The 62973-nt window shown below is 48.2% G+C and overlaps 1 protein-coding gene across 3 annotated transcripts; it reads right to left on the bottom strand.

The window, feature by feature from the left end:
* Positions 1-4095: 4095 nt before the first annotated feature.
* Positions 4096-15553, bottom strand: PHB1 (prohibitin 1). 3 transcript variants are annotated; one of them, XM_070389712.1, is made up of 8 exons: positions 15465-15498; positions 14667-14755; positions 14112-14226; positions 12492-12653; positions 9060-9202; positions 8808-8924; positions 6581-6676; positions 4096-5242 (listed from the first exon to the last, which is right to left on the bottom strand). In XM_070389712.1, exons 3-8 carry the CDS (start codon positions 14197-14199, stop codon positions 5030-5032), a joined length of 819 nt encoding a protein of 272 aa, XP_070245813.1. In that variant the 5' UTR covers positions 14200-14226; positions 14667-14755; positions 15465-15498; the 3' UTR covers positions 4096-5029. The 3 variants fall into 3 exon arrangements, with proteins under 3 accessions (XP_070245813.1, XP_070245812.1, XP_070245814.1); XM_070389711.1 differs by lacking the exon at positions 14667-14755 and having other exon boundaries at positions 15465-15553; XM_070389713.1 differs by lacking the exons at positions 14667-14755; positions 15465-15498 and adding an exon at positions 15296-15445.
* Between the last annotated feature and the right edge of the window lie 47420 nt (positions 15554-62973).

Here is a 62973-nt window from a genome sequence, read left to right as displayed (position 1 = left end):
CCCTGCTTCAGAGCAGCCTGAGGCGACCTAGGGAAAAACCCTCACCTCACCTCTAACTTCAGTCCTGTATGTCTATTCTTCATCTCATCTGACTGACATTCAGGAACTCCCACCAAGAGCCAGGAATGTTTAACTTGGGGGGAAAAGGTCACGGGGGTTGGGGGAAAGAAGAGGAAGGGGAAATGTTGACTCACATAAGGGGCCTGCCCTCCTTAAACGCACACACACCTGCAGCCCAAATGAGCACGAGTGCCTCCCGGGACTGTGGATCGGGTAAGTTTTGTGTGTGTTAGAGAAAGAAGCTGAGCTAGCACTCAGAGGATGTGAAGGAGGAAACAGAACAGGCTCCATCTTGAAAGCAGGATTCCATCTTGGGCCGGACTCTGGGCTTGGAGCTATATGCCCAGCATCTATGGAAACGACATACCAACTGGAAAACCAGACCCCCCCCGGATGGAAGAGCCCCAGGGTTTGTACCTAGACTCTCCATAGCCTGAAAGAATACCCTAATTATCTGTGTAACCGAATAGAATCATAAATTATCTTGTGCTTATTGGGGTATGACCATAGGCCTATTAATAATTGTCCACTGTTAACTACCTAGGCTTAAGGCATATGAATCACGGGTTAACTTTGATTGTATCTTTCTTTTCCTTTGTTCAGGCTAGTTTCAGGGAATCTGGGGAGGTGGGTTTGGGCATGTACACTTAGGGTATATAAGGTTTTCACAAAAAGTGGTCAGGGTCCTTGGCTAAGAGGAGACTGCCTTGAGCCCGCCGGTGTAATAAACTGCACTCCACTATCTGCATTGTCCTTCTGAGTGAGTTTGTTTCCCAAACACGTGGCTACAACAGATGGGGGACATCTGGACTTGTGAAATGTGGGGGAAGGGCTGACTGGAGGAAGTGACGCTGTGAGCAGAGGGGTGCAGTGAAAGTGGGGGGTATGCAGACAGGAGCAAGGAACTCAGTTTGGTGTGTTTTCAAAGAGGGGTTTCACTGGCATTACATTTGGGACTTTTGTCGTGTGAGTCTGTCCCATACGAGGTAGGCCTCATAGTGTCCCCGCCACCTCCACTCGCCACCACCTAAAGCTAGTAGCAGCTGCCCCTCTCCACTTGCAATTTCAAACAGCACTCCCCATCCCATGGGAGCCACTAGGTGGGCATGCGACAGTAAGCAGTCAAGTATGTTGGACTAGAAAGGCAGCAAGGGCCTTGAATGCCAGAACAAGGTATTTGCACTTTATTAACCAAGGGAGGCTTCCCTCGTAGCTCTTCTGGTAAAAGAATCCACCTGCAATGCAGGAGATCCGGTTTGATTCCTGGGTCAGGAAGATCCACTGGAGAAGGGATAGGCTACCCACTCCAGTATTCTTGGGCTTCCCTCGTGGCTCAGCTGGTAAAGAATCTGCCTGCAATGTGGGAGACCTAGGTTCGATCCCTGAGTTGGGAAGATCCCCTGGAGAAGGGAAAGGCTACCCATTTCAGTATTCTGGCCTAGAGAATTCCATGGACTGTGTAGTCCATGGGTCGCAAAGAGTCGGACACGACTGAGCAACTTTCACTTCACTTCAATCAAGGGAGGAGTAGCTGCTGAAGGTTTTTCAGGAGAAAGGGGACGAGACCTACTTAGAAAAATGAAGTTTGTTGACATATACTCATTACTGCATATAAAATAGAAAACTGATGAGAACCTACAGTATAGCACAGGGAACTCTATTCAATGCTCTGTGGTGACCAAAACGGGAAGGAAATCCAAAAAAGAAAGGACATATATATATATATATATATGTATGCATGCTAAGTCATTTCAGTCATGTTCGACTGTTTGTGACCGTATGGACTGTAGCCCACCAGGTTCCTCTGTCCATAGGATTCTCCAAGCAAGAATACTGGAGTGGGTTGCCAGGCCCTCCTCCAGGGATCTTCCCAACCCAGGGATTGAACCCCTGTCTCATTATGTCTCCTGCCTTGCAGGAGGGTTCTTGACCACTAGCGCCACCTGGGATGTGCACACATAGAGCTGATTCATTTTGCTATACAGCAGAAACAACTACAACACTGTAAAGCGACTACACTCCAATAAAAATTAGTAACGAGAAATGAAGCTTGGAACAGTGTGCAGGATGAACAGGAGGCGCAGGAAAGGCAGGGACATCAATTACAGCTTCCTGTGACTGTCTCACCCAGGTTATTTTCAGTCACGACGGGCTGCTTTGCCCACAGTATTAGCAGATGGCAAAGGTCCAGGGAGGGCCTAAACACTCTTGCCTGCTGATGGCTGGACCACTGGCTCATTAGAAGAGCATTTGCTACACCAGGCTTGGACAATATTCTATTGTCTCTCTCTCTTTCAAATGACCCACCTGGGGATGGGAGGGGCAGCACAGCTCCTCCCACTTTGGTCTACACCAGCAGAACTTGTATAAAATGCAGCAACCTTTGAGGGTCTTCTTTCCTGGTTCCCCCAGTTCAGGGCCCAAACAAGCGAACTATTCAGCCTGACCAAAGGAGACAGGGATGAAGACACTCCCTGCTTGGCCCCCTCCCTGGACAGGACAGGACAAGGCTTTTGATCCAAGGCCAAGAGAATCCCGAGCTGATAAAAGCCCATTGTGGCAGTGTCTGGAGAAACCCGGAGGCCTTCAGGGGATGCTGGGGCTAAGCAGTCAGTTAACAGCCCTTGAACATTTGTGAAAAGAATTACTTGGCGGAAGTCAAGGCAGAATGAGGCCCCGGGTTACCACTGGCACCGTCCATGGCAGGGAGGCTACAGACAAAATCAGCAGGAACTGGCCTGCCTGCTGCTGAAGGGCTGACCTGGAGGCAGAAAGAACCCAGAAGCTGGGGAGGGCTCCCCTCACACACCTGGGTGGGAAATCCAATCTCCTGCCAAATGCAAGAAACAAGCTGCTCTTTTAAAAAGGGCCTGGGGAAGAGAGGCGCCTCCTGCACCGCCCCCCCCCAAGGGTGTCGGAGCAATAAACAGCAGGAAAGGAGGAAGGCCGCTGAGTGGAAGCAGGTCTGGAACCTATTTAGCAGTCAAGCTCTTTCTGCTCCAGTCTTCCACGTGTTTTGAGTTCAGGCACCTCACCACTTGCAGGCCTCGCTACTCTTACAGCAAAAAAACACAAGTAGGAAGAGTTATTCCGAGATAACTGATGCCAGGGAGGTGGTGAGGTGATGGGCTGAACGAGGCTCGCTCAGCATCAGAATGAAGTTTTGGTGGGAAGTTCGGCTGAGGGTCACGGGCCCATCACACTCCTGTCTGCACGCTCACAGTGGTGGGAAGGGATGTCATCCCCACGGAGGGGCCCTGGAAGGGGAGCGGGGTGTAGTGCCGGGAGAACTCAGTCCCCAGCCCACCCCGAATCGGTGCATCTGTCCCCTTTCCCAGCTGACAGCTGGCCCTATCACTCCGGGAGAGGAAATGCAGCATCCAGGTCACAGACCAGCCTGCAGAGTCCTCTGAAGAGGCCGCTCTCCTTGGCCAGGTGGTGAGCCTGGGATTAAACCGAGAGCAGAGGTTAAAGCACAGTCAGTGTGGGTGCTGACTGCAGTGTTGTTCCCGTTCTGTTCCCGAAAGGATGAGGTGGGTGACCAGCACAGCTCGTTTCTCAATCCTGTCCCCTCTCCCCCTGCCCTTCAAAGACCAAGGCCTTTCCACAGCAGAGTAAAGCAGAATAAGCAATATAGTCCCATGCCAGGCAAGGCACCTGAAGCCACCTACTGTGTCAGTCCAACCAGAGCGCACCGAGGGCTTGGCACACTGTATTTTATGTCAATCCCTCTTTCGGTGAATGCGCCTGCAACTCCCAACTCAAAGATAACAAAGGAAGTTAACAAGGCTCCATCCAACCTCACCTCCTGAGTACCCATGTCATGATAACCCTCACTTGACACCACTGATGAATTTCAGGCTGGAGATGGATCTGGCACACGGCAACCATTTTCTGAAACCAAAGCATTTCCTGCTCTGCTGGAGAGTCTGTCCTCTCTGGTGATACAAATGTGCACACAGACTGCGGGAATGTTCTGTCCTGAGCCCATGGCTCCCACAAACAAACAAACAAAACAAACCCACACAACTGAGCTGGAAGGTCTGGGTGTTATTTATTGATAATAGTTTACACACATTTGTCTTCCCATGGTCATTTCCTTCAAGGCATAGGCACAGAGCCCTCTAGAAGGGCAGTCTCTGAACCAGGGAGCCAGAACACTGGATGCACACGTCTTTGGCAGGCCCGTACAGCTCTGGCCGGATGCAATCCTTCAAGCTGGAAATCCGCCGGGTATTTGAGACACGAAGGTGGGAGGCGGAGAGGAAGGCCACAGGACTCTCATCTCGGGCCAGGCCTGCTCTCTCTATTCAAATCCATTCCAGGACTCTGGGGCGGGGGGAGAGCAAATCAAATCAGGCCCACCCACCTTCACGGAGGCAGATTCTTCAATCCGTGCCATTTGTACACACCTGCTTCTGCTGGTCCCGCAGTTAAAGAGCATCAGCTTTATGGTAAGAGATGGATCACTTCCTCTGACCCACCCCAGCACCTCTCTTCAGCTGGGTCTGTGCAGAAACCATTGGAGAAACCCGAGGCCTGTGTTCACCATTCATCTGCGTGTGCCATCTTCCTCAAATCCTGAATGAAGGGTTGGTTGGAGGCTACAAGTTTACTCAGGCCTCCCACTGACTCCCAGCTCATTACACACAAGGCCCGGCCTTTCTTCTGCCAATTGTCAGTGCCTGGGCAGGAGTGCCAGCCAGCCCCAAAGACAGGAGCCAAGCTGTCTGTGTAGGCACTTAGCAATTTTGGGTAGGAAGGTAAATTAAAAAAAAGGGGGATGGAAATGAGAAGAATCAAAGAGCTTCATCTGATTGAGTAAATAAGAGATCTGAAGTGATTTTACTTTTATTTCCTTCACTTTAAGCCAATCATGAAGTTTCACAGTGATTTCTGGGGCAGGAGAAGGAAGGTGGTGCTGAGCAACTTCGGGGCTGTGGTCCAGCTGGCCCAGGAGGTGTGGGCCTCACTGGGGCAGCTGGAGGAGCACCGACTGCCCGGCGGGCAGGTAGGTGATGTTCCGTGAGCGCGACAGCTGGTACGCGATGTCTTCCGCGGCCTCCAGCTTGCGCAGCTCGATCAGGCCGTCGCCTGCAGTGGCGAGCGAGTTGGCAATTAACTCCGCCGCCTTGGAGTCGCCCTCTGCGGAGATGATGGCTGCCTTCTTCTGCTGCTCAGCCTGCAAGGGTGGAGGCAGAGACCAAGATGACACTCTGGGGCGTGGATGGCGGGTTACAGCCTCAACAGCCCTGTGTTAGGCACCCTCTCTGGGTCCTGAAATGAGCTCTGGGATTTCACCGCTCCCTTCAAAAGGGCTCAACAAACACTGTTCACTCAATCCTCCTTGCCCCCATCATGCCCACTGCTCACTACTATAGAGACACATTTCTGTTGGCTGTATAGACAGCTGTCTTATTTCAAAGTCCTCAATAACATTAACAGCAACTGAGGCCAGCCACCTACTCTGAGCCTGGAGGATCCCAGGCCAAGGAAAGCAAGAGAGAAAGGAAGGTCGACTCAACCTTCATCTTTTCCTCCAGGCCCAAGTCAAAGTGACTTTCATCAAAACCAGTGCCGCCAAGTAGGAGCAGCAGGCACAGGATGCTCCTTGGACTGTGGGCTGAAGGGGTTCCCAACCAGGAACTTGGGCAGACAGTACAAGACCTCCTGGCTCTCCCAGCTCGTATCAACAGGAAGACGTCTATCTACAATGCATGACCTGCAGAAGGGTGGGAGGAGAGCGCGGTGCAGGGCCTCCCTGAGGTTAACACACAGCTGCTCAACTGAGGCTCTGGGGCTGTTCACTCAACAAATGTTTACGGATACCTAGTATCTACCTTAGGCATGGTTTTGATATGTTCTAGATGCTGGAGAGAGGAAGAAAAAAGAAAAAACAACTCCACCCGCTTGGAGTCTATATTCTCTAAAGTTAAATGTCTACCCATATATCTTTCTTTGTTTGATTCTAAGGACTAAGGCATCTTGATTAGGAATAAAAATCCAAGTGTGTTAATGGTGGGAAGAAGGAGATACATGAAATAAATACACCTTCGCAAAGACTGAAAGACCAGGCCCTGTGCAAATCCACTGCACGCCAGCACACTGACACATCTGGATGGATTTAGTGCTTGAAAACAATCCAGCGACAATAGTGTATCTGGTGCAACGTTTGATCCTTTAGGCTGTCAGCTTTCACTGTGTGACCAAGGCTAAAAACAACTTCTCAGTGAAGCTGAAAATATTCCAGAAGAAACATTTTTATTTGTGGGAGAGTTTTGATCTTAGGGACGTGGAAATGAAATTACTCTTCAATGATTTAGGAACATAACCTCACATATCTCTGACTAGACCCTAAAGACTCTGGAACCAATTGCAGGAGTACAGTCTTTTCAATCCCCTTCCGATGATCCCGGAAGAAGAGATGACATATGATGAATTTCCAGGCCACCCAGCAAACGGGGCGGCTGAGCACAGGAGAAAGGGGAGAGAGGCTCCTGCCATCTGGTTGAGCACTCACCTTTTCCACCACAAATCTGGCCCTCTCTGCTTCCTGCTGAGCCACCTGTTTGGCTTCCACCGCTTCTGTGAACTCCTTCCCAAAGGTCAGATGCGTCTAAGGGGAGAGAGTGAGAGCAAGATGAGGCATTGTAATTGCTTTGACAGGGCTGCTGCAGAGCCCCCATGGTGGCTGGAGGAAGAGGCCAGGAATGGCTCTAACAGCTGGAGATAACATGAGGCCAGAACACCCTTCCACCTCCACATCCGTGTCCAAACTGAGTTCACAGCCCAGAATCCTCAGCTGCCCCAAGTGCTCCTGTTCATCACTGTCCTCAGGTAGGAAACAGCCATGGGGACCAGAAGGTGTGTGCTCAAGTGACCACCTCCCCAGGGGAGGAGAACGGTGGCTTCCAGGACCCCCAGCACCGACAAGTACTCTTCCAAGGCCCTTTGATGCCTGCTCAAAGCCCCCAGAGAGACCAGATGGAAAACTGAGCCCCTGAGAGTGAGAACCACACAGCTGGTTCTCAGGGATTCAAGAGTGTGAGCTCTCCGCTTATAGATTAACCAGTCCACTGCTTTCTCACAGCATCTCCATCACAAAACAGGAAGAAGAGGAGTGAGACTTCCAAATCATGATTTTGCAAATCACAGAATTCCTTATGAGCAAGTCCTTCTGGTAAAGGGTTTAAAAGAAAGAGAAAGCAGGTAAAGATTATTGCTTAGGGTGAAGGTTTAAAATTCTGATTATGCATAGGTCTTCCCTAGTAACATAAGTGACCAAGTGCAAATAATGGGAACAGAGCTCAGCACTCCTAAAGCCGAATTTATTTATCTAACTTTTTTTTAAACGGGAAGAATAAAGGGGAGAAGAGTATGAGTTTTGCTATCAAATTCTACTTGTTTCATTCCACCTCCACACTCCCAATCTCTGCTTTAAAAAAAAATAAGCAGCTCAAACCCTCTTCTGGAGAGTAAATTGCAGTCCATTGTCTTTTCAGGACTTTCAACACTCCTAACTCTTATACTGCAGCTGTTCTACCTTGCTTGCTCCATTACTGGACTCCTGTTCAAAGTTTGGGGAAGAAAATATGATCCTGAGCACTGCAAATGAAGTGCGCAATTAAGGAATAAAATTTCTTTCCAGAAGGGCCAGCTGAAGGCAGCAAACTCCCCATGAAACCTAATTTTCTCCTCACACCTCTTAGACACCTTTTCTTGTGGTCCACCTGCATTTCCCCAGAATGGACTATGTGGTTAAAATTTAGCAAAATGCCAAGGTTCTCCTTAGGTTTTTACTTACTATGTTCTCATGGCCAAGGTGTTTAGATTAACACTAAGCGGGAGGGCCTGAGAAACTGCCCCGGTCTCAGGGCCAAGTGGCTGCAGCTGGCGTCTTGCCAGTAGAGGGAACCCAAATGCCTCCACGGAGGCAGTGCCCTGGGGTGAGCCATGGGTGTGCACAGGGTGCTGTTTAAACAGCTGCACAGATGCCGAGTGGGAAACGGTGCCTTTCCCCAGCGACGCGCAGAACGGAACAGGAAACGCTCTACCTCACTACCCGAGCAAATCACTCCAAATGATTTTTCCCAGAGAATCAGAAACACGACCCCTTTCCCTCACCCTCCCTGATCTGAAATGCTATCCTGCCTGTATTGCTTTCTGTCTGCACTGCGGCATTCAATGTCGTATAAATACACAGACCACACAGTCTCAAGAGGGTAACTCATGCCTCAGAGATGCCCCCATACCAGGCTTTGGGGGACAGAACCATTCATTTACACTCTATCACCTTTCACAGGGAGTTCTCAGAGATCACGTCACTGTACTTCAAACCCTAAGTGTTAGGAAAGTCCCAGGGGTCAGGCTGGGAGGTCCGTGCCTGGGAGAAAAGACTATGCCAGCTGCTCCCCAGTCTCTAACAGATAGTTTCTGCGCCAAACGAAGTAAACGTGACAATACTGCTGGGAGCCACGAGGAACACTCAGCCTGGGGAAGGGAAAAAGCCTAGTGGCTAGGGACCACCTGGGCAGGACGGAAAATCAAATAGAAACGCCTGTGGCACAGGGCTGGGAAAAGAATCCTCATCTGAAAATAAACCCAAGGAGACTGTCTCACAGCACTAAGAAGGTTCATTGTTTTCCAGTCTTCATCAAGGAAAGTGCAAGGTAGGACCTCACAGTATCTACCCAGAAACGGAGCCAGGCACCCCCACCCCCACCCCTCAGGCTCCCCAAGACCCTTACCAAGGATACGTCATCCAGGATGAGCCCAAAGGTCGCTGCTCGCTCTGTGAGGTCATCGCTCACCTGTCTGGAGACCAGCTCTCTCTGGGTGATCAGTTCTCCAGCATCAAAGCGAGCCTGGTTCCAAGGGAAGGCAGAGGAGCCAGTCATGATTGCGAAGAAGCAGAATCCCAACCAGTCATCACCAAGCTCTTCCTGACACCGAGTGTGCTCTTGGGGGCAGGGCTCGAGGACAAGGCCCTGCTCACTCACCACCACGGACTTGAGGATCTCTGTAGTGATGGACGGCAGCACGCGCTCGTCGTAGTCCTCGCCGATGCTGGTGAAGATGCGAGGAAGCTGACTAGCAACCGGCCGGAAGAGGATGCGCAGTGTGATGTTGACATTCTGTAAATCTGAGGGCAGGGCACAGATGCTGGAGTTAAAAATACAGATCACATGGCCTCCTATGACCTCCCCTATGCCAAATGTGCTACAGTTTATAAGTAAAGTGGCTGATTAACAAACCCTTCAAGGTGAGGTGCACAGGTTCATGGTTTCTTTGGTAGAGAACCCAGCAGAGCACCAGCGCTAATAACTTCTCAAAGGATTCTGGTGATGACAGCTTTTCTGTGTCCTGAATGCCCTCTGACATGAGCAAATTCAGATTATAGGTCTAGTAGGTGCCATGGAATCTCTGGAATAACGAATATTTTAAGCAAAGAGATAAGCCAATGCCAAGAATTCTAGGATAAGGCCTCTCCAAGGCCAGGTCAATGTGGCTCAAGGCAGGAGTATGCCTCAGAGAGATGACTGTGAGCCCAGTGGACTAAGAGTCCAGGGCCTGGCTGTGCCTTAACTCTAATGTTTACTTATTACACAGCCTTAGCCTCTCTCAGCTTATTTCCTCATCTGTAAGAACAGGGATGATATCATCTGCCTTCTGGGCACGTTGGGGGAAACTGAAGGAGGAGACAGATATAAAGGCATTCTGTCAAATATGCAACAGAGGTGAGGGGTTATCAGACTCATTGAGAGGCTGCTTCTCATTACTGGTCAAAGGACCCAGGAAATTACAACTTCCCCTGACAATCCAGTTGTGCTTGGGGCTGAGGCACTGCTTGCAGTCATCAACAATATGGATCAAGTGCCCATGAGATGAGTTCTGAACCAGGCACCAGAGCGGGAAATGGTTACACACGCACTCGTTAAGGCCTTTAAGTTAAATTATTTAAATTATATGCAGAGTACATCATGAGAAATGCTGGACTGGAAGAAGCACAAGCTGGAATCAAGATTGCTGGGAGAAATATCAATAACCTCAGATATGCAGATGATACCACCTTTATGGCAGAAAGTGAAGAGGAACTAAAAAGCCTCTTGAGGAAAGTGAAAGAGGAGAGTGAAAAAGCTGACTTAAAGCTCAACATTCAGAAAATGAAGATCATGGCATCTGGTCCCATCACTTCACGGCAAATAGATGGGGAAACAGTGGAAACAGTGTCAGACTTTCTTTTTTGGGCTCCAAAATCACTACAGATGGTGACTGCAGCCATGAAATTAAAAGACGGTTACTCCTTAGAAGCAAAGTTATGACCAACCTAGATAGCATATTGAAAAACAGAGACATTACTTTGCCAACAAAGGTCCGTCTAGTCAAGGCTATGGCTTTTCCAGTGGTCATGTATGGATGTGAGAGTTGGACTGTGAAGAAAGCTGAGCGTTGAAGAATTTATGCTTTTGAACTGTGGTGTTGGAGAAGACTCTTGAGAGTCCTTTGGACTGCAAGGAGATCCAACCAGTCCATTCTAAAGGAGATCAGCCCTGGGATTTCTTTGGAAGGAATGATGCTAAAGCTGAAACTCCAGTACTTTGGCCACCTCATGCGAAGAGTTGACTCATTGGAAAAGACCCTGATGCTGGGAGGAATTGGGGGCAGGAGGAAAAGGGGACGACAGAGGATGAGATGGCTGGATGGCATCACCGACTCAATGGACATGAGTTTGAGTGAACTCTGGGAGATGGTGATGGACAGGGAGGCCTGGTGTGCTGCGATTCATGGGGTCGCAAAGAGTCGGACACGACTGAGCGACTGAACTGAAGACGTTTCTTAATGAACCCCACCCCACTGTTGATTTCCTCTGATGTAGTAGGCAGGCCAGACCCTTTACAGGAGGCTCGGCCTCTCCCTCGTTGGGAGAAACAGGACAGATTAGACAATACCGTGTCCCCTCCCCTGTCCAACTCACTTCTCACTCTCAAGCACCAGCACAGAGGCCCGTTCCGCACAGCTCCCCTCTGCTCCCCTACATGCTGCATTCACCACACCCCACTCCTAACGCCTGTCCACGTCTGTCTCCCTTGCCAGACTGAGCTCCTAAAGGCTCCCGCTTTACTCATCGCTGAACTACCCCTCCCTCCCACCCAGCACAAAGCCTGACACTACTACAGAAAGCAAACATTCTCCGAGGACCAGCAATATCCACACGATCCTCTCCTCCCGCACAGAAAGGTCACAGCCGAGCCAGCGTCTGCCGCTCCATTTACTGCCATGCACCTCTGTGTGTACGATGGGGAGGGAAGAACCGTGACAGCAATTCATTTCGGGTTCCAACCAGGGAGTCGGGGGCATGTCAGACACCAGGTTGCTCTCAGAGACGTGGGCCTTGGCCCAGGAGGTAACAGTGTGAGAGCAGCACTGCTGGAAACACAGGCCTGGAAGCAAGGGCAAGCCAGCTGTGAAGGCAACACAACGGGTGGATCAGTGTACAGTCACCTGGGGAACAAGACCTGGTGGGGAGGGTCAACCGAGAGAGAGCAAAGGCACGTTCAGATTTCTTTAAAACTGGATCGCAAAAAAAAAAAAAAAAACCTGGATCGCTATGCGACTACTGAAATATATCCGTTCATTTCTCTAAATTCATACAGTTGTGTGTGTATCTTGAATACACAGGCACACCTCATTTATTTGTGCTTCGCATGCACCGTATTTCCTACAAATGGAAGGTCTGGGGCAACAGTTTATCAAGCAAGTTTATTACCACCATTTTTCTAACAGCACCTGCTCACTTCATGTCTCTATCACATTTTAAAAAATACTTATTTGGCTGATTTGGGTCTTAGTCGTGGCACACGGGATCTGCTGCTGCCATACGGGGACTCTCTAGTTGTGGCTCACGTGCAGCCTTTGTTGTGGGATCTATTTCACTGACTGGGGATCGAACCGGTATCCCTTGCATTTCAAGGCAGATTCTTAACTACCAAGAAAGTCTCTCTGAGTCACATTTTGGTAGCTTACAATATTCCAAACTTTCCAATATTATTACATTCATTATGGTGATCTGTGATGTTACTACTATAATTCACTGAAGGCTCAGATGATGGTTAGCATTTTTTAGCCATAAAGTATTTTTTAATCATGGTATGTACACTGTTTCTTTAGAGATAGAGCTGTTGCACCTGTAATAGGATACAGTATGGGATAAACATAACTTCTATATGCACTGCGAAACAAAAATATTTGTGTGACTCGCTTTATTACAATATTTGCTTTGTTGCAGGGGTCTGGAACTGAACTCATAATATCTCTTCAGGCATGCTTGTATATTTCTTTTTCTGTAGCCACATAAAACTCTTCAGGAAAAATATTTAGGGAAGTTCAACCCATTCTGGATCCCACAGCTGAGACCCACAGATGAGACTCACCTTTGCTACCAGTGATTACTGGTACATTACGTGGTCGAGAGCGGCAGTCAAAGATAATTGGTTTCTGTACCCAAGGGATGAGGAAGTGAGTCCCTTCTCCTACGACAATGTCCTGCACTCCCCGGAACCGGTCAAAGATGACAGCTCTGTGCCCAGCATCCACTGGGAATGAAGGATAACAATGGGTCAGAAAAATCCCCTCACCCTTTAACCGAAAGGATTGCGTCTGAAAGACCCCTGGTGTTTTCTGTTCATATAGTAGGTCTCTTGCTCTGTCTTCCCACACTTCAGGACTCCAGAGGCTTCTTAACAGCTACAAAACAAAGCAATCACTTTCTGTCCCATGTCCTCCCAAGGACTTCGGTAACAGGATCTATTCTCAGCATTCTTCCTCCTTGAAACAACTGGCTGCTGATTATTAACCACTCCACCCATGAACTCCCACCAACACATTCCTAGGAACCAGCTCCCAAAACTTCCTTCTAAAACTCACAGTCCATCCTGGTTCCCATTTAACCCAGAGTTCCCAGAAGCAGCACCCTTCCTACGGCAATCCTGAAATTTGGAAGTCCTCATTTTTTCCTTTCCAACAGCTTGGTTTCTCTAAACTCTGAAGGGGATATAGAGCTGTCTTGCTAATTTCAGAGAGCAATTAATGATGGTGATACAGTCTAGCCATGCAGGGTGGCCAGAAAGATCAGAGTACAAAGCTGGGCCACAGAAGCAGAGCAGGCTTTTCTGATCAGCTGCTTTCTGTCTCTGCCTTTTTGGACTTTATAGTTGGTCCAGTATCTTCACTCTGAAAGTAATCCTCCTGCTGTCAGAGGCTCGCGTGAAATGGGTCAATCTACTGCTGCTTTCCAACAGTGAAAAGTTAAGAGAATATCAAAGCAGGAGGGGTCTTAGACATAAACTAGTTCAATCCTGCTGCTTGACCAACGAGAAAGCTGAGTCCTATGGAGGGGAAGGTGACTTGCCTGAAGTCACACAGGAAAGTGGAAGAAAATCTAGCTGTTTTGTTTTTTAATTTTTGGCCATAGCACTCCATCTGCAAGACCTTAATTCGCCAACCAGGGACCAAACCTGAGCCCCTGCAGTGGAAGGACAGAGTCTTAACCACTGGACTGCCAGGGAAGTCCCCAAAAGACAGCTTCAAGCCTGGTTACGCTGATAAAAGCTGGGCAATGCATCTCAAAGATATTTTCTCGGGAACAACTCAACTAGAGCAGAGCAAAAGTTTCTGCTCAGATCAAGGTCACCAAAGGTCTAAAGCCCTTGCTGAGTTACTCCCCACACAGGCAGAAGAGAACACACTCTCCATTTCAACTGGCCAGCAAAATCCTGACATACTGATGCAGCATCACTTTAACAAGAGAAGGTGGCAACACCCAACTAGGTTGGGAGGCTCTTTGTAAAGAAAGGCTCTGAGAGAACCTAAGGCTCCAAGGACAGAGGTTCTGATGACAAGGCCATCACATGGTGCAGGATGGCAGCAGGTGAGCCTTCTTGGTCAAATATATTCACAGCAAGTGGTTGCCAACAGGAGTGTCACATGGGCTAGGCAGACCAATGAAAATCCTCTGGCAAAGGTCAGTGACCCACCACCCCTCAGTGCCTCACCATTATACAAGGCAGAGTTCACCACGCCTCCTGCAACGGCTAAGGCAAGACCAAACTTGCCAATGGACTCAAACACTTTGGCAGCCATGTCTCCTTTGGCTGGACTCACTCACACCTAAGGGGGTAAAAACAAAACAAAACAAACAAAACAACTCAATCCCCAATCCTCAGAGGAAGCCCTCTCTGAGGCATCACCTGCATTTCTCAAGCTAGCTATTTATTTCCCCAGTCCTGAGAGCTCTAAACCTTCAACTGAAAAACATTTCATAAATAACACTCTGCAGCTTGTAAAAGTGTATAATCAATTCCTCTGATCTTCTTTTTCCGCAGCTTGCTTCTTTTTCTACTACTTAAGAAATGGCGTCTGGGGGTATTGGTTCAAAATGGGAAGGAGTCATGGGCTGGATTACCCGTAGAAAACTTAGCACCATACCAAAACAGCCTCTCATCTCCTGGACCTGCAGGCCCCAGAAGAGAGGCTGTGGGGTTGGTCTTGTGCGATTTTGATTCAGAAAAGAACATGATTCCAAGAACAAAACAACAGTAGCAGCTAACCTTTACAACAGGGAGTCTTCTAACGGCAACTGGTGTATTTAATCTTCACATCAACCCCTATGAAGTAGAGGACTACACAGATGAGGAAACTGAAGCACAAAGAGAAGTTAAGTTACAAGAGAAGCCTAAGATCAGGCAGCTATGAAGGAGGCAACCAGGATTAGAACCTGGAGGTCTAATTCTAGAAGACACAGCTTAACTCCTCACCAGCGTTTCTCAACATCAGGTATTAAGAATGAATGACCTGTTATTACGGAAGCAGGCCCTGGATGACGTTCTGGGGCCAACAAATCACGAGAAATAACAGGGCCAAAAAGGTACTAAACAGCTGCACCGCGAGCAACAGCCCTGGAACAGGTTGGGGTGGAGGCAGAAGCGGGGCGGGCGGGAGCGCAGCTGACCTCTCTACAATCTGCTCTTGCACTTAAACTTTGTCTTTCCCCGCCCCATCGTCGTCGGCCACTTCAGCCTCTCCTCTTTCTCAGGTCTCAACTTCTGAGTATCTTCATCTCTATCCGTGCACTTAACTATTCTATTCCCGTGATCAGGACGCCTAGTCCTGACCCCTCGGCCTTTCCATTCCTAATAGCTTCTGGATTATTCCTCACCCTGCCCCCATACACACCTACCTCACTCTACGCAACTCCAGGCTCCTCCCAGGCTCACCCCCTTCCCCTCCGACACGAGGCGGACCCAGGCACACACTCCGCCCGCCCAAACTTGAGGAGAATGAGAACGCAGAGGGGGGACTGCAGGGACTCCAGAACGCGGACCACAGCCGCTCCCCAGCTTTCTCACCTGCTTCCACTCTGACCTCCACATGAATTCCCCAGCCACAGACAGCGCGTGCGCCGGACAGCTCCTTCACGTCCCCGCCTACTTCCAAGATCTGCGCTTCGGATTGGTGAGGACGAGCGCTATGCATTCTGGGAAGGGTGGCTTGCTGCCTTACTGTTGTTCCCAGGCTCTTCGCAGATGAACTACAATTCCCAAAAAGCCATGCAGGGGCTGACCCGCGCTGAAAAACCTTTAGTCTTTGGTAGTACTGAAGGCCCAGAGGTTGCCGCAAAGCATTTGGGGGGCTGTAGTTTCTTGGGGGATAAATGCACGTGCTTGTTGTGAACTGAACCTGGAGGCCCTCAGAAAGAGTAGCTGGGCCTGCTGGCTGGTGGACGAGACGGGCAAGGGCAAGTTTATGGCTGATGAAAGAGGGCGGGTGTGCACGTGGGATAAAGTTGTGAAGTAACTGGTGGACTGAGAGACAGAGGAGATATCTTCTTTCCAAATCCCTGTCTAGAAGCGACCTGAGTTGTGGGACATTGATTGCCAGAGTCAGAGAGAACCTTAGAAACCACATGGACTAGAAAATGAGGTCTAGAGAGAGGAAGGGAGTCATTCAGGATCATGCAACAATTTAAAAGAGGGATTGGGCTTAAAGTCTGGGTTTGGGGGACACATTTTTTAAAAAGTCTTATTTGGAGAATTTGCAAAGATAGTACAAAGAAGATGTGTAATCTTTACTCAAATTCACCTACCGCTAACAATTTGCTCCATTTACTTTTTTGATCTAAAGCAATAAAATAGCCAGTTATTTTATCAGCAAATTGGGTTTACTTGAGAACAGCAAAGATTTGCAATTCTGGATGAGCAATCTATGGCAACCCACAGGCAAGTCTGCAGAACAAGGAAGAGAACTTTCTTTTTTTAGTGGAGAAGGGTGACTTGGAAGGGACTGTCATAAACAAAGAGTTAGAGGGAACTGGGAATTTAAAAGTGTGGCTTTTCGTTGTCTCAATTGTGACAGTCTTTTTCTTATTGGCTGGGCTGTTTCTGAGCAAGGAGAAAATTTTCCTTCCTTCTGCTGGAAACTAGTAACCTTCCTATTGGAGATGCAAAGCTGTCTCTTCCTGTTGAGTCTCTACCTGTTGGTAGGTTGTGAGAGTTCCCCTTTCTGTTCTGCTGACTCAATTTAAAATGAGGTTTCTGCTTATTAATTTTCACATTTTATCATTTGTTCCCTCCTTCTCTCCCTGCCTCCTTTCTTCTCTCTTTGTATTTTCAATGAATAAGGATATCCTCTTACATAACTTGAATAAATTTAATCTACCTTCTGCATTCCATTTTTTTCATTGACCCAATAATGAACTTTATAGCAGTCTTCTCCTCTCACCCTCCAATATAGGAGGCAGTCAAGATTAGGTACTATATTTATTTTTCATGTCTCTTTAGTCTTCTTCATTTGTCCTCAGGCTTCCTTGCCTTTTGTTATATTAAAATAGAAAAAAAAGAATGTCCTGGTATTGGGTTTCTCTGATGTTTCCTCATAATTAGATTTGTTGTTTTGCATTCTTAACTGAGGTAGCTAAGTGGTGTATGGACACTTCATTGTAATGAAACCAAGCCCATTTCTGGATTCTAGTATGATGGAATTCTTTCAACTTCTTTTTCCTGCATTCCTCTCCTCTCTGTCTCTCTTCTTTGTCCCCGCTTGGCACCAGTGGGGTAACAAAGGGCCAGAGATATGCATGGCAGCACTCTTCAGGTAGTATGTATTTACCCTAAGTGCCCACAGGCTTTTCCTCTGCCTACCAGAATGCAAACTCTATGAGAGCTGAATATTTAGTCTTCATTGTTCTGTTCCCAGAAAGTACAACAGTGCTTGGCACACATTGGGCACTCAATAAGTATTTATTGAATGAATGAATAATGAAGAGCATTGAAGTGGCTGGTTAGGTAGACTGTGGCCAGGAAACGCAAGGCAGGATGCTCCAGAATCCTGCAAGAATAGCCCTAGTATTGTTTGCTTCTATTCTCATCTCATTAGCAGGAATGCTGAAAATATGAAAAATACAACAATATTTGTATGTTTTATAACTTTCAAGTCTGTGTATCTACAACATCCCACATGAGCATCATTACAACCCCTTATGTTCTACAGATGAAGAAGTCAAAAGTTCAGAGGTTAAATCACTTGTTTGGGGTCATTCATCTAGTCAGAGCCAGACTGGACCTGATCACACGTCTTCTAGGTCTAAGCCTTGTTTCCACTTCCCCTCTGTGTCCTGGGAAGCAAAGGCAACAGGAAAGCTCATGTGACATGAGGGCACTGTGTGGACCTGGGCTAGTTGTAGGTGGATAGATGGGAAGGATAAAGGATAATCATATTGAGGGGGTTATCTGGGAAGAATTTATTTGGGCTGAGGCAAAAATTAAGAAAGAGCAGCATTGGGGCAGTGTGGAGGTTCCTTAAAAAGCTGGAAATAGAACCGCCATACAACCCAGCAATCCCATTGCTGGGCATACACACCAAGGAAACCAGAATTGAAACAGACACATGTACACCACTTTTTATCGCAGCACTGTTTACAATAGCCAGGACATGGAAGCAGCCTAGATGTCCATCAGCAGATGAGTGGATAAGAAAGCTGTGGTACATATGCAAAATGGAATATTACTCAGCTATTAAAAAGAATGCATTTGAATCAGTTCTAATGAAGTGGATGAAACTGGAGCCTATTATACAGAGTGAAGTAAGTCAGAAAGAAAAACACCAATACAGTATATTAACACATATATATGGAATTTAGAAAGATGGTAACAATGACCCTATTTGTGAGACAGCAAAAGAGACACATATATAAAGAACAGACTTTTCTACTCTGTGGGAGAAGGCGAGGGTGGGATGATTTGAGAGAATAGCATTGAAACATGTATATTACCATATGTGAAATAGATGACCAGTCCAAGTTTGATGCATGAAACAGGGCACTCAAAGCCAGAGCACTGGGACAACTGGGATGGGGAGGGAGGTGGGAGGAAGGCTTAGGATGGGGGACACATGTACATCCATGGCTGATTCATGTCAATGTATGGCAAAAAAAACCCCACTACAATGTTGTAGAGTAATTAGCCTCTAAATAAATAAATTAATATTTAAAAAAATTGGGAAAGAGCAGCTTTGGGGCACCAGCTTCAGGGGTGGATCAAATTTATTGCTACATAAGGCATTTCCCCTTCAGCTCTTCTTCCAGCCAGGTGTGCACGTTGGTGTTAAGAAGAAATACATCTTGAACGCTGACTGTGAACCACTTGCTTCATAAATACACAGTCTTATTTCAATTCAGTTCAGTTCAGTTGCTCAGTCATGTCCAACTTTTTGCCACCCCATGGACTATAGCACACCAGGCCTCCCTTCAGTTCAGTTCAGTTCATTTCAGTCGCTCAGTCGTGTCCGACTCTTTGCGACCCCATGAATTGCAGCACGCCAGGCCTCCCTGTCCATCACCAACTCCCAGAGTTCACCCAAACTCATGCCCATCGAGTCAGTGATGCCATCCAGCCATCTCATCCTCTGTCGTCCCCTTCTCTCCTGCCCCCAAACCCTCCCAGCATCAGAGTTTTTTCCAATGAGTCAACGCTTCGCAGGAGGTGGCCAAAGTATTGGAGTTTCAACGTTAGCATCAGTCCTTCCAATGAACACCCAGGACTGATTTCCTTTAGGATGGACTTGTTGGATCTCCTTGCAGTCCAAGGGACTCTCAAGAGTCTTCTCCAACACCACAGTTCAAAAGCATCAATTCTTCAGTGCTCAGCTTTCTTCACAGTCCAACTTTCACATCCATACATAACCACTGGAAAAACCATAGCCTTGACTAGACGGACCTTTGTTGGCAAAGTAATGTCTCTGCTTTTGAATATGCTATCTAGGTTGGTCATAACTTTCCTTCCAAGGAGTAAGCGCCTTTTAATTTCATGGCTGCAGTCACCATCTGCAGTGATTTTGGAGCCCCCCAAAATAAAGTCTGACACTGTTTCCACTGTTTCCCCATCTATTTGCCATGAAGTGATGGGACCAGATGCCATGATCTTAGTTTTCTGAATGTTGAGGCCTCCCTGCCCATCACCAACTCCTGGTGTTTACTCAAACTCATGTCCATTGAATGGGTGGTGCCTTCCAACCATCTCATCCTCTGTCGTCCCCTTCTTCTCCCGCCTTCAATCTTTCCCAGCATCAGGGTCTTTTCAAATGAACTGGTTCTTTGCATCAGGTGGTCAAAGTATTGGAGTTTCAGTGTCAGCATCAGTCCTTCCAATGAATATTCAGACTGATTTCCTTTAGGATGGACTGGTTAGATCTCCTTGCAGTCCAAGGGACTCTCAAGAGTCTTCTCCAACACCAGAGTTCAAAAGCATCAATTCTTTGGCACTCAGCTTTCTTTATAGTCCAACTCTCACATCCATACATGACTACTGGAAAAACCATAGTTTTGACTAGACAAATGTTTGTTGGCAAAGTAATGTCTCTGCCTTTTAATATGCTGTCTGCTGCTGCTGCTGCTAAGTTGCTTCAGTCGTGTCCGACTCTGCGCGACCCCATAGACGGCAGCCCACCAGGCTCCCCCGTCCCTGGGATTCTCCAGGCAAGAACACTGGAGTGGGTTGCCATTTCCTTCTCCAATGCATGAAAGTGAAAAGTGAAAGTGAAGTTGCTCAGTCGTGTCTGACTCTTCGCGACCCCATGGACTGCAGCCTACCAGGCTCCTCCATCCATGGGATTTTCTAGGCAAGAGTACTCGAGTGGGGTGCCATCACCTTCTCTGAATATGCTGTCTAGGTTGGTTATAACTTTTCTTCCAAGGAACAAGCTTCTTTTAATTTCATGGCTTCAGTCATCATCTGCAGTGATTTTGGAGCCCAAATAATAAAAATTTGTCACTGTTTCCCCATCTATTTGCCATGAAGTGATGGGACCGGATGCCATGATCTTAGTTTTCTGAATGTTGACTTTTAAGCCAACATTTTCACTCTTCTCTTTCACTTTCATCAAGAAGCTTTTTAGTTCTTCTTCACTGTCTGCCATAAGGGTGGTGTCATCTGCATATCTGAGGTTATTGATATTTCTCCCGGCAATCTTGATTCCAGCTTGTGCTTCTTCCAGCCCACCGTTTCTCATGATGTACTCTGTATATAAGTTAAATAAGCAGGGTGACAATATACAGCCTTGACGTAGTCCTTTCCCTATTTGGAACCAGTCTGTTGTTTCACATCCAGTTCTAACTGTTCCTTCCTGACCTGCATACAGTTTTCTCAAGAGGAGGTCAGGTGCTCTGGTATTCCCATCTCTTTCAGAATTTTCCACAGTTTTTTGTGATCCACACAGTCAAAGGCTTTGGCATAATCAATGAAACAGGAGTAGATGTTTTCTGGAACTCTCTTGATCCAGTGGATTTTGGCAATTTGATTTGTGGTTCCTCTGCCTTTTCTAAATCCAGCTTGAACATCTGGAAGTTCATGGTTCACGTACTGTTGAAGCCTGGCTTGTAGAATTTTGAGTATTTGCTAGTGTGTGAGATGAGTACAATTGTGTGATAGTTTGAACATTCTTTGGCATTACCTTTCTTTGGGATTGGAATGAAAACTGACCTTTTCCAGTCCTGTGGCCACTGCTGAATTTTCCAAATTTGCTGGCATATTGAGTGCAGCACTTTTACAGCATCATCTTTTAGGATTTGAAATAGCTTAACTGGAGTTTCATCACCTCCACTAGCTTTGTTTGTAGTGATGTTTCCTAAGGCCCACAACTTCATATTTCAGGATATCCGGCTCTAGGTGAGTGATCACATCATCGTGATTATCTGGGTCGTGAAAATCTTTTTTGTATAGTTCTGTGTATTCTTGCCACCTTTTCTTAATATCTTCTGTTTCTGTTAGGTCCATACCATTTCTGTCCTTCATTGTGCCCATCTTTGCATGAAATGCTCCCTTGGTATCTCTAATTTTCTTGAAGAGATCTCTAGTCTTTCCTACTCTATCATTTTCCTCTATTTCTTTGCATTGATCACTGAGGAAGGCTATTCTTTGGAACTCTGCATTCAAATGGGTATATCTTTCCTTTTCTCCTTTGCCTTTCGCTTCTCTTCTTTTCACAGCTATTTGTAAAGCCTCCTCAGACAACCATTTTGCCTTTTTGCATTTCTTTTTCTTGGGGATGGTCTTGATCACTGCCTCCTGTACAACATCACAAACCTCCATCCATAGTTCTTCAGGCACTCTGTCTATTGGATCTAATCCCTTGAATCTATTTCTCACTTCACCGTTTAATCGTAAGGGATTTGATTTAGGTTATACCTGAATGGTCTAGTGGTTTTCCCCACTTCTTCAATTTAAGTCTGAATTTGGGAATAAGGAGTTCATGATCTGAGCCACAGTCAGCTCTTGGTCTTATTTTTGCTGACTGTATACAGCTTCTCCATCTTTGGCTGCAAAGAATATAATCAATCTGATTTTGGTATTGACCATTTGGTGATGTCCATGTGTAGAATCTTCTCTTGTGTTGTTGGAAGAGGGTGTTTGCTATGACCAGTGCGTTCTCTTGGCAAAACTCTATTAGCCTTTGCCTTGCTTCATTCTGTACTCCAAGGCCAAATTTGCCTATTACTCCAGGTATTTATTGACTTTCTATTTTTGCATTCCATACCCTATAATGAAAAGGATATCTCTTTTGGGTGTTAGTTCTAGAGGGTCTTGTAGGTCTTCATAGAACTGTTCGACTTCAGCTTCTCCAGTATTACTGGTCGGGGCATAGACTTGGATTACTGTGATATTGAATGGTTTGCCTTGGAAATGAACAGAGATCATTCTGTTGTTTTTGAGATTGCTGAAAGAGATGGGAATACCAGACCACCTGACCTGCCTCTTGAGAAATCTATATGCAGGTCAGGAAGCAACAGTTACAACTGGACATGGAACAACAGACTGGTTCCAAATAGGAAAAGGAGTACGTCAAGGCTGTCTATTGTCACCCTGCTTATTTAACTTCTATGCAGAGTACATCATGAGAAACGCTGGGCTGGAAGAAGCACAAGCTGGAATCAAGATTGCTGGGAGAAATATCAATAACCTCAGATATGCAGATGACACCACCCTTATGGCAGAAAGTGAAGAAGAACTAAAAAGCTTCTTGATGAAATTGAACGAGGAGAGTGAAAAAGCTGGCTTAAATCTCAACATTCAGAAAACTAAGATCATGGCATCTGGTCCCATCACTTCATGGCAAATAGATGGGGAAACAGTGAAAACAGTGTCAGACTTTACTTTTTTGGGCTCCAAAATCACTGCAGATGGTGACTGCAGCCATGAAATTAAAAGACGCTTACTCCTTGGAAGGTTATAAAAAAGTTAAAAAAAAAAAAAAAGAAAGTTATGACCAACCTAGATAGTATATTGAAAAGCAGAGACATTACTTTGCCAACAAAGATCCGTCTAGTCAAGGCTATGGTTTTTCCAGTGGTCTTGTATGGATGTGAGAGTTGGACTGTGAAGAAAGCTGAGCGCCGAAGAATTGATGCTTTTGAACTGTGGTGTTGGAGAAGACTCTTGAGAGTCCCTTGGACTGCAAGGAGATCCAACAAGTCCATCCTAAAGGAGATCTGTCCTGGGTGTTCATTGGAAGGACTGATGCTAAAGCTGAAACTCCAGTACTTTGGCCACGTCATGTGAAGAGTTGACTCATTGGAAAAGACCCTGATGCTGGGAGGGTTTGGGGGCAGGAGAGAAGGAGACGACAGAGGATGAGATGGCTGGATGGCATCACCGACTCAATGGACATGAGTTTGGGTGAACTCTGGGAGTTGGTGATGGACAGGGAGGCCTGGCGTGCTGCAGTTCATGGGGTCGCAAAGAGTCGGACACGACTGAGCAACTGAACTGAACTGAACTGCATTTCAGACTCTTTTGTTGACCATGATGGCTACTCCATTTCTTCTAAGGGATTTTTGCCCACAGTAGTAGATATAATGGTCATCTGAATGAAATTCACCCATTCCAGACCATTTTAGTTAGCTGATTCCTAAGATGTTGATGTTCGCTTTTGCCGTTTCCTGTTTGACCACTTCCAATTTGCCTTGATTCAAGGACGTAACATTCCAGGTTCCTATGCAGTATTGCTCTTTATAGCATCAGACTTTACTTCCATCACCAGTCACATCCACAACTGGGTGTTTTTGCTTTGGCTCCATCTCTTCATTCTTTCTGGAGTTATTTCTCCACTGATCTCCAGTAGCATATTGGGCACCTACTGACCTGGAAAGTTCATCTTTCAATGTCCTATCTTTTTGCCTTTTCATACTGTTCATGGGGTTCTCAAGGCAAGAATACTGAAGTGGTTTGCCATTCCCTTTGCCAGTGGACCATGTTTTGTCAGAACTCTCCACCATGACCCGTCCATTTTGGATGGCCCTACATGGCCTGGCTCATAGTTTCATTGAGTTAGACAAGGCTGAAGAAATGGAGATTCAGATAAGCCAGGTAACTTGGTTACAGTCACATGGCTGGCAAGTGGCAGATATGTCTTAAGCCATAGCCTGTGCTATTCGAAGCTGTGGAACTGTGCAATCTGTAATTAATATCTAAACAGAGGTTGATTCTACTTCCAGGATCAGTGCCATAATGGGAAGGATGGTAACTAAAGCAAGTAATTATAGAAAAACAACTCTTTCTTTATCCATTTGACACATGTTTATTGGGGGCTCTTGTATCATACTAGACACTGGAGATAAGTGATGAAGAAGACGGAGAAGGCCCCTGTCCTCATGGAATTTACATTATGGGATGAAGGGAGAGTGGTGTATTCAGGCAAAAGAGAAGTACACAAAGGAATAAATGATATGGAATTTCGACTAGCTTCATGAAGGAAATAGACAATAAGACAATGATGAATCAGTAAGGAAGTACTGCAAGTAATGGAAGGGTGGACTCAGTTGACTTAAACAGTAAAGAAATATATCAACCAGCAAGTCCCAGGGGAGAGCTGGTCTGATGTTGGTTAATTTAGTGGCTTACCAAGCCCTCAGTGACTCAGAATGTTTCCATCTTTCAGCTTTGCCATCTTCAGGTGTTGACTTTCATCCTCCTGCTTGTCCCCACAAGGACACGAGATGACTGTAGAAGGTTCAAGTTTAATGTTCTCACACAACAACAACCAAAGGCCAGAAGGCAGGAAAAGGGCATGTCATGTTTTTGGTCCCTTCAGATGAGTGAGGTAAAGTTTCTCAGAAGCACGCAAACAGACTTCCACCCATGTGCTATTGGGCAGAATTGTGTCATCTGCCCCTTTACACAACAGTCACTGGCAAAGGACAGCATTACAGTGTTGGAATTTGATGAGCCAAAAGTCAGCCCCTGGGACTGGGGAGGGCTGGCCTCTCTTCAACAACATGACAGCCTAATGTGCTAAGAAATCAAGATGAGGCTGCTTGTTAGCAAGGAACAGGATGCAAGGGAGAATGGATGTTGGAATTGCAACCAACTGTGTCTGATACAGTGCGTCCGTTTTGAGTGAGCTAGTCAAGGAGGGCTCCATGAGGAAATAACATTTACAGCAAGAAGTAAAGAAGTTAGATGTGAAAGGTTGGGTGGGATGGGAAGAGAGAATAACATTGACATGTCCAGCCCAAGGAAAGGCATGGCAGAGAGATTTGGCTGGTAAGGAGAAAAGGAGCCATGTTTAGATTCAGTTTATTACTTATACAGACACCAAAAGGAAGAGTAGCCAAAGATGCTAACTCCTAATGACCTTTGAGTGGAGAAGGCAATGGCACCCCACTCCAGTACTCTTGCCTGGAAAATCCCATGGATGGAGGAGCCTGGTAGGCTGCAGTTCATGGGGTCGCTAAGAGTCGGACACGACTGAGCGACTTCACTTTCACTTTTCACTTTCATGCATTGGAGAAGGAAATGGCAACCCACTCCAGTGTTCTTGCCTGGAGAATCCCAGGGACGGGGGAGCCTGGTGGGCTGCCGTTTATGGGGTCGCACAGAGTCGGACACGACTGAAGCGACTTAGCAGCAGCAGCAGCAGCAATGACCTTTGAGTAGTGCATCACAGAAACAAATGGGGCCAGAGGTCAGGACGCCCTGTTGCTGAGGAGCCCACGCCCTAACGGGGTGGTGGGGTGGGTGAGACAGAAAGCCTCAGACCTCACCAGAACCCAGAGGCTAGGAGAAACTATCTCCTGACAGCTTTCCTGGTAGATAAGGAAATGAGTAAAAATGGCCTTGTAGCAGCTCTTCACCGGCCTCTTGTCATAGGAGGATCACATGGTATTCTGCAAGACAAATTTCGCTGAAGTTCCAGCATTGCTGATATGGACCCTGTTGAGACGTGTAAGGTTACCAGGGTGCCACAGTGGAGCCGTTTCCCTACATTGCAGAGACCTCCAGGCAGGCTGGACCTTGGTGCCCTGAAGGAACCCAGTGTGGCCGAACTATAGCGAGTGAGTGGGACTGGGAGAGTTACCCACCATGACAGTGGTGAAATAAGCAAGCCCCAGATGCAGGCTTTCTAAAAACGTTCTAAGTGCAGTGAGAGGTCTCTGAAAGTTTCTAAGCAGGAGAAAACCCCACAGATCCTGACAGTTGGAAATCCCCACTGAAAGCACCCTGGCAGGTCATACTTGTGCAATGGTTCTTAAACTTTTTCATCTTAGGAACTTCTGTGTTCTTCAAAGTTATTAAGTATTGCAAAGAGCTTTTAAAAATGTACTATGGAGGGGGCAGAAATAAGGAGTTTTGGGATTAACATATACATATTACTATATGTATATAAAATAAATATATACCTATACTATAAAATAGGTAACCAACAAGCACCTACTATGTAGCACAGGGAACTATACTCAATATTTTGTAATAACCTACAAGGGAGAAGCATCTGGAAAATACATATATTACTTATTTATATACATATACTTTTCAGGTATATGTTAATCCCTGGGCTATACACTGAAACTAATACAAGATTGTAAAGCAACTATACTTCAATTTTGAAAAAGATGGATTATACACATTCAAGATTGAAATGAAAAAATTAAAGAATATTTACATACTCATTTAAAAATAACAAGAAATTATGTGTTAATATATTTTTATGAAAAATAACTGCAGTTTTCAAGTAAAAATATTTAGTGAGAAGAGTGGCATTGTTTTACATTTTTGCAAATCTGAGGTTCTTCATTCATTCTGTTATGCTATCACAGGTCATGTAGCTTCTGGAAAACTCTGCTGACACTCAGGAAAGAATGAGAGTGAAAAAGGTAAATAATAGTTTAGTATTGTCATGAAAATAATTTTGACTTCAAGTACCCTCTGAAATGGCCTCAAGGACCCCCAGGTTTCTGGACCACACCTGGAGAGCCACTGCCTTGGAGTGAAACTCACCCCTGGAAGTTCACACCTGAAGCTTCCAGCCAGCTTTTCAGTGCTTGTATTAGCTGAAATATCAGTTAGAGCAGAGTTTGAATTGCTATACCAAGGAGACCCCAAAATACAGTGGACTAAAGAAGATAGAATTTAGTTTCTCTTTGTCCCACAGGTCATTCACAGACCCAGTTTCCTTTCATTGGTTTGTCATCCCCTAAAAGATTGTCTTCACTGAATCATGGGCCATCTGTGCTCCAGCTTGCAGGAAGGAAAACAGAGGAAAATCAGGGCAGCAATTTTGTTGTAAGCATATGAGGCAGAAGCAGCACATAGAAATTCCATTCAGTTTATTAGTGAAACTTGGCTGCATGACCTCATCTAGTCACAGAAGAGGCTAGAAAATGTATCCTTTAGCTGGGCAGCCAACTATCCAGGAAGAAAGGATTTGGGGACTAACCAGCAGTCTGCAGTACCTCACTTTCAAATATGAATAGACAGTGATGTAAGTCCATTTGAGAAAGCCATAAAATGAAAAAGAAAAGCAAAACAAACAAAAACAACTAAGCAAAACAAAAGAACACAAACAAAAAACTTGGCAGAATCAAAAACAAGGCAAAGAACATTGAAAATCTAAAACAACTAATCAACCAACACTATAACTGATATCCTCAAGTAAAGGCAAAGAACCTTGAAAGATGCATGAAATGAGAACAGATGCTATCAAGAAAAATAGGTAGAGATGAAAGGTGTTTTCCCTTAAAATCAAGATCAAGGTAAACAGGCCCACTTCCGTCACTTCTATTCAATATTAGGAGGTCTTTGCCAGTACAAAGCTGTAACAGGCACAGAAAAATAAATAGGAGGCAAACAGATAGGAAAAGATACAGTATAACTGCTTTTATTTATTGTAATGAAGAAAATCCTAAACGTTTTGGATTTAGAACCAATAAGTGAGTGTAGCAAGGATGCAGGATGTAAGGTTGATAAACAAACTGAAAGATGGAAATTGAAAATTAAAAATACCCTTTATAATAGCATCAAAAAATGAAATACTTAGGGATAAATTCAATACCACATGTCCAATAAAAACTACAAACATTGCTAAGAAAAAATTTAGAAGACCCCTAAAGAAATGGAGAGATCCACCATATTCATTGAATAAAAATTCAATGTTATTAAAATATCAATTCTCCTCACATTAATCTATAGATTGAAAGCAATCCCAAACAAAATTCCAGCAAGCTTCTTTTGGATAAAAATTGACAAGTTAGTTCTAAAATTTAAATAGAATTGCAAAGGACCTAGAATTGGCAAAACTATTTTGAAAAAGAAAACAAAGAAGATTTAGTGTATATGGAGGATATAGTGTCCATCCATCCATAAAGCTACAGTAATCTAGAAGATGTGGTATTGATTCTCAACAGAACAGAATAAAGAATCCAGAAATAAACCCACACATCTATAATCAGTTGTTTTTTTTTTTTTTTTTTACAAAGATGACAATGTAATTCAATGATCAATGGATTGTCTTTTCAAAAAATGACACAGGAGTAAGTGAATATCCATATGGAAAAATGAAAGTACTTTACCCTAATCCTTCTCCACACACAAAAGTTAACCTGAAATGAATCATGGGCTCAAACATAAAAGCTAAATTCATAGAACTTCTAGAAGAAAAGCAGGACAAAATCTTCAAGACTATGTTAAGAATTTCTTACATAGGACACAAAAGACACAAATCATAGAAGAAAAAAATGGATAAATTAGACTTCATTAAAATTTAAACTTTTATTTTTTGAAACAGACTGTTAAGAAAAAAATTTAAGCTGCAAATTGAGAGAAAATATCTGCAATGCATTTATGTGACAAAGGACTTGTATCCAATACATGTAAAGAACTCTTACAACTCAAGAACAAGAATATGAACTCAGTTTAAAAAAATTTTTTTAAAGATTTGAATGGATCCTTCATCAAAGTTTCTTAACACCAAAAAGCTAACAAACACATGAGAAGATCAGTCACCAAGGAAATGCAAATTAAAATCCAACAAGTTACTACTATACATCCTCTAAAATGATTAAAATGAAAAAGCCTAAAAATATCAACTCCTGGAAAGAATGTAGAATAATTGGAATTCTGCTGGTGGAACTCTAAAATAGTACAACCACTTTGGAAAACTGTTTGGCATTTTCTTATAAACTTCAACATGTAACTATGCAATTCAGCAATTTCATTCCTAGATATTTATTCCAAAGAAACAAAAACCTATCCATACAAAGACCTGTGTACAAATGTTTATTTCAACTTTCTTCCTAATCTCAAAACTGGAAGCAACCCCACCGTCGGTCGCAAGGTGAATAGATAGAAATCTGCGAGGTGCAGTGGAATGCTATCCAGCAGTGAGACGAAATGACTGAAGCAGCAGCAATATAAAAGCCTGAAACCATTTTCTTTGTGAGAGAAGCCAGGTGCAAAAGAGTGAACATTTAAAATTCCATTCATATGAAACTCAAGAAGAGGTCAGTCTAATCTGTATTGTCATAAAGCAGATTGGTGGATGCCTGAGACCAGGATAAGGGGATGATCAAGTGCAAAGGGACTCAAGGGAACTTTCTGGTGTGGTGAGAATTTCCTATATCCTGACTGTGGTGGTGGTTACATGGGTGTATTAATTTGACAAATTTTACCAAATTTTATCACACTTAAATAGGTTCCTTTTACTTCATGTAAACTACACCTCAATAGGGTTGGTGTTGTTTTTCAAAGAAGTAGAGTACAAATAGACCCAAAGGAACAGCAGTTTTTGTCTTTCTTCACTGTTAGATCCCTGTCACCTAGAAGAATGCCTGGCATGTGCTCGATTCTCCATAAATATTTGTTGAATGAGTTATTGAAAATATTAAAAAGCTCTTGGAGATTAACATTTTGAGATAACATTTAACATAAAAAATTCAATAGAGGAAAGTGGGAGGTAAATTACTCCCAGAAAACAGAACAAAAGATAGAGATGGGTAGTAGGAGAGAAGAGATTGGAGAATCAATTTGGGTCTGACATCTACTAATAAGATTTGCAGAAAATAGAACAGAGGAAAAAAAAGAAGGAAGATATGATAAAATAGACAACATAGTGAACTGAAGGATATGATTTTCAGACTAAAAGATGACAGCAAGTAGGGGCCTAGTAAATGAAAGAGCGCTTGACACCAGCACTCATCATCATGAGCTTTCAGAACGATGAGGACAAAAAGGGGATTCTCAGTGCTCCCAGAGAGAAAAGAACTGGAATGGATGGCATGAAGATTTTACCAGTCCCACTGGAACTTAGGCTATAACAGAGCAATGCTTTCAAATTCTAAGGGAAACTGATTTGCTACCTAGTATTCTATATGCGACCAGTCCATTCTAAAGGAGATCAGTCCTGGGATTTCTTTGGAAGGAATGATGCTGAAGCTGAAACTACAGTACTTTGGCCACCTCATGCAAAGACTTGACTCATTGGAAATGACTTTGATGCTGGGAGGGATTGGGGGCAGGAGGAGAAGGGGACGACAGAGGATGAGATGGCTGGATGGCATCACTGACTCGATGGACGTGAGTCTGAGTGGACTCCGGGAGTTGGTGATGGACAGGGAGGCCTGGCATGTTGCGATTCATGGGGTCGCAAAGAGCTGGACATGACTGAGTGACTGAACTGAACTGATTCTATATGCAGCCTTTCAAACACGTGAGAAATCAAGACATTTTCAGAATACAAAATCTTAAAATTTTTACCTTCCATGCACCATTTCTCAGGAAGCTGCTTAGGGATGAGCTGCATTGCAGCAAAAGAAGGAGAAAAAAATCTTCAAAGGACTTAGGAAATAGGAGATCTAACCACAAGAGAGGCAAACGGGATCTCTAGAATGATGGTTAAAGGAGCAGAAGGAAGCAGGTCTCCAGGGAGAATATTGGGAGGAAAAATATTTTGTTCGGGGCTTCCCCAGTGGCTCAGATGATAAAGAATCTGCCTGCAATACAGGAAGCCCAAGTTTGATTCCTGGGACGGGAAGATCCCCTGGAGAAGGGAATGGCTACCCACTCCAGTATTCTTGCCTGGAGAATTCCATGGACAAAGGAGCCTGGCGGGCTGCAGTCCATGGGGTCGCAAAGAGTCGGACATGACTGAACAAGTAACACTTTCACTTTCCCTCTGTGGCAAAGCAACCGCCTGCAGAGGATACGGGTTTGATCCCTGGGCTGAAAGGATCCCACATGCCATAGAGCATGTAAGTCCATGTGCTACAACGACTAAGCCAGTGCTCTAGAGCCCAGGAGCCACAGCTACTGAAGCCTGTGTACCCTAGAGCCCATGCTCTGCAACAAGAGAAGCCACCACAATGAGAAGCCCTTGCAGCGCAACTGAGAGTAGTGCACACAGCAACTAAGATCCAGCACAGCCAAAAATAAATAAACAAATAAAATTTTTAAAGTCTGAAAATACTGAGAGATTTTAATTTCTGTCAAAGAGTGTGGGGATTAGCAATAAGCACATAAAAAATAAGCAAACTTTCTAAAAAGACAAGTTTAAGTCCAGAGAAAATGAAGTTTTTCAAGGTAGGAAATAGTATCATAGTACACTAACTGGCTCAATGTGAATAACATTCTCATAGTCATAATAATGCAAGCACTTAATGAGCTCATAAAAGGTGAGACAGCAGCTCTATTGGGAAAATGAGGAGTGAAGATGATGTGTTCATGTATGAGCTAAATCTCCAACTTCCATAAGTAATACTGGCAACTGCAAGGAGATCCAACCAATCCATTCTGAAGGAGATCAGCCCTGGGATTTCTTTGGAGGGAATGATGCTAAAGCTGAAACTCCAGTACTCTGGCCACCTCATGCGAAGAGTTGACTCATTGGAAAAGACTCTGATGCTGGGAGGGATTGGGGGCAGGAGGAGAAGGGGACGACAGAGGATGAGATGGCTGGATGGCATCACTGACTCGATGGACGTGAGTCTGAGTGAACTCCGGGAGTTGGTGATGGACAGGGAGGCCTGGCATGCTATGATTCATGGGGTCGCAAAGAGTCGGACACGACTGAGCGACTGAACTGAACTGAACTGAAACATTCAGCAAATAGTTCTACAACCACGTGGTTTAGAAATGTGAAGGAAAATACCAAAAGAAAAGATACAAGGACTTCTGTTTGTCTTCATAAGGTTTCTGAAACTCTTTGAATTATTTAACTATGTACATATGTATCTTTGATTAAAATGAAAACTAAAAGAATAAGAAAGAAAGATGGTAAAAAGGAGAAAGCATACACAAGAATATATGACAAAAGTTGTCTTCCTAAACTTCTAACAAATAATTACAGAAGATAAAAAGCTGTGACGATTTGGCAGTACAGGAAGATATATATTCTACTTAGGCAGAGACACAACAGACTTTTAGTTAAAGAGAGGCTTCTACTCTCCCATATATATTTTACTTTTTTGGATTATAAAAAGGTAAAATTTGTTCACTGAAGAAAATAGGAAAAAAGAAAAGCATCCCAAGCAAACAAAAATCACCTCTAATCCCAACATTCACGAATGACCACCGTTAGAATTTTGCTCTTTCCTTCATTTTTAATGTATAAATAATTGGAATCAGACAGAATATGCAGCTTTATATCCAGCCTATATTCACTTTACATTCTCTTATGAGAATTTTCCTGTCATTAATTAACTATTCTTTGTAAGCATGGGGGAAGAAAAACAGAATAGGAAGTAGGGAAGTGGAAACTGAGCATGTCAGCAATTCTTTGGGGAAGCAGAGAAGAGAAATGAGGCTGAAGCTGGAGAATGACATGGGAAAAGGGGGGATCCCTACCCCTGGGAGTTACTCAGTCCTGTTTGTAGACTGACAGGAATTATTAGGTGGTGAGAAATGACGTTCAGTTCAGTCGCTCAGTCGTGCCCGACTCTGCGACCCCATGAATCACAGCACGCCAGGCCTCCCTGTCCATCACCAACTCCTGGAGTTCACCCAAACTCATGTCCATTGAGTCGGTGATGCCATCCAGCCATCTCATCCTCTGTCGTCTCCTTCTCCTCCTGCCTCCAATCCCTCCTAGCATCAGTCTTTTCCAATGAGTCAACTCTTCGAATGAGGTGACCAAAGTATTGGAGTTTCAGCTTTAGCATCAGTCCTTCCAATGAACACCCAGGACTGATCTCCTTTAGGATGGGCTGGTTGGATCTCCTTGCAGTCCAAGGGATTCTCAAGAGTCTTCTCCAACACCACAGTTCAAAAGCATCAATTCTTTGGTGCTCAGCTTTCTTCACAGTCCAACTTTCACATCCATACAAGACCACTGGAAAAACCATAGCCTTGACTAGATGGACCTTTGTTGGCAAAGTAATGTCTCTGCTTTTGAGTATGCTATCTAGGTTGGTCATAACTTTCCTTCCAAGGACTAAGCATCTTTTAATTTCATGGCTGCAGTCACCATCTGCAGTGATTTTGGAGCCCAAAAAATAAAGTCTGACACTGTTTCCACTGTTTCCCCATCAATTTGCCATGAAGTGATGGGACCAGATGCCATGATCTTAGTTTTCTCAATGTTGAGATTTAAGCCAACTTTTTCACTCTCCTCTTTCACTTTCATCAGGAGGCTTTTTAGTTCCTCTTCACTTTCTGCCATAAGGGTGGTGTCATCTGCATATCTGAGGTTATTGATATTTCTCCCAGCAATCTTGATTCCAGCTTGTGCTTCTTCCAGCCCAGCGTTTCTCATGATGTACTCTGCATGTAAGTTAAATAAGCAGGGTGACAATATACATCCTTGATGTACTCCTTTTCCTATTTGGAACCAGTCTGTTGTTCCATTTCCAGTTGTAACTGTTGCTTCCTGACCTGCATATAGGTTTCTCAAGAGGCAGGTCAGGTGGTCTGGTATTCCCATCTCTTGAAGAATTTTCCACAGTTTATTGTGATCCACACAGTCAAAGGCTTTGGCATAGTCAATAAAGCAGAAATAGATGTTTTTCTGGAACTCTCTTGCTTTTTCGATGATCCATCAGATGTTGGCAATTTGATATATGGTTCCTCTGCCTTTTCTAAAATCAGCTTGAACATCTGGAAGTTCATGGTTCACATATTGCTGAAGCCTGGCTTGGAGAATTTTGAGCATTACTTTACTAGCGTGTGAGATGAGTGCAATTGTGCAGTAGTTTGAGCATTCTTTGGCATTGCCTTTCTTTGGGATTGGAATGAAAACTGATCTTTTCCAGTCCTGTGGCCACTGCTGAGAAATGATGATCCCAGAGGCTAGTTCACTGAGGGAGCAATCTCCGGAAAGGCAAGGAGTGTAAGTGGAGGCATCGCAATCTCAAGCTGAGAGGAGGAGGAAGGATGGTGTGATGCAGGAAGTTCAGGGTTTGGTGGTGGGAAATGGCAGTCAGGTCAGATGGTTTCTCAGTTAAGTACATGTAGGGTCATTGGTTGAGAGGCGGGAGGAGGAGGAGGAAGCAATGAGATGTCCTGGGGAGTGAAACCAAAGCTACCAGAGAAACACAGCAAGATGGCTGGGCAGAGTCAAGCCCACCGAGGTCTGTGAGCATTAGTACCCAGTGACCTGCTCAGCATCGAGATTCTCTGCAGCCATGGCCAGGCTTGAGGAATGTGGATGGCTGACTGATTCCAGTGTTGGGATTTTGCCTCATGGGTTATGACAACAGAAAGAAGAGAAGGGTGGGTAGAGGGACTGACTGCCAGGGGTGGACCTCAGAATCCAGGCTGGGCTAAAACGGGGCGGGGGGCAAGTCAGGAAGGGCTCAATGGCTAGTGCGAAAGTGGTACCCGACAAGGAGATCTCAATGAGCCTGAAGTGTGGGCATAGCAGGACCTGAGAAGCAAGCTGGAAGGACAGGAGGTGGCGTTTGGAGTTAAGAGATTTCAAAGGAGGTGCAGTTTCTGGTGAGGATGAGGTTCAGGGAGGTGGATTAAGGAACAGACAGTGACAAGCTGAGGAGAAGGTAGATGGATCGCAGGAGAATCAATAAAGAAGAGAAGAAGGAAAAAAGAAATTGGAAGCAAGGACTCTTGTCTCCCCTCCAAGCTGCAAGGTGTTCAGGGTGTGAGAGAAGAAAAGCCTTCAACTGAACAGGCTTCAGGAGGGGCTTCCACGTGGGACCAGTTGCTCCTGACAGAGGGGAAGGTAGAAGGGAGTCTGCCCGCCACAAGCTGGGAGCCCCAGGGGGCCCTGTGGGAGGGCCAGGAGGACTGGGGGCCAGGGTGGGATTTGGGTCCATTGGAGGGATGCAGAGGGATGAAAGAGTGGCCTGGGGTGACTTCTGGTGGAGATGGAGGTGAAAGAGGAGTGAGGCTGGGGACTGGTCTGGGGCTTTGGGGGTGGGAGTGGGTAGGGCTCTCTTCCTGTCCCGATGCCCCCTTCCCTCCGTGGCTGGCCTTCCTCGCAACAGCTCTCAGATCCTGCTGCTGGAGGCGCCCAGTCACGGTCCCCTGCTCCTCTTCCTCTTACGGGTCTTCTGTGCTGCAGCAGGACCTGGACGTGCCCTGTCTTCCCTGCAGAAGGGAGCCGCCTCAGCCCTGGATCGTTCATGTATTGCTTGTTGGTCCCCCTCGCCCTGAAACCTCTGGAGGCCACACTGATTTCCCTTTGAGTGTGCTGTGCTTAGACCTCGCAGTGCTCCAGGCGGTGCTCCCCAGGCTCCTGCTTGATTAAACTGAACTCATTCAGGAGGGGAGAGGGGAGGGAGCATGCTTAATGAGTGCCTTCTGCATCTAGACGTTTGTTAGACCATTTAAAATCATGTTTGTGGTTTCTCTAGCGGAGCACTGGCACTCAGCAAATGTTAAGGGTTATTATTTAATCTTCCTAACACCTCACTGGATAGATATTAACTATTCTATTCTATGTAGTCACGTGTTTCTTGAGTGCCTGCTGCGTATCAGGCACCACGTTCGACTCCTGTAATACTACGTGTATGTGAGTGTGCTGGTCCATCTTAGTTTAATCCCAGATCCATTTCTGCCCTGCCTGTAGGTAGGGAGGCCAGTCATTTCACGAGCATCCACCCAGCTTGCCCACTACTTCCTGGTGAGTTAGGCCTGTGGGAGGTTCTGGTAGAAGATGGGGTGAGACAGAAATTGAAGTGGTTCTTCCTCGCTCCTCCCTTGCTTTGGGCTGGGTTTCTGGCAGTAGCACAAGTACCACACAGGGTCACCCCCTCCTTGCAGTTCTAGCTCTTAAGGGACTTTGGTAACAATATTCCCCTCCCTTCCTCGGTCTCTGAAAGGTCACAGATTGTGTAAAGGGGGCAACTCTGCTGGAGAAAAAAGACAGGCAACTTGAGAATCAGGAGACATAGGTCCCAGCTTTGTCCCTCTTGCCAGTTCTGTGACCTTGAGCAACATATTTGCCTCAGTTTCCTCCTCTGCTAAATGGACGTGGGAGAACGTACCTTTCATGTTCAAAAGTCTTGCACGGAATCACCTCAGGACTTGTGCGGATGTTAGTTGCTGTTATAATCACATCTAACCCTGTCCCCAGGGCAGGATGCCCCCCTCACACAGGACCGTGCCTTCTCGCTTCCTCAGAAATGCAGGCACAGCCAGGAGTGATGAAAACGTTGCACCCTGGTTGGATGCCACACACAACTGACTCTTTACATAAAAAAGGAGGAAAAAATCATGAAAATCACACCAGCTCCCCTCCCCCAGAATTCTTTTTTAATTTCTATTTTTTCCTTTTTTTTTTTTCCCAGGATTGTTGAATAAGCAAAAATCTTCAATTTTTAAAAGACCATGTGGAAAAAAAAGAGAAGGACGGGGTCTGGGAAGTGCTGACAAAGCCTTGATAGGGTCTCTGATTCACCTTCACTCTCTGAGGTGGAGTCGGGGACGGGGGCAGGGAAGGGTGGAGCCTGGAGGGCTGGGGGCTCGGTACAGATCCGTTCAGACAGCTGGATGCAGTTCTGGGAGGTGCTTCTCCATTTCCCCTGAAGCCTGGAGGGACCTGGCACCAGCCAAGCAGAGTAATCTGGGTTTTTTAAAAGGGGGAGCTTCATGATGAGCTGAAACCTAGAGGAGGATGCTGGCCCTGGGAGTGTGTGCAAAGAGGAGGCGATCTGAGCCCGGTGGGCGTTCACTGAGCACATGGTATGTGTGAGTTCCTGTGTCAGACTCTGAAGAAATAGAGGTGAAGTAAGCACGGTTCTTGCCCCGAGGAGCTTTCCGTCTGGCGAAAGTATCTAGGTATAACAGGGTGGGATGTGGATTATAAGCCATGGAAACACATCAATCATGGCCCAGGAGTCTGTCCTGGAAGAGAGAGGGTCTTGCTGGGGTCAGGCCTCAGCTCTGGTGAGAGTGAACGTCCGACAGTTACAGTCCTCTGTTGGGGAATGAGGAACAGGGAGTGGGCCCATTCTGGAGATTGGTCAGAGGGAACTGGGGTCCTATGCTCCAGGGACCTGGGACTCCAAGCAGACCTGGGACCAAGAGCAGTGTTCCTTGTGACCACTAGGAGGAGCCAGTGTCCTCGAGTGGACTGCAGGGTGGCGCTCTCTAGGGAGAGGGAGCATTCAGCAGGAGGGAAGGGAGAGCCCCAGAGGCCTGACAGAAACACCTCCCCTTTGACCTGGGCTCTGGCTGCCTCCTCTGTCACACTCAGGGTGGTGGGGGCAGTGGGGTACCAGGTTCTGTGGAAATGGGCAGATTGAGCGTAAATCAGAAGCAAATCTAATCACCCCCCAACCCAGAGGAGGAGCAACTTGGGGGGCAGTTTTAGCCAGGCCATTCTACCCACCTGAGCCTCAGTTTCTCCATCTGTAAGATGTGAGGATTCGATCAGCTGGATGGTTTTTGAGGCCTTCTGCTACGGTTGAAGAAAAGATTCCATAACCATGGGGCTCCTACCATCCGTGGTTCCCAGCACCGCCCCTTCCCCTGGGCCCCTGGCCTTCCCTGATGTCTGCAGGTGAACAGTGCAGAGTGTCCTGCCCCTACTTCCCCCTCCGTAGCCCCCAGTTCAGGGGCAGTTCTCTGCGGAGGGGACTGCTGTGAGAGGCAGCATCCCTGGGAGACTGGGGAACCTACGCTGAGATACTCGCTACTCTGTCAGTATCTCATTTGCAAGCACAGCCTGCTTCCCAGCTGACAGCCAGACCCCCCTGCCTGCATCTGAATGCACCCAGGCTGAACCCTCCACACGGATTCTAAGCTGCTCTTGTTCTGTGCTGTTCCTCCCAGGGGCGGTCCAGCCACTCTGCCAATCACCCTGACCTGAGGTGTGGGTATCAGCATCATCCTGTCTCTTCTCAGGCTTCACTTTCTCATATTCACCAAAAGTCCCGACAGTCTTACCTGGAATGTGCCCTATTCTCACTCGCTGCCACCCCTGCCCTGGCTCAGCCTATGTTCTTTCTTTCCGGAACTGGTCTGTCTCTCTGACTCCAGTCTGTCCTCTCTCTAATCTATCATCCATCTGTGTTGCTGCCAGAGAGCTCTTTCTAAAACACAAATCTGATTATGCACATCTCTGCTTTAAAATCTTGGCTGTAGCCTTGTGGCCTAAAGATAAATCCAAAGTCCTAACGAGCTTCCAAGTCCATTCATGGTCTGACCCTTGCTTCTGCAGCCAAGTGCATTTCCCAGCATGCTCCTTGATCCATCCACACCACACTTTGCCCCACCAAGTAGCCCATGTTCTTTCAGGGTTATCGCCTTGGCAGACATCACCCCCTCAACCGAAAATTCGGACCCTGATTTTTGCTTGGTGAACTTGGGCTCCTCCTTGAAGTCTGATCTCAAAGCTATGAAGCCTTTCCCAGTTTCCCAGGCATATCTCTACTATCTGTCTGCCTCCCCCACTAGACTGTAAGCCCCTGTTTAGCTCTGTATCTCCATATCTAATCAATGCTTGATGTGTGGCAGCACTTCAATACCGGAGTCTGAATGAATGAGTAAATATATGAATGGCCTGGGAAATCGCACGCTGGGTTGAAATCTTCTTTTTTCTCTTCTAGAGCCCAGTGAGAAAAGGAAAGGCAAGAGTGGTAAGAAACGAGCTGGGAAAAGTTGGGGAGGCCATTCCAGCTGGGTCCTGTGGATCAAAATGAAAGAGTTTGGATTTCTTTTTTCCTTACTGGCTCTCAGGTCCACATATTTAATCATTCAGCTCACACTCTTAGAGTGATCTAGTAGCATCATCCTCAGCCTTCTAATTTGACTATTTTCTTGATGTCTTCCCTCACACTCAGTAAGAACCCACCAACATTTATCTCCTGTGAATCTTCCATTCTCCCTGCTCCTATTGGATTGACAAAAAAGCTCGTTTGGGTTTTTCCATAACCGCTTATGGAAAAATCCCAAAGAACTTTTTGGCCAACCCAATAAAGAAGAATTTGAGTTTCATTCTCAAAGCAATAAGTCTTCAGAGATTTTTAAGCAAGGGTGTGACATGATCTAATTTTCACCTCATAAAGATTGCTCTGTCTCCTCTGTGGAAAATGCATCATAGGGGACAAAGTGGAGCTGGAACACCAGATAGAGGCCACCAAAGTGGCCCAGATGCCCAATGGTGTTAGCTGGAGAGTGATAGTGGAGGCAGAGAAAGTGGGCAGGTCAGTATAGGTTTGGGAGGGAGAGCAGATCAGATGGGTGCGTTGGTGCATGAGTTGTGAGGATTAAGAAAGAAAAAGAGGAGGGGGGCATAAATTAGGAGTTTTGAATTAATACATACACACTGCTGCTGCTGCTGCTGCTGCTAAGTCGCTTCAGTTGTGTCCGACTCTGTGTGACCCCATAGACAGCATCCCACCAGGCTTCCCCGTCCCTGGGATTCTCCAGGCAAGAACACTGGAGCGGGTTGCCATTTCCCTCTCCAAATATACACACTACCATATGTAAAAAAGATAATCAACAAGGACATACTGTATAGTACTGGGAACCCTATACTCAATATTCCATAATAACCTATATGGGAAAAGAATCTGAGAAAATAATGTAACTGAATCATTTTGCTGTACACCTGAAACGGACACAGCATTGCAAATCATCTATATTCCAATAAACAAAAAGACTTCAATAGTGAAGGTTCCAGAATTTCAATATAGAAGGGTTTGGGGCGCAGTCATGTTTTTGGAAGGGGAGCCAGGGACCATCTAGCAATTGTGTGCATAGCAAGCACTGTTCTTATTTAGACTGCGTTTATTTGGGGCAGGTGAAGAAGGATGCTTAGGGGTATAATGGAGAGGGCAGTTTGGGCCCTCCAAATTACTTCTTAATACCATTCCAGGCCACAGGGCCTTTGCATGGAAGGCTCTCACTCTAGCCTCGCTGCAGAGAGGACCTCTGCACGCCTCTGCCACCAGCACTCTGTCATGCTCTTTTACTTTCTTTGTAGCATTATCAGCATGTTGGCATCGTTCTCGGCTACAGCCCCTTTCTGGAGCTTTTGGTGCATTTTCAAGGCTCCTCTCTGTCAACTACAAACTGGCACTTGCCATGGGCACTCACCTCTACAAGGATTAAGTCACATGCTGCTGTAGTTGCTAACCGTCAATCCCTGAAAGGCGCTCAGGGTAGAGAGCAGAAATGAGGCACTCTGTGCTGGGAGTTAGGTATTTTCAGGAGCCGATTTCAAGAGCCCAATTCTTGTATCTTCTCATAATCCAGAAAAGTACTAAAATCCTTCATGGTGACGACGGCTGCTCATGACTAGCAGAAATTTTCTGGAAAAATATGTGCTTGATTGCAGGTATTCCTGCTTCACCGAAATGGCATATATACTGACCTTTCACCCCCAGCCTCTTTGGAACAGTTTCTCAGAGCTATCTGAGCTGTTGTCTCCTGGGCTGCAGTCCTCATTTTGCCCCAAATAAAACTTAACTCGCGACTCTCACGTTTTGCATTTTTTATAAGTTGACATTCTCCCTGCTGGGGGACCTGGGCAGGTTGGATGCAGCTGAGAACTGAGCAAAACTGGGCTTTGTGAGGAACTGGTGTCAGTGCCGCATCCAGGGCAGGAGGAAAGTGACCGGCTTGGCAGTCAGGCTGGAGTAAGTTAACCCCAGAAGGTGGTGACTGTCCCCTACCTCTACTGTCACCCCCTCCCCCAGCGCAGCCAGCTGCTGGGGAGGGAAGCTGGGGAGGAAGGAGGCCTGGTGATTAAGAGCTCCGGTTTTCAGGGCTGGGGCCAGGGGGCACGCCCCCTGGGTGACATTTTCTCGCATTGTGTCCTCAGAACAAAAACGAGTCTTATTTGAGGAGTTGGAGAGGGGCGGGGGCAAGGGGCCGAGTGGAATCGTGGCTCCAGGGAACGGCGATTACTCATCAAAGGCCAGGGCAGCCCGCGTCTTTGTGTGCCCTCCGCAGCCTGCCGGTGCCTGGCCACAGGCCCTCAGCCATCGACTCCCCCGCGTCCGACCTCCCAAGAGCCCGGCTGGGGATCGTGTGTGGGCAAAGAGCCGCTGCAGGCACGGTGGGGGGAGGGGGTGTCCAGGCAGACTTCCTGGAGGAGGGGAGACGGCTAAGGAGAGAAAAATGGAGTGGGTCTCCCGAGACCAGAGGGTGAGTGCAGGGGGAGGGCGGGGCAGAACCTCTAAGGTGTCAATTCAGCCCCGGATGGAGAGTCCTGGAGGGGTCAGGGGAGGGGGCTGCTTCCTGCTACGAGGGCTATTTTGGGGCCTGAAACAAATCAAATCCGCCGCAGCCCCCAGAGCCCCCAGCAGCTGCGCACAACAGCTGTCCCGCGGAGGGCGCTGAGGGGTGGAAGCTCGCTTCCTGCCCCCAACTGATCTCTCCCGCCGCCCGGGGGTGTGGGCTGCGGGGAAGGGGGAAGAGGATGTGATAAGGCTGTAGGCGCGAGTCAGAAACCTGGGCCTTTCCTCCTGTGCTGGGCTGCCTCGGGGCTGAGACTGGCTTCTCCATCGTCTTTGAGATGTTCCTGATCATGGGAGGAGAGTCACCCCAGAAGCTCTTCCCTGTACCCCCACCGTTCTTTGAGCCCCAACTGGGTGTCTCCCCAGGTTCAGACATTCCCTGCCCACAGTGCCTGCCCAGAAGCTCACCTACCTCTGGGAGAGGTAGGTGGGATGGGCCAGGTCCTTATCTAGCCCCTCCCGCCTCAAAAGCCAGTCACCACTCTCATCTCCCTGGGTCTTCTTGGTCTTTGTACCGTGATGCATGGGTGCAAACTGCCCTAGCAGACTGACTCTTCCTCCAGTGAGGGCTGGGGGCTCTGAGAATGGGAGGGGTCTTAGCAAGGAGAGGGCAGAAGCCAAATCCTTCGTTGGAGTAGAGGCTCCCTGGAGGCTGGGGACACATCTCCTTTCCTCAGGGCAGTGCCCAGCTGGGCGGTGTCTTTCCACCAAATTAGCTTTGACTCCTTCCTCTTGACCCACAGGGACTGGCATGTGGGTGCTCTGGGACATTGTCATCTCCAGGGCAGGTGCTATTCAGGCTCCCCATTGCTCTGAGTGGGGAGCCCCATGCACACACCCCACCAGGCCCACCCACCAGAACCCCAGATGTGGGCATGTCAGGGAGCTGGAGGGGAGTATTGACCCCTCCTCCAGGGAGCCTTCTGGGACAGACAGGAAGAACCTCTCTTTCTCTTTGGTCCACCCTGGCTCAAGGCCAGTCAGTGTCCACAAGTGTGACCAAGGCTGGGATATGCCCTGGGGCAGCCCTGTCCCTCAGGTCACAAGTCCATGCCAGAGTCCCTCGTGCCCATCTTGTGCAGAAAGAGCCCTGTTGTCCTGGGGGCATAGCTGAGGGGTGAGTTCAGAGCCCAGAGATGTGGACCACTTGACTGGTCACAGGCTTTCTGACCGCAGTAGGAGGGAGTCAGGGAGAATCGCTGGACTGCTTGTTGGGGAAAGGGGCTGGTACACACAGCAGTGCACACGGAGGGGCTGGTGCACACAACACGCACACGAGCTGTAGCCCAGATACTGCCATCTTCACTCACACGGGCCCACTTGCTCACAAGGCTCCCCACACACACACACACACACACACACACACACACAGAGTCTCCCTTCAGGACAGCCTCTCCTCGCCTCTTTCCACATTCCTGCCAGCAGATGCTCTATTCTTTCCTTCCGGGAGCTACTGAAGCAGAATCTCCCCACCTTCCGGGGGTGGGGGGTGGGCTCCGGACATGGCAACAACAAGGGGATTGTGGCACCTGTCCCTGGGGGCAGGGTCGTCCCTTGGAGCCCTACCCACACTGGGCTGAGAACCCAGGTGCTTTGATGTCCTGTCTGGGTGCGCTTGTGATGGGCGCTGCCAAGGTTAACAGAGATACACTCTTTCGGCCAGTTCTGCGTTCCTAAGCTTGAGTCCACATCTAAGCCCGCATCTTCCTCCAGAGCCCTCTCCCCTGATGAAATCCTCTCCCTCTCACTGAGCACCTCACCGTATGGAAACCCCTGTCCCCTCACTGAATTCCTCTCCTTTCCCACCCCCATCCACGTCTCCCTTTCCAAGAGAGCAGCATCCTTTCCTTCTAATGTCTGTGGACCCCAGAGGCTCTGGTCTACAGCACAGTCTCCACAGATGGTGCTGAGACAGTTGCACTGGTCTGCCCAGGCCCTGTCCCCCAGCCTACCCAACCCAGTACGCCCATCACCACCACACAGGCCAGGCCTGGGCCTGGACGGTGGGCAGCTTTGGTACCAACCATTTCAGCAGGTTGGGCCTCCTTGCCCAGCACGGCCCACCAGGCTTCAAGCAGACCAGTACTGAAGAGAAGTGAATGGCCGAGGGATAGGTTGAACTTGACTCAGCTCTGAATCCTGGCCTCCTTGAAGGATCATTCCCAGAAATCACTATTCCCCCTCGCGCCCCCGTACCCCGCTGCCCTGCCAAGCTTCCAAAAGCGGGGAAGTTCCCAGACAGCTCAGCCAACTGGCCTGGTCTTGGTGGCCAAGAAGTCACCATATCTGCCTGGTCCCAATCCTTCCTGCAGTGGTGGAGGCCCCACCCCAAGAGAAGCAGGGCCTGTGGGATGTGGGGGTCAGGGAGGAGGGAGGGTGAGACCCAGGGAGCCAGAGACAAGGACAGAGTCAGCTAGCCAGAGAGGAAGCGATGAAGACACGGGGGGCAAGAGGGAGGAGAAAAAAAAGGAAAAGAGAAAGTGAGCAGACAAGCAGGGAGGGGGCAGAGGAGATTGAGAGAGTAGCCAAGTGCTGAGCCAAGAGATAGGAGGAAGGAAGCTATCAGCCTCCCTCCCTCGCACTCTGCTCCTTCCTCCAGCCTGGCCATGCCAGGCAAGCTCCAGACCCAAATGCAGCCTACTGGGCACAGGCTCCAAACTGCTGCAAGGTCCTCCTGGGCTAACCTGGCCAAGGGTGTCAAATCACGCATCACCCATCACCCCACACCCCCTAGAAACACAGGCCATGAGTTCCACTGGGAAGATGATTCTGGGAATCAAAAAGAAGGCGGCAAATCAGCTCAAGCCCCCCCAGAAAGCTCAGCCCCTGCATGGCTGGAAATACTCTCCTCCCCTATAACAGGGCTGCAGTGACCACCAGGCGGCCAGGCCTGCTTGCAGGAACAGACACCACCCCCAACCTTCTGCTGTGCCTTGCCAGTGACTATTTGCTGACTGTCTCTTTCATGTCGCTAATCGCCCGGCCCCATCTAATTGGTAATTAGCCTTGAGAGCCCAGCCTGTGCTTGGCTAATTGCTGTTTGTCTCACCCTCATCTCCGGCAGCGGAGCCGTGCCAAGGCTGCTGCCTGGGCTCTATCTGGGCTGCTGGCATCCATGCCAAGGCTCCGTGGAGGTTTCTGCAGCCCCACCCTGCTGTATTCCAAGGGGGCTGCAGGGTGGAGCATCTCTCAGCAGTGGTCTCTGCCCTGAGAGGAGTGGTCCCCAACAGGTCTTCTGGGTCACTGCAAAGAGTGACCCCAGCCTTCAACCATGTTCCACACCCAGTTGCAGAAGGAGATGGCCCTAAGTGAGCCATCCTGCTGGGGAATAGAGTCTGGGAGGGCTCCAGGGAGGGTGAGCTGTCTGAGATAGTTCCTTGAAACTTGTCTAGGATTTAGCCATCAGAGAAGGGAGAAAGGACATTCCAGGCAGAGGGTAAGGCAAGGGCTGCTTGTAAAGAGGGTTCCACAGCAGGGCTGCACAAAAGCTGTTCAGTACCTGGAGGTGGTTGGCCCAGTGTGACTGGAGAGTCTGGCATGTGGGTGGTAGGAGAGGAGGCTGGAAAGGCAGGCAGGGGCTGGATTGTGGAGGAGGGGCTTTGGGTGCCAGGCTAAGGAGTTGGGTTTCATTTTTCCTGGCAGTGGGAGCCATGGATGTTTTTTCAGCAGGCGGGAGGCCAGATCTGCTCTGCTCTGGAGGCCATGGGGAGGAGGAGGTTTGGTGAGGAGAGACCACTTAGACCAGGCTGCTGCTTTGGGGTTGGAGGTAAAGAAGAGGGAAGAGTGGAAAAATCATTTTAGAGGAATCCACGGGATTTGTTGACTGATTAGAAGCAGGAGTCATCCATGGGGACCATGTGCTAAGGGTAGAACCCACCAAGAGTCATCTCCTCCCTTGATAGCCCGCTTGAGGGGCAGGGCAAAGGGCGCCTCACATGCTTTCTGTGGCTCAGAGTAGCTTGGGGATCTGTTTTGAGAACTGACCCTTCTGGTCCCTTTAGGAGCCTCTTAAGGAGCTGTTGCCATTGTCACGAGAACTGACACTGGCTGGGCCCTTACCATGGGCCAGTCACTGAGTGCCCACTTGTTTTGTGTTCAAAGAATCCTAGCTGGAAGCCCCTACTATTAACTTCATTTTTCAAATGACAAAACCAAAGCTGGACGAGATTAAGTCACTTGCCCAAGGACACACAGCTAGTAAATGACTGAGGCTGGATGTAAACTCAGGTCTAAGTCCTCAGCCAGAACTGTAAACGTGCCTTCCACTCTCCTGTAACGATTGTGCTAGGCTAGGGTTTATTTTATCTACTGATTTAGTTTAGCCAAAATGGCGCCAACCAGCTTGTCCCCTCTACCTGAAATCCCCTTCCTGTTTAACTCTGGGTTGTGCTTAGTCGATCAGTCATGTCTGACTCTTTGTGACCCAATGGACTGTAGCCCGCCAGGCTCCTCTGTCCATGGGGATTCTCCAGGCAAGAATACTGGAGTGGCTTGCCATACCCTCCTCCAGAGGATCTTCCTAACCCAGGATCAAACCCAAGTGTCCTTCATTGCAGGTGGATTCTTTACTGTCTGAGCCACCAGGGAAACCTAAGAACACTGGAGTGAGTAGCCTATCCCTTCACCAGGGAATCTTCCCAACCCAGGAATCTTCTGCATTGCAGGCGGATTTTTTACCAGCTAAGCTACTAGGGAAGACCTCTATCCAAATCCTATTTAACTCTATCAAAATCCTATTGATCCACTTAAGCTCAGGACAAAGCCTGCCCCTCCAGGAAGTGATCCTGGATTCTGTAAACCCTTCTCCACATGCTGGAGATAATCTCTCAGGTGTGCTTGATTTTGAACCTCATGGCAGTACTTTTCCCACCTTTCCCCCTGTCCCAGAGCACCCCTGCACCTGTGCACGGAAGGCCTGCCCTGCAGGAGGCCCCACATGTGTTGTCCACATTGACCTGGACTGCTGGGGGTCTTCTTCCTGCACTGGACAGCGAGTGTTCTGGACCTCTTGGTCTTCTTTGGTCCCCCACACCCACCCCAGCCTGGCCCCGCGCCCCTGGTCTGTCCCTGCTCGCCAGCTGTGTGCTGGCTGAGTGATGCTTGCCTCCCGGATGGAAGCAGCACATCTCGCACACCATGCTGGACTCCAGGGCCTCTTGGCTGCCCCCACACTCAAGCTGAGCCCTCACAACTGAAATCTTTGACTTTGTCCTAAAGAGCCAGAAGCCTGAGCTGCTAGCTCTAAGACTGGCCCAAAACCTGGGGTGGGGTAGGGGCTCCTAGAAAGAGGGCTTTGAAAGGGACCACACGTGGTCTGATGAGTGACTCCTGTTGCTTTTATCAAAACCATCAGTGACATTTTGTGCTTTCGTTTCAGGGCCCCCGTTTCCTCCAGCAGTGCTGGCCTCGAGCCCCTGGAAAACATGCACTCGTACTTTCCACCCAGCCTGGAGGGGCTTCAGTAAAAGCTGGAGGAGCTGCAGTAAAGGCGGGCCGGTGGGCAGATGAGCCCATTGTCTTTTGCCCTCAAGTGGGTCCCAGACTAAAGCAATCTAAGACTCATCTAAGACCCATGGGTTGGAGACCCCACTGAGGACAGGACCCTGGGGGGGTTTAGAGTAGTGTTTTCAGTTGTGATGGAGACCTGCAAGATCCTTTGAGGTGCCTCGGGGGACTGCCTTGGGGTATGAAAGGGCATCATCTGGCCCTGGTTCCCAGAGCCATTGCAGATGTGGGCTCTGCGACTGAGCTGCCTGGGTTCCACCTGCTCTTCTTGCCCTGCCTGTGTAACCTCGGGCAGTCGCCTGACATCTCCAGGTGGCATTCCTCATCTGCAATACAAGAACACTGATAATCACATACACTTCAAGGTGGGCTGTGATGGTTGGAAAACCCATACCAGGGTGCCTGGTCCTCAGTAGGACTTTATAAAGTTAGCTTGTATTACTTTAACCATCTGCTTGTTTTGTTTTTCTAATCCCCTCTAGCCTGTCTGCCAGACTTAGAGAACAGCTTGGCACAAGGCTGACAAAGACTGAGGAGGCTCCCACCGCTGTCTTACTTCTGGGCACCCTTCTTCCTGGCCATCCAGGGCTCGGAGCCAAGGCAAGAAGAGCCAGGTGTCCCACAGCCTGGTCCTTCCGGGAGGCCCCTCGGCCTTCCCACCTCTGAGAACATTAGGCCTTTGAGACGTGCCCCCGGCCTGCCCCCAACACCCCCGGCCTGACAATGGGGGCTTCAGAGGGGATGGGTGGCAGGACACAGCCCCCTCTGTGAACTGGAGCCGCCCGCCAAGCTGGTGAGCCTCTGAGGACACATTCCTCACGGGGCAGGGAAGGACGAGGGGAGGGGGCTGGGCATCAGCCCCTCGGCCTCGCCCTGACCCGAAGAGCTGTCATCTCTGGGGGATTGGACAAAGGTCCCCTCTTCCTGCTCTCTGCCTCTTGGTGCCCACCCGGGAAATGGTGCCAATCGGGCCAAGAAGGAAAGCATGAGGCTGGGATAGGGTAGGGGTCACCTCCAGGTTTGAATATAGCAGCCATAGCACTGTGGGGGGGAAGTGGGGCAGGCTGGGCAGGCAGCCAGCGGAGAGAGTCTGCTGGAGTGTGTGGTGGCCCTGAGGGCATCCTTGCTGTCTTCTCTGCATCCCCATCCCCAGCCCTCTGGACCATCTCTTAGGCAACATCTCCATCATTCTCAAAATTCTCCTCTTCCTCTTGGGTCTTCTTGGATTAATGGGGGAGTGGGGATGGCTTCACTCAACCCCACTCAGTGTGAGGAAAGGAATTTCAACACCATGTGACAATCCTCTTCCCTCATCAAGATTGGTGTCCAGATAGCCACGTCCCTTACCCCTGGCAGGAGGAAGATGTCTGAACCAGGAAGCCCACCTTTCCCCAGCAGCCCCATCTCCCCTCAGGACTTAGCTCACCACTAAAGTGAACTGAGCCATCCCCACAGGCTGGACCTCTACAACATCACCTCACTCAGTCGTCTCACAGCCGAGGACCATCACTGTTCCCAAGACGTGACCCAAGGTCATGCAGGTAGGAAATAGACGAGCCAGGATCTGGATCCAAGCTGTGTGACCCCTGAGAGTCATTCACTTGAAGCAGAAGCTCAGGAATGATACCCTAATCCCTGTGCCAGGCCAGTGGTTCCAGAACCAGTGACTGCTTGACTCCTACAGAGGATTCTTGCTGGTGAAGGTAACAAGGAGGATAGAAAGATGAGACCGGTACTGATGAAGAATGTGTTGATGAAGAGGTTGGATTCCTGGAAATTCCTACATGGGGGTCATTAAGTTGTTCATTCATACATTCCGTCAACCATCTACAGAGCTCTGTGGAGCGCAGGGGTGAAGAATGCGAGCCCTGGAGTCTGACAGACAGTGCAAACCCCAGCTCTGCTGTGATTCACTGTGTGACTCTGGCAAGTTGCTTCGCCTCTCTGAGCCTCAGGTTCCACATCAATAAAATGCAGATGATAAAAGTACTTGCTTTGTAAGGTTGTTGTGAATAATACGTGATATAATATAGAGGAAGTGGTTTGTATGGTACCTAGTACAGAATGAACACTCAATAAATGTTAGCTATTACTTCTACTCCTTGCCAGGCACTGGGCTACGATGCCAGAGTTACAAAGATGAATGAGACTGCTTCTTCCCCGGAAGAGACTAGTGGAAGAGAGAGGTGGACAGACAATATAATAGGTGCTGGGAGAAGGGCCTATACAAACAGCTACTAACTGTGCCTGGAATATTGAGGAAGGCTTCCTGGGGGAGGTGACCTTATCTGGGACTTGAAGGATAAATAGGAACCTGTCAGGGAGACAGGCAAAGAAAAGATAAAAGCCAGACCAGCAAGGGAACAGCAAATGCAAAATGCTCTTGTACAAAAGGAGCATCATCAAGGCAGCAGGAGCAGTGTGTGCTTGGCAGGCAGCAGGCGCTGGGTCTGGCTCTAGTGTTGGGTGTGGGGTAGGTTAGCAGCAGGAGGTAAGTCTCTTACATGACTAGAACCATGATGCTTCTCCCAGACTTGGCTTCCTTAGTGGCTCAGTAGTAAAGACTCACCAGCAATGCAGGAGATGCAGGAGAGCCAGGTTCAAGCCTTGGGTTGGGAAGATCTCCTGGAGAAGGCAATGGAAACCCACTCCAGTATTTTTGCATGGGAAATCCCATGGACAGAGGAGCCTGGCAGGCTGCAGTCCATGAGGTTGCAGAGTTGAACACCACTTAGCAACAGACTTTCTTACAGACAGGGATAACCAGTGAAGGGTTTTAGGTAAGGCAAGACATAAGACAATCTTAGTAAAGCTGATCCTGAGAAGATAGGGTGGACATGAGACAGACTTTCTGGTGATTGGAGACCCTTGGGATTTCTTACACAGGAAATATGGGGCCCTTTGCTGATGCTGAAGGAGAAGGTGGACAGCTCTTTTGTGGCAATGAGAGTCAAGACACATTTCTGGGGCTCTCCAAGCATGGACTGTGGAGATCTTGCCTGCCTTAGGGGTGTAGCATGAGACCTGGAATGTATGTGTGTGCACATGTATGAGTGTGAGGACTCATGGGAGAGTGAAGGAAAGACCTAGAAACCATTCTGAATCATGGTTTGGACCTAGGAGAGGTGGACCCTCCCAGGAAGTCAGAACCCTCTCTGAAGAATAAAGCAGAGACAGGGAAGGCGAGCATCATAACCTCTTGCTGCTCAGCCTAACTGAAACCCTTGTCTATCTAAACAACTCAGAAGCACAGACCTGGAGTCTTGCCCATGTACAGCGGAAGGTTCTAGAACAGTGACTCTCAAACTTCAGCCTGCTTTAGAATCCCCTGGGAATCTTGTTAAAATACTGATTCTGATTCAGCAGGCTGGGGTGAGGACTAATAATTGCATTTCTAATAAGCCTCCCCTCCCCCTTGGTGCTGATGTTGCCAATCCAGGACCCACACTTGAAGTGGCCAGGATGGTTTTTCTTTTGGTTGCACATTTACAGTCACCTAGGGTCCCAGGTGGTGCTAGTGGTAAAGAACCCACCTACCAATGCAGGAGACGTAAAGAGATGTGGGTTCGATCCCTGGGTCGGGAAGATCCCCTGCAGGAGGGCATGGCAACCCACTCCAGTGTTCTTGCCTGGAGAATCCCTTGGACAGTTACAATCCATAGAGTCACAAAGAGTCAGACACGACTGGAGTGATTTAGTACACACAGGGAGGTTTTTAAAAGAAAAAAAAAAGGATGCCAGGGACTCATCCCAGACCAATTATATCATAATTTTTAGGAGCAGGATGTGGGCATCCATCCACTCCTGAAATGATTCTGATGCACTGTGAGGACATGAAAGGAAAATTGCTCCAGAACGTGCCCATTCAGACTGGATCAAGGGGTTCAGACTCCCTTTCCAGGGCGGAAACTAGAAAAAGAAGGCAAGTCACACAAAGTCCCAGACCCTGATTCTGTGAACAGCATTCCTGGTAACTCCAGAAGGGCAACGGAGGGGTATCCATATCAGGAAGGGGAAGGGGCAGGAAGGGCAGCCCCCTCTCAACTCTGTCCCCACCAGCTCCTCGGAAAGTGGCTTTGTCCAGTGTTTGAGGCACGAGTCTAAATATAGACTAGGCTGGGGGCTGAATTCAGTCTATTGAGGGAACAAGCCTGTTGCTGCCCTGCCCCAGGCCCAGGCCACAGAGAGCTGGTGCAGAAGAGGCTGGGAAAGAAGGGAGTAGGGGTGGGATTGGGAGCGTGGGCCTCCGAGAAGGTGGGGCGTGGTGGGAGAGACTTGGAAGGGGAGATCCGAGCTAGATCATCCCCCAAAATGGGGATACAATGTGGGGGAAAAAGGGAAGAGAGATGCCTCATCCTGTGCCGTGGACTGATTCATGTCTCACCTGGAAATTGGTATGTTGAAGCCCTAACCCTAAAGTCATCATATTTGGAGATTACATATATATGGCCTGGAATGAGATAATTGAGGTTAAATAAGGTCACAGGGTGGGCCCTTGATTTGATAGGATTAGTGTCCTTATAAAAAGAGAAACACCAGAGAATTTGTCACTTCCCTGGCCACCTGCATGCATGCAGCAAAGAAAAGTCATCTGCAAGCCAGAAGAGAGGTCTCAGCAGAAACCAAAATGGCTAGAATCTCAATCTTGGACTTCAAGCCCTCAGAACTGTGAGAAAATAAATTTCTGTTGTTTAAGCCCCCCAGTCTGTGGTATTTTGTTATGGTGGCTGGAACTAGGACAAGAGTCAACTTCCCTTCCAGAAATTTAAGGATGGTTACTCTAGTCTCCCATCCAACACACATGAGGAAGTTCCTCTTGCAATCTAGCCACAATCTTTACAGCTGCAACTAGACACGTAGGAGAGAAGAATGATGCTCAAATCCTAACCTGCAAAAAACCCACATTTCTTTGTTGGAGTGCCTACCAGAGGCTTACAGGAGGCACAGAGGTGTGGGCTGCGAGTACAGTAGAGAAAGAGTCAAACCCACTCCTGGCCTCTGGCACACCCACTCCTCTCATACAAAGCCATTGTAGCAGACAGGCACCCCCGTAACACACACAGCATCCCTGAAACTCAGCTTGTGGCGGTACCAAGCCCCACCCTGAGGCGTGTGAGCTCTGTGGCTCGTCCTCATCAGCCTGGAGTGTTTAAGTGGTGAATTTGCACAGCAGTGAGGCCAGAGGCACATTAAGGATTAACTTCCTGGCTGCAGCCAGCCTGGCTCAGTCTTCCTGTTAGAGGATTCTGTGGGCAGCCTCTGCCCAGAGACACAATTCTGCAAAACCACAGCCCCCTCCCTGGCCTGGGCCCCCACACATCCACCACAGCCCCCTCTGGCGTCCAGGCAGGAGCTGTTCCTGTGCCTCTTGCCAAGGCTTTCCAGATGTCTTTGAGCAGCCAGCCAGAGACTTGAGGGGTCTCAGGTTGGGGGGAGGTGTGCAGAGTTGTCTTGGCTTTGCTGTTTCAGCTCTTAGCAATTATGCTTAACAAAGTCCAAAGGTCTAATTGGCCTGACTACTTTATGGAGGGCACACCCCACTGTCTGCAGTCTGGATTTCAGGGTTTGGGGAGACAGCTCCAGTTTTCCAGAGCACCCTCCCATAGAGAAGAATGTCTCTGCTGCTTAGGGGGTCCCAGACCAAGGGGAGAGACACAGTCTGTGTTCTTAGGGCTCCTAATCTGACAAGGGAGTATGGACACATCTGGAGATGGGTGACATGAAGTTGGGAGGATCAGAATGGGGGAGACATGGAGGAGCATGCTGGGCTAGGCTGGGACAGTTATGGGGGGGGTGATGGCAGATGTCAGGGAGAAGAGGATGTGGTGACAGGGTATAAGTTGGTCTCACTGCATACCTCTTTTAACAGTCACCAGGAGAGCCCCATCTCAGGAGAGCTGCGCCAGTCACCCCATTGAGGGCAGAGCCCTCAGCCTTCTACACTGTGTCCTGTGTGCGGGATGGGGTCATTCCTCCTTTTCTCCCCAAATGACAAGAGGATCCCGGGGTGTCTTGGGGCCCAGACTTGCTCAGACTGGTCCAGCCTGTCTCCAGGTAGCAATACCTCTGACTGGGCTCTGGGTGTTGCCTCCATCACCTCACTCTTCTCCTTGAGCACCGGCTGCCTCACAGTCCCAAGTAAGCAAGGAACTGCTTGGGGTGGGGGTGGGGTGGGTAGTCAGTGTGTGGAGGGGAGGGGGAGCCATTAGGGAGCCGAGTTGCTGCAGGACTAGAGGATTCTAATCGATGAGCTCATGTTATATTTATCAGCCACAGTACTTAGGCGCTGCCCTGAGCAGGACTAATGGCCTCCCCATTGGAGACGCCATTACAGGAAGTATAGGGGGAGGGCCGGCGTGCTGAGAGGAGATGAACGCCTGGCAAGGTCTACTTCCCCTGGCAACGACCCTCCACCTCACCCCCCAACCCTACCTCAGGGGCAACTGATCTGCAGGCTGTTGTCAGAGTGTACTCCAGACTTCCTCTCTTCCCCACTGACGGGGGAGGAATCACCCAGAATCCTCTGTCAGAGGTCACTCCAGCCATCCCTTTGCCTCCCTTTCACCTTTCCTTGACTGAAGCCACACCCCCTCTACCCTTGTTTGAATGACAGCCATGTGGGCCAATCAAGTGGTTCACACTTTTCTGGGGTGGAGCCAGCAGTGGTTGCCATGGTGACCTTTCAGGGTGGTGGCTGGAGGGGCCTGAATTCTTCCTGTAACAGCCTTAATTGCTCATTTATTTAGGGCAATTAGTCCCTGGTGACCCTCCCTTCCTTGACCCTAGCAGTGACTATTCTCAGCTCACACAACTTTCCACCAAGATGGGGTGGGGCCTGGACGGGAATGCCTGGAGTGAGGAGGGGCCAGGAGGCAGGGTGCTCCCAAAGTCTGAGAATCCTTCCCTTGTCCTGTCACTGGCCCCTGCACCCAGCGTGCTCTTGGCCCTCTCTGGGTTGTCCTTTCAGCCCCCCGGGTGGATCCACCCCTCCACACTGCCAACGTTGGTGGTCTTTGGACAGCCACACTCTCCACTGAGGGCACGAGGGTCTTCCCTGGCAGCATCCGTTGTGGTTGGCTCCTGCAGAGCTTTGCCCCTCCGTCCCCGTGACAGCCTCTCCCATAGCTAAGGCTCTGGAGGGCACTTCCCTGCCCTGCCAGGTTGCACCATGTCTCATCGATGACCACAAGGAGCCCCTTTGCCTGTGCCCCAGATCTGTACCTCCACACCCTGCTTCCTAGGACATCTCAGTTGGGACTGCTAGAACTTTGGTTCGGGAATGGTCTCGTTGCACAGATGGGGGAAACTGACCTAGAGGAGTGAGGCAGCCTGGAGCTCTTGGGTGAGTTAGAGGCAGAGCCAGGACTAGAACCCAACACCTTTGATTCCCATCCTGGTGTCCAGTGACCCCATGAGGATGCATCCTCCAAATTCTTCATAGAAGCCCTCTTGTCCCTCTCATCCTCCTTCACCCCGTCCTGACAGTAGAGCCCCAGGAAGGCCTCCCAGCTCAGCTTCTCCCATCTCAGTGCTTCAGACTCTGGCTCTGTTGCCCTTCCAGGCTATGGACAAGTTCTCCTACCTTCCGCAGCCCCAGCTTTTCCTGTACTCTGGGACCCAGACACCCTCTGCTTCACTCAAAGCCTCCTCTGACCGTGCCTGTCCAACTCGCTGTTCACTCCCTCCCCTAAGGCCTCCTGGTAGAAAGTTAAGGCAAGCTACTGGGGCCTTTCGGATCAGACCTCTCAGGTTTTCCTTTCGAGTTTGGAACTGTCTTTATAGATCAAGCCACTCTAGAGTCTGGAGATCCTTGTGAGGAAGTGTCACCCTGTAAGTTTGGGACTGTTCCTCAGCCCCATGCCCTGAGTGTACCCGTGTCGAACCTTCTGCACCTCTGCCAGTGCCCCCTGCCTCCCTGCTTGTTAGTGCTCCTTCCTGTGCCTCTGGGAAAGCCTTTCTTGGGGTGGGGGTTTTTCCAGGGTTTTGGGGACAGGGGAAGGATGCCTGGATTTAGCCTTGGTGTCTCCTTGGCTCTAGGACAAAGAGAGCCATGTTGGGGGTGACCTCACCCTTTGGGCATCCTCCTGTTGGATAAAGGGCCCAATTGTTCCCTGGTTTGGAAGCAGGAGGCGGGAGGATGACACTCCAATCCTCGGACCCTTTTTAAAGACCCTGCACTCTTAGCTGATGTGACTTCAGCAGTGCAGTGAGGCAGGTCCTGTGGAGGGAGGTTGACCCAATTTGGAATCAAGAGCAAAGCCTGGAATATCTGTGAAGTCCTTCCTAGGGTCTAACTGCAATCTTGGGACACTGTAGTCACTGCTGTGAAGTTAGAAGCAGACACTCTCAGCTTTCTTTAATTCCAGCAGTGACCTCTGTTTGGACTTGGGGCAGGGGCAGGAATCTTATCTTCTATTCCCTGGGAAAGCAGTGGTTTTCAATATTTCTTTTCTAATAAAATTGGGAGCCTTCATATGAAATCTTCCTAGAAGTCTGATTAAAATGACAGTGGAAGCTATTTTGATTGAAGTGGTAGGATTGGTGGGGTGGGAATCAGAGACTTCCTCAAGCCCCTTTTCCCATCCCCCATGGCAGCATCTTTGGGGTGGGGCGTCCACAAAGCACAGTTTGAAAACAACTGCTTTAGACTTATTTGCTCCATGCTGTTTCCTGTGTATCCAGGAGCCAGGTCTCTGTAGATGCTTAAAACCTAGTGGTTAAGTAAATAAATAGATGTCTCCATCCCCTTGCTTATGGGCTATAAGATTTTGTCCTCCATTCTCTTACGGGCCTGGCTTGGGGCCTCTCCCACTTCCCCCTGCTCTAGGCATAATTGGGATCCTGGCATGTCCATCCCCAGTTAGGGACTCCCTCTTGATTATGCAGAGCTATCCAATGTCCAGGCACTAAGAGCCACAGCAAAGGACGTCAGGGGTGTCTGCTGAAGTAGCAAGCAGAGTGGGGGCAGGCATGTGGGCCCCCTGAACACTGGTTATCGCACAGAATCTGCCAACAGCCCAGGCACAGACTGAGTCCTCAAGACAGAGCCTGAAGTGGGACAAAAAATGAGGACCACCCTAACCTCATCCTCCTACATGAGCTAGAGGCCCTCAATTCTAGCCCCACTTCTACCACTTACTGCCACAGACCCATGGGCAGGTCACCTCCCTTCTCTGGGCTTCTGTTTCCTCCCCTATGAAACTGATGGCGTAGGACTAATCAGACACTCTAGGCTCCTGGTTCTGAGCTGTGCTCCTTCCCCCATGGCTCAATGGTAAAGAATCTGCCTGCAGTGCAGGAGACGCTGGAGATATGAGTTCAGTCCCTGGGTCGGGAAGATCCCTTGGAGAAAGGAATGGCAACCCTTTTCAGTATTCTTGCCTGAAAAAAATCCCGTGGATAGAAGAGCCTAGCGGGCTACAATCCATGGGATTGCAAAGGAGTCAGACATGACTTAGTGACTAAACGATAACAAACCCAGGGTTGAGCAGGAATGGGGGGGACAAAGCCTCGGGTTAGTTGCCACGGGAGGCTACAGAAAAAGGGAGAGACATAATCCCTGCCCAGGAAAAGGTTCATCTGAAAGTTATGGAAGAGAAGGAACGTGAGCAGAGCCCAGCCCCTTCATGCCCTTGGCTGCACAGTTGTGTCCTTGGTTTGGATTTCCTCCTGGGGCTGGGCCAAATTTCTTTGCCCTCTGCACCATTGTTCCTTGCCACTTTGCCCATAGAAGTTCCGTATTCCTACCTCTCCCTGAATACAAGCCTCCACTCCTACACATTCTTTCTCACCCATGTCTCTTTGTATTTTTATAATCCCCCTCCTCCAGGAAGCCCTCTCTGATCTCCACGTCCCTGTGCCCTGGCTTGAGTTCATAGCCCTTGAGCTGACTTCTGTCAAGGCCCTCCTCGTGTGCTGTCATCACCTTTTTGCTTAGAAGTTCTTGAGGATAGGGACGCTACCTTCCTTTTTTTTTTGGCCATGCTGCGTGGTATGTGGGATCTTAGTTTCTGGACTAGGACTGAACCTCTGCCCCCTCCAGTGGAGTCTTAATCACGGGACTGCAAGGGAAGGCCCCAGGACACTCCATCTTTTCATCCCAGAATGCCCCTCGCCTGGTTCACAGCAGGGGCTTGTGGAAGGCAAGACAGGAGTGACCCAGAGGGAAGCACTCATGTAGGGAATTACATGAGTGGGATTTACGAGGCTGGGCTTGTGTGCAAGGCAAACACTCCAGACCATCAAACTCACCCCCGTGTATACACAAATCCAGACAGTCAGGCCCAGACACACGCACCCATGTATATGTCTGCGCCTGGTGTGAGCACCTCTCTCACACTGTGGGGCGGGATGTGCTGTGGAGGAGGATGTGAAGGGGACCGCCCTCCAGATGTTGTTGGAAATCCAACACATCCCCTCCACCCTCCCTCTCCCGCTTCCCATTCCATTTCCCCTAAATATTTACTGATTTTTATTTATATTCTTTGCCTGAGGTGCTCAGCCCCTGTCAGGTCCCATTTGCTTGCCCTTGTTCCCTCCTGCCAGTTCCCCTCCTCCTCCCTGGAATCTGGAGCCAGGAGTTGTGTGTGGCTGGCAGAAACCTCCTCCGGGCGCATGGGATGTTGGGGGCAGTGAAGCCAGCGGACCAGCAGCTCTGGGCAGGGCTGGGGCAGACAGGGGCGGCTTGCCTCCACACTGTGGCCTGTCCCCAGTCTGGGATCGCTTTAGCGAAACCCTTTGTTTCGCAGAGGCTTCTGGAAGGGACTGATGGATGCCAGATGCCAAGAGCACAATCACCCAGAGAAGACCCTGAAGGGCGGGAGGAGGGAGAGTGGGACAGATGTGACCGTGAGGGGGACAGGTCTGTCCCTGGCATGCTGGGTGACTACTCCAAGCTGGCCACCACTCTGGTCTCCTCAGCCCTGGCTGACCTAGGAGCCTAGAAAATTGAGTTTCCACCCCATTTTCAGTCTCTCAGCGGCACTTATACACTCTCCGTAAGTTATTTAATCAGTCGGTATCAAGTACCTACTATGTGCCAGGCGCAGTCCCAGGTGCTGATAACATATCAGCAAACCAACAGATAATTTTTTCCTACTCCATGGAACTTGCTTTCTCTTGAGAGAGAATTAAGTAAATTGTGGAGCAGTTAAAAGGTTGTAAGTGCGTGGGGAGGAAGAGAGAGCAAGGTAAAGGGGTGGGGCTGGGAAAGGAGTGCAAATTTCAATAACACTAGCAGAGGAGTGTCCACTGAGAAGCTGACACTTGAGCAGAGTCTTGCAGGTGAGGAAGTGAGCCATGGGGCTGAGGCAATGGTTTCAGGAAGAGACAACAGCCTAAGGAGGCTGGCCATGTGTTTGAGGAGCCCTCATGGAGGCTGCAGTCTAGTGGGAGGTAGACATACAAATAGCCACACAAAGGCAGTCAGAATAACAAACATGGCCAGTGCAAAGGAAAGGTAGAACATGATGCCCTGAGAATATGTATGGAGTGTTTTATCAGCCAGGAAAACTAAGGGCTTCTTCAAGGAGGTGATGCTCAAGCTGAGGGAATGGAAAAATAGTCCAGGTAGAGAAAACAGTACATGCAAAGGCCCAGTGGTGGAAGGGAGTATGTAAAAGGGGCTTCGAGAAGGTGGTTGTGTCTGAATTTCAAAGAGCAAAGGGTACAGACAGAGGGAGAAGTGGGCCAAAACTGACCATGCCAGTCAGTTTCAAACCTGGGTTTCAAACCAAGTGTTGGAGAGTGTTTTGGAGTTGTGTTGGTTAGGTAACACAGCATCACAGGTTGGCTGCAGATTGGGGGTAATGAGGATGGAGATGAGGAGACTTGTTAGAATGTGTTGGCAGTAGTTCAGGTAAGAACTGAGGCCAGCTTGAACTAGGAGTTGGCAGGGAATTAGTAAGGCGAGGAGGGTGGTGACAAGGAAGTCTCCTGGATTTCTGTCTGCAGGGTTTTCCACCTGTGAAGAAGAGAGAAGCAGCTCTGCTTTCTCCTGGCATTAAGTGAACTAACAGAGACCAAAATTCTCCTTCTCAGGAAGGCATGAGAGTAAACTCTGAGAATACCATGGCTTCCTCCCCACAAACGGATAGTTGTACCTTGGATCTACCTCCAACCCTTCAAGCTATCCATACCCCTACAGAACCTGGAAGGTAAGAAGAGGTTTGCCTTACACCACAGTGAGCATGACATAGATTAGACTGCTCGCTGCCGGCGGGGCTAGAGGAAAGTTAGTAAGAAGCAGGGGCAGGGGATGAAGAGGAGACAGGATTCAGGTAGAGGGCCACGTGCCAGGAGTACAGGACAGAGGCTGTAAACACCTGCAGAACAGTTAGGATCTGGCAGAGAGGAGGGGTGATCTCTGAAGCTGGCACTGTCCTGGAACACAGCTTCAAAGGGGATCCCATACTGTACACCAGCAGAAGAGATGTTCTCCAGAAATCTCCACAGCCTCACAGGCCATGGACATTGGCCCGCCGCCTGGAGTCTGTGTTTAATGGAGACAGAGCACCCCCAGGAAATAGAGAGATGAAGGGTGTAGGTACAGGAGCTGGGCAGACATGCAGGGAACACTCTGGTGGGGCAGAGATGATTTGAGAAGCCTTCCTGTAGGAGGTAGAGGAGGAAGGACACTCAGAAGGGGCTTTGGGACAGCTGGATTTGTCAGCTCTCTCTGGCGCAGCTGGGATTTACTCATTTAAGTTGACAGCAAGTTGGGTGTTAGGTGATCCCCCGCGCCCCACTGCCTGCAGTACTTCCCTCCAGGATCCCATCTTCCTGTCGCTTTCCAAACTCCCAGTAAAAGGATGGTGGGCTCATTCCTCTGGGCCCCTCCTCCACTAATCTTTCCTCCTCTCTCACTCTGATCGCTAGCATCAGTGGCTTTGGAAGATCTGTACGCTTGGCTCCCTGCTCCCACCCTGCTCCTCCCAGGACCCTGGGTAGGTGGTGCTCCCAGAGTGAGCACCGCTTGCCTGATGGTGTAGGGTGTGCTGTGCCTTTGGCTCACATGCTGGCATTTGGGAAGGAATGAAAATCCTGATCTTCCCTGAGCACTGCTCCACTCCAATGAGGCCCCCAGGAGGAACCAGCCTTAACCTGTAGGATATGGAAGTTCAAGTGCAGGAAGGATTTCCTAGGCTGCAGTTTGAGGAACCAGCTCAACTGCACTCTGCTGTGTGGAAAGTCCACAGCTGAGGGCTTGGCTGGGGGAGGGTCAGAATCTTGAGAGGATCAGGAACTTCAGTGCCACATAGGCAAACAGAGGCAGCCAGACTGGACATCAGAACCACCCTGTGACACAGAGTAGGCCTTCCGTGAAGGCCTGTGGAGAGAAGAGGTTTTGGTTCCCAGCTGAGGTTTCCAATAGGTCTTCCTGAATCTCTAGCTTTTTACGTGCAAAATGGGTCATAATCCATGCACTTTCTTTCTCATTAAGCTGAAGTTCATGGGGAACAAACAAAAGGATGATGGTGAGGGTCTTCTGTAAACACAGTCAGCACAGCACAGTGCCTGACACGTGGTGATGGATAAACGTGTGAAAGATTGGGTCCCCAGCAAACTGAGCTCCACCAGGGCAAAGACCTGGCTTGTTCTTCCTGGTGGTGTTTCTCGTGTGCCAGCCACATAGAAAGAACCTGATAAATATTTGGATTGAATGAATGATGGATGAATGAATGATGAAACTTAATCCTACCCTTGAAAATGTCTAGAACTTTGGAGGTGATGACCCTTAAACCACAGGGCAATGAACCGAACAGGCTTTGGAGACATCACAATCTCCATTTGAATCATGACTCCCTGAAAGCAGCTATTTCCCATTTTACAGGTGAAGAAAAAGGCTCACAGAAATTGGGTGATTTATGCATGGCCTCACTGCTCCTGATGGGATCAGGATGGGAAGCCAGGATTCTGCCTCCAAAGCTTGTGCTTTTCTTTTCATAGAAGGTTCCTGCTATAGCTGGTCCATTGGCATATGGTCTCCATTATGATCTACTTGACAAGCCGGTATATTCTTTTGGGTGGAGAGCTCATAATTACATACCATCTCAGTGACTTCCTGGTCAGGGGCTTCTGGGTCTAATGAGAGGCCATGGTTCTTTGGGGATGTGCCAGGTCACACACTTGCTCTTACATCTGTGTTCAGATGAGGAAACAACCTAGAAAAGAGAACTGTTCATGGATTCTCCTGACCCACGGTCTTGGTCACACCCACCCACAGCCACACCTCCCCTTGTCATCCTGGGCCAGCAGTGCCCTCCCTCCCTGCCCCACTGCTCCTACAGACCCAGCTTTGTCAGGCAGGGACTTGCCATCTCACAGCTGCCCTTTCCCTCCCTGAATGGATTCAGTTCACTGCTTCCCAAAGTATGGGACAGTTTCTTGGGCTGTTAAGAGGTATTTCTTGCAAAAAAAGATTGTGTGTGATAAAGTTTGGGAAAACTGTGTAAAACATGCTAACCTTGCAGAACTTATCAGAGCCTTAATTATGCTCATGTGGACTGTGAGTCTCGAAGGGGTAAGAAGCTCCACTGAAGAACATTTTCCAAATCCGTTCTTGACTGGAGAATCCCAGGGACGGGCTAGCCTGGTGGGCTGCCGTCTATGGGGTTGCACAGAGTCGGACACAACTGAAGTGACTTAGCAGCAGCAGCAGAGAACCTCATGAGAACCTCATGAACAGTATGAAAAGGCAAAAAGATATGACACCAAAACAAGAGCCCACAGGTCAGAAGCAGGATTGGACAATATGCTACTTTGAAAGAGTGGAAGGCAATTACTAATAGCTCCAGAAAGAATGAAGAATGGAAACGATGCTCAGTTGTGGATGTGTCTGGTGGTGAAAGTAAATTCTGATGCTGTAAAGAAAAACCCTGCATAAGAACCTGGTATGTTAGGTCCATGAATCAAGATAAATTGGACGTGGTCAAGCAGGAGATGGCAAGAGTGAACATCGACACCTTAGGAATCAGAGAACTAAAATGGACTGGAATGTATGAATTACATTCAGATGACCATTATATCTACTACTGTGAGCAAGAATCCCTTAGAAGAAATCATAGTCAACAAGGGCCCAAAATACAGTACTTGGGTGCAGTCTCAAAAATGATAGAATGATCTCAGTTCATTTCCAAAGCAAACCATTCAACATCACAGCAATCCAAGTCTATGCCCCAACCACTAAGGCCAAAGAAGCTGAAGTTGAACAGTTCTATGAAGACCTATAAGACCTTTTAGAATTAACACCAAAAAAGATGTCTTTTTCACCATAGGGGATTGGAATGCAAAAGTAGGAAGTCAAGAGATACCTGGAGTAACAGGCAAGTTTGGTCTTGGAGTACAAAATGAAGCAAGGCCAAGGCTAACAGAGTTTTGTCCAGAGAACACATTGGTCATAGCAAACACACTCTTGCAACAACAAGAGACAACTCTACACATGGACATTACCAGATGGTCAATAACAAAATCACACTGATTATGTTCTTTGCAGCTGAAGATGGAGAAACTCTATATAGTCAGAAAAAACAAAACTTGGAGCTGACTGTGGCTCAGATCATGAGCTCTTTATTGCAAAATTCAGGCTTAAATTGAAGAAAGTAGGAAAAGCCACTTGGCCATTCAGGTATGACCTAAATCAAATCCCTTATGATTTTACTGTGGAGGTGACGAATAGATTTGAGGGATTAGATCTGGTAGACAGAGTACCTTAAGAACTATGAACCAAAGTTTATAACATTGTACAGGAGACAATGACCAAAACCATCCCAGAGAAAAAGAAATGCAAGAAGGCAAAGTGATCATCTGAGGGGGCTTTAAAACTTGCTGAGAAAAGAAGAGAAGTAAAGGCAAGGGAGAAAGAGAAAGATACCCAACTGAATGCAGAGTTCCAGAGAATAGCAAAGAGAGATAAGAAAGCCTTTCTAAATGAACAACACAAATAGAGGAAA

The sequence above is a fragment of the Bos mutus genome, chromosome 19, assembly GCF_027580195.1.
Source record: "Bos mutus isolate GX-2022 chromosome 19, NWIPB_WYAK_1.1, whole genome shotgun sequence".
Taxonomy (NCBI): domain Eukaryota; kingdom Metazoa; phylum Chordata; class Mammalia; order Artiodactyla; family Bovidae; genus Bos; species Bos mutus.
This window is presented reverse-complemented; position numbering and strand designations above follow the sequence as displayed.

Coding starts and splice junctions, on each gene's coding strand:
- PHB1 (XM_070389711.1), bottom strand. CDS start 14,199: ATGGCTGCCAAAGTGTTTGAGTCCATTGGCAAGTTTGGTCTTGCCTTA. Junction 6,677..8,807: donor TCCTGGATGACGTATCCTTG/GTAAGGGTCTTG, acceptor CTCTCCCCTTAG/ACGCATCTGACCTTTGGGAA. Junction 5,243..6,580: donor CCAGATTTGTGGTGGAAAAG/GTGAGTGCTCAA, acceptor CCACCCTTGCAG/GCTGAGCAGCAGAAGAAGGC.